The following is a 72,089-nucleotide window of genomic DNA, read 5'->3' as shown; positions in this document are numbered from 1 at the left end:
ACCCAACGGCAGATTAAGCTTGATCGTGCGTTATTAAATCAACCTCAGGTAAAACCATAACAGTAATACCGCAGTAATCAACAGCTTTTCAACTGGAATAGACACGCTTTAAAGTTACATCTCTGACACAGTGAATTATCATACAGCCATGTGCTGTTCACTGAAAAGTTGCAGGTGAAAAAAAATCAAACCGTACATTTGTATAAATCCAAAACAGCCCACTGCCTGTAATTCTGTGCTGATATTCCACTGCCTGGCAGTGGGGAGCCCTTTCAAAGAGCAGGGGCAGACTGCACATCAGCACATTAACAATGATCAGATTGTGAGTGTGAACTTACTTGCAGACCTTGTTATGACAATCGGGGTGCGAAGTCACCATGGCTATCTACACTTTACAGATTCACCCCTGCCGCAGTTTTATTTCAACTGTTACACATTATTACATATTGTATTAAGGTAGACTCATTCTTTTTTAAATCCTGTAGACATTCTTCGATGCATGTGCAGTATGTAGAAAGAATTGTAATAAAGGCTCATTTGTTATTTTATATACGTAAAAAAAATCTTGACTGAGATATGGTGTATAAACTTGCATTTTCAATAATGCAATGCTTAGTATTAATACATCTAATTTATTTATTTTATTTGAGACAAGAATTGCAAAGACCGTCTATATATAGGAAACTAGCATGAGATTAACCTTTATCTCATTCTCAAAATGATTTTGCCACCAATCGCTTACAGTATGTGCGCATCATTTTCAGCATCATGTTCAATGCAGCACACAATAGCAATTATAAATCACAAGTTTAAATGAACAACATAGTACCTTTTCATTTATTGTCTACACATTTATATTTTTTAAAAAACATGTTTTTGGCAAATTTCAAACTACGTTTTAGAGCAGAGTCCTTTCATGTTCAATAGGTGCCAATTGGCAGCTCAGCCAACCAAGCACATGGACAAACACTTGATCTGCGGGGCACCCAACTGACTAAGCCTCCCAGGATCCCAGATAATGATCCAGGACAATTAGGACACTGGCCATACATCATTCTGCCAGCTCACTGCCCACCCAAATGGGCTAATTAATTTCACTGAAGGTTAAAAACACTGCACAGCCTTTTAATACCGAATTTGCACCTACCGTATATTCCATATACCTGTTCAGCTAATGTGCCAATTATTTATTTTCATTTTATTACATGCATATGGTTTGTTTCCCGATATGCTTATTAATGTGTTTTGTATTTTGCATCGATGAAGGCTTATAGAGGCCTGAAAGACTCAATGTCTCTAGTTCATCTAGTTCTTGCGTATGCTACTTTGTCTTCTTTTGCATATACATATATATTTTCTATAGATATTGTACATTTAGATCCATAAAATCATGAAATGTGTAATATCTCAACGATACAAACTGAGAGCACGAAGTTTTTTAATTAGCATTATATCAGTTATTAATAACAAATGCACTTTTTTGCATTTACATGAGTGTGAGAGCGATTAATTATAGGTTTTTTTTTTACAAAACCTCACATTTGTTTGAATATACAGAGAATGTAAACACATGTAATTGAATTCACATTTAAAGAGGCCAGACAATCGTCTGAGCCACCCAGCCTCGCTCACACTCAGCCCAACCCCCACATCCAAATCATCGAGGTACAAGTTGAAGAAAATATAGTGCACTAGCGGGAAGTACCCGGCGTTGCCCGGGCGAAAAATATTATTTCAAAACTTCTCTAAAAAACATTACATATACATACACATATACTAAGCTATTGTGAAAGCCCGGTGGGCCGTTTGTCCATTTCTCCACTACCAAAATTATAAGAGGCTTGCAGAAGTCAAAAAGTTATAGAAAGTGGGGGGTAAACAGTTGATCTAAAAGGTTTCCGAAAATTGTCGACCCCCCCCCCCTCTAAAAATATTCTTACCGCCACGTAGGTATATATACCTACATACCCTACATCCAACAGAGTAGCATCTATTGACTCTGTAGTTGTGTCTACTGACTGCACAGTAGTGTTTACTGAGCCAGTAGGAGCGACTGACTGTATAGTAGTATTTACTGACTGTAGTAACTACTGACCATAGTAGTATCTACTGGCCCTACAGTAGTATCTACTGACTCTATAGTAGTATCTACTGACTCTATCGCAGTAACTACTGACCGTAGTAGTATCTACTGTTTGGTAGTATTTACTGACTATAGCAGTATTTACTGACCGTAGTGGTATATACTGACTGTTTTAGTATCTACTAACTCTATAGTAGTATCTACCAACTCGAAAGCAGTATATACTATCACTACTGCAGTGCATACTGACTGGTGAAACCTGCTTTCACTACAGCAGTGGATACTGACTGTGGTGGTTCCTGCTATGACTATAGCAGTGCATACCCACTGTGGTGGTACCTGCTACCACTCAGTAGTACATGCTGACTCTATAAAAGTATAGATCGACTCTATAGCACAAACTACTAATCTTGATTTGAAGCTTTCGTGACTGCAGGAATCCATACTCTCTGGTTCTTTCGGTAAAGTCACGTAGATAGAAAAAATAATTAAAGAAAACACGACCTTTCGGTCGCATCACAAGCGTCTGTCTTCAGGTGAGAAAAATGCTGTCTATCTACGTGGCTTTACCGAAAGAGCCAGAGAGTACACAAACTACGAACTTGAAAGTGCCGTCGTGAGGCCTAGTCCCGTGTAGAGCCCCCGGACTCGCCTACATTGCCCAGCCGGCCGAGGTGGCACCTTGGCAGGCTGGGGGCTGGGCCGCTACCCCCCTCACCATCCCCCTGCCAGCTCTACAATAAAAGTATCTAAGCGCGATAATAATAGTATCTACCGACCCTATAGTAGTAAGTGCACACATTGGGGTGGGGGGGGGGAGAAGACATGATACTTTGAAGAATTTATCTCAGCGTTTTTATTTTTTTGCATTTTTAACGCGAATGATAATTTACCACCCCCCCCTACCAACGAACGCGTGTGCGTTGCTCGGGGCAACCCACGGTCAGCTTTGTCGTGCGTGCGCAAATGCGTGCTTTAGCGCTCGGAGAGCAGCGTAAGGAAATACATAATAAATAGCACTACATTTCTTATTTAACTACTTTAAAGTTGACGGATGGGAAAATGGAATAGCGCTGCCTCACCACGGGGCTTATGGCGTGGTACCTGGATACTCTTTTTTAAACAAAAACCCCACGGTTTGCGAGCCAAATCCATCGCAAGTTTTGTACACAGACAGACACATAGAGAGAGAGACAGACGCACAGACACACAGACAGACACACAGAAACACGGACAAAGAGACAGAAAAAAATGACGTTTATAGGTAAGATATACCACAGTGTGATTGGGGAAATAAATAACACGCATTTGAATGGTTTTCGGTGGAGATGAGCATTCATTTTTGGGCATGCCACTGATTCGGTGGGAATTGGTTTTGGATTTAATATCTGAAAAACATTTGGAACCATTTTGTATAAATGGGTGGATCAAGCATGGATTTAAAGGTGACCTTATCAGGCGATTATGTGTATCATGAGTATAATAATGTATTTAAATTAATAAAGAATTGCATCCTTGGAATATATACTGATAAATATATGCTATTTACCATTAAAATAACGTTTTATATTTGAAAACAAAATAGTAGCTTGAATAATGTATACAATAGTACAGTTTTGTGTAATACATTATTGCAGAATATTTTCAATATGATCTAATCCATTAATTTAGATCAGATCGACGTGGATTGACTGATTGAGCTGAGCAATCTCATCCACTGAAATGTCGATCACATCAGTTCAGAATCAGATTGGTTAGTAACTGACCCTGAACGATTGTATCCAAATATATTTGAACCATGATGCATCTCTAGTATTTGTGTCCAAAATAATCATCCCAAAAAAGCGAAATGCCTTCAGACTAATGCTTTATAGTCATGGGCTGTCTGACATGAGTTTTGGAGCTTGGGAAATGGGGGGAACATTTTCTTAAACTTTCGGTCAGGTGTGCTCAAGTGATGTCACTGCAGCAATGGCTTACAAAGTAAGCCAGTGACAACACTATGACATCGGTATAGGTGTGCCTGAGTAATTAGCAAAGATTTAAACCCCTTGTGAGACAGCCCAGGAGACACATCCTCAGAGCATATGTATAGGATAACGGATATTGTTTTTTTGGTTTAATCTTCCCTGCAGATACAACATTTCTGAGACTTACATGCACAATTGGGCCACATCCTGACAGCTCATTGCAGATTAATTGAGTTCATGCTACAACAAAGCAAGTGTTCAAGATGCTTAAATATTTTTACTTTTCGATTCCCTTGGTGTTCTGTGTGTATTACACCACAACTTGAACACAATTAGTTGTTGGACATAATTGGGTAATTCTAGTTGTTTTGTACAAACTCATAATTGAAAATAGTATCACTTCAAATGCCATTCCAAAATGACATTGAGCCCAATGCAGTAATGACTGCTTACTGAAATCTGGCGTTTTAGTACTTTAATGACAAAAGGCAATACTCAGACAGGCGTCCTTGGGTAATTATATTCGAATCTAAGGATTGTCTGTTGTCTTGGATTCTTATGTTCTTCCAAACCAATGGAATATATTTCAATGCTTTCGAAATATTAAGCGGTTCGTTTGAATTCTTTATGAAAATAATGTAAATAAATGGCAGTGTAAAGGGCAACAGTAAAAAAAAGTGTCCATCAATGACCACATTCACATAGCATTCTAAAATGTTGTCGTGACACAAACCGGGTAATGGCAGTAAAGGTCTTTTCTGCAGTCTTCAAATTCCTACGTTACAGGATAAAAATGCCTCGGGCTCAGGGAACCAATCAAAGGCACCCTAACAAGATAAAATATGTGATGTGGTACATTTAACAGCTAGTGCATGACAACACAATTTGCAGGAACAGGAGCCTTTTCTTTTTTTTACAGGGATGGGATAAATGGGAACAGAATCAGTTAAAAAGTAGATAGTCCTACGCTTCCTCATAATGGATATGTAAGTGGCAGGTAAAAACATATCCATGTTCAAATTGGAAGGTATTTCAAACTTCACTGACTAGTAAGATCACATTTTATTTCCACTGCTATTCCTAGATGGTTAAGCGTTATTGGTCGCGAAAGGTTAGGTGTTAAATTGCTTAAGTGTAGATTAATTAAAGTCTGCAACATAACAGGGTGCTGAAACTCAGTGAATATACAGTGACGCGAGTTCAATTCACAGCCACAGGTAACATCAGTGGCAAGTGATACCCGAACTAGTCCTGGAATTCTGGTGTTAATCAACCAGCACGAACCAGCATGGTGAAGTATGGTGAAACAACCCCCATGAATGACATGGCGTGGGTATGCCTTCATCCAGCAGTAGATTGACCAAAGGCTTTGAATTAATAATATCATTATAAAAGTGCCACTGGGCTTTATTTGCAATCACTTTCCATAATAATAGCACACTCTCAGTGGCTGTTGAGGAACAGGTGTACATTTTTGTGTGTGGGTCTACATTAAGCACTGAATATCATATAGACTTTGAACAAAAAAGGCTGCATATAAACTTTAAAAAATGCTGCTGTTGGTGTAAATGTGTTCAGATCTATTTTGTATTACTTAAAAATATTGCCGACTTTTATTTGATCGTAAGAGCACTGTTTTCTCACGTGCATTTCTATCACTCTTAGGCGGGGGGGGGGGGGGTCTTAGGGGGTAGTGGGGCAACCACAAATGGGTAGTTGATGAGGCCTCACTCTCCATAACACATTTAACACTTTCACCCTGCCTTACTTTAGCGACTGCTGCCACCGTTAACATGAGGTCAGACTACAACACCAATCCCTCAGGTGGGCTGGTTAGACACAAATACCAACTACAACATCACACACAGGTTCGCTGACTTTCACAGCCACAAATTACTTGCCAAAAGTGCATATACATTATCAGCACATTAGTCTGGCTCAGTACCCGATTCAGTGGCATTTATTTCATCACTGGAATAGCCCCCCCCCCATCTTTGCACTGGTAGGTTTATCTAAAGGAGAACAGTGGTGAAGGTTGTGGAGCGGTGACACAGTGGTTTGTGTTCCTGTGCCCGTGACCTTAGTTTGATTTCTGGCCACGTCTCACATCACTTGTTGAGTGATATCTGTGGGGGAGACCTTCATTCAACAATAGACAAAGTAAACTAAATTACAATATTGTTTTACCTATTAATTACGCATATGCTGTAGCAGTCCTAATATTGACACCAATACATTAAAAAAATACGCCATACGGTATTTTTGTCTCTTTGACTGAAACACAACCAACATTAGAAGAATCTACAAAAGTATTACTCGTAAATACCATCGCAAAAATGTCAAATTAAATACTGTACCTTCAACATATCCAACATTCAAAATTCTGTTAAAAAATGCATGAAAACCATAAATATTTCAGGCATTTTCCTCGTGTAAACAATAACCATCGCTCGTGTCAGACCTACTACATTGTGATTCATCACATATTTATGGGTAAAGGTGGCAGACACTCAAATTATTATGCTAATGCACAATTACCCATTCAGCCAAATCGGCAGAGAGATGGCTGTCTAATCTAGTTGAGCAACAGGAGGCACACCTTGAAAAGAATACCGCTTAAGTATAAATGTGTGCGAGAATAAAACATATGGTACAAACTGCAGAACACTTACAGCACATTTTTTTTAAACAGAAAAATATATATTGTATTCAAAATTTGTTCATGTGTTATAACACCTAAACCTAGTATTACAAATAAAATACAAATTTACATTATAGTATCCGAATTAAATAATGTAACTATGTTTTTCTATTATTCATTTTAATAGTGTTCAATAGGGTTAATGAAATTGATTGTTTAATGACTGCAACTGAAACTGTGAGAGAAAAAACTGCACCGGACCACAGGCAATCTTTAAGTTTATTTGCGTTGACTTGATTTGTGACATAGGTGATCCCGTTTAACCAGTTGCCCAGCTATTTTACAAGGGAAATCCGTGGTGAGCAAGCATCGTGAATGTTCATCGAACATTGGTGATCATAAAACTTTACCCGAATAACTGAGCATTTAATTATCACTGGCCACATTTTCCTTGCATTTATATTTTAATGGTGTACTTTAGTCTTGATTTCATGCAAATACAATGCACTGTACTTTTCATGCATACAGAACAACCATGCATTCATATTTTTTAAATAATTTGATTTAAAGCAATGCTTTGTATTTTGTCACTGATATCACACGCGTATTGTTTGATTTAATTACAATTTTAGGAAGAGGTTACATCTGGTCAGAAAAATCATCAGTGGGTTAAATGGAGACATACAGATGTTGATGAGGCGTAACTGAAACTTATCACAGTAAGCCCATAATGTCAGCCCGAGTTAGGGCTGTGGGCCCCAGATATGTTAATGTTTCTGAGAGCAAATGTTCGACGTGGAAAGGATGAGATCGTGGCAATTAATTTCCACAGGCAGTAGTCGGGCATTATCATTTATTTTCTCATTCTCTTGGGATGCAGGTAAGCAGAAAAGAGGTCTCGAGGGAAGAGCAAAAATCTCGAGTAGCTAAACGCTCTAGATATCACCATCTCAATGGGACCACGAAGAGCGCTATATGTTTCTTATTCACCCAGCAAGCTTTGTTACTTAAAGTCACTTTATTAATTACACCCGATATCTTATTCATTACTTCCATGTATAATTACCATATTTAATGCCATCCTTTATATATATAAAAAAAAATTCGCTCGTATATTATCCCATTAAACATACACCCTTTTGCCCATGTTATCGAGCAAGATGCAATATAACCCTGCATGGTAATTAACTATTAACATTTACCACCACTGATTCTACTTTGTTGAAAAGAAAGTTGTTGAAATGCTTGCATGCAAGAACATTTTTAAATATTGTATCTTCACGCAATTTATATTGTTCATAACATGTACAATTTACATATTTTCGTTTGGAACTGAGAAGCATTGTTCCAATAATATTTTAGGTCTTAAGACAAAAATGAAATTGAGAAGCACATGACAACAGGCTGACTTAGGTTTGAATTATTGTTTTCAGCCATGTGACAATTAAAACACAGCAGTACATTAAACACTCATGTGAAGAGAACCATTGGTGTGGAATTTGGAACATATGAGATGTGTCTCTCCAATATGCCAAAATTAAAGTCAGTTGAATAAAAAAATACAAAGAAACAAATTACGGCTGGTGTAATTGCCATTTCAAGGACTGCGTGTTTTTGGTTGCTATGGCAATAATGCACATTATCTTATTATACAGAGGTGGGGGCCCCAATGTACTCGTATTTAAATGTGCAGACGCACGCGCGCACACACACATGACGTGTGCACGCAAATTACATATTTTCATTTGAAATAAAATACACAGTGTAAAAGCTTGATATTTCTTTTTTGCGTAGTGGTATTTAAATATGCAACTACAACAGATCATCTGACACACATTAAGTGAATGAGAAGAAGCATTGCGTGCTTCCATTTGATGTGAGAATATATACTCATACGCCGTTGCACTTAAATGCCTTTATTCCTTACGCCATCCAGTGGCATCATGCCAAACAGCCAGCACCTTGAAGGGGTCCCTGTGGGACTGCGTGTCAAGTTTAGATAGAATAATCCTGTACAGCACCAAATGATGACCCATTGTGCCTCATAAATGGGCCCATGATGTCTTGAAAGGAGCAAATAACTTAGGCCATTGAAAATGCAATTCCCCTTATCAGGAGTCGTGGGCCCCAAAAAACATTTTGTGCACCATTCACTCGGGCCCTATCAGAAGCGCGAGCCACACAAAGATCGTCTTTGTGCGTCTCTGCGCGCAGGCTCAGACAACCCCTGACCTTTGCCATTTCAACACATTCCCAGGGAGTCCCCTCCCCACCCACTCCACGGCAGCGCAGGAGACAGGATTCCCATGAGTAGCAGCTGCCAAGTCGGGGAATGGCAAACTCACACGAGAAAAGACACAACACGCATACACCACACACACACATACGCACGCACATACGTGTACACACACATGCCACACATACGTGCGCACCATAACACATGCACGTGCGCATGAATGCGAGCACCCACACTCCACGCGCGCGCGCACACACACCCACACATACTCCACGACAAAGATCTCCCTTATATACTTAACATACTTTTGGGGCAAGTGCTGTTCGCAAGCACCTACGAAGGCCGGCACGGTACACGTGGGGGTGGGTGGCCAGCACCACGACGGACCGCATTTGTCTCCCTAGTGGCGATGTTTAAATAGCGAACAGGCACTTATTTGAGGTTGAGTCGACCTAGGGTAGACCCAGGACCAGTTCAGATAATCGTCACCAGTGTTTTCCATGAGCCGGAATCAAATTCGGGTCGCTGGGTCTGTAGCACAGCGCACTATTCGCTGCACCACCACTCCCCATTACACATACTCCACACATATGCACCAGCGCATGCAAGCACTACTCACATGCATCTGCACACAGCCACGAACCACACACAAAGACACAACTACGCGCACGCATGCATCCGTACACCGGCACTCCAAGATTAACCACTATGTGGTAGTGACTTCACCACAGTGCTTTCACCAGAATAGGTGCACTTTCAGTGTTAAAGGCTTACTGACAGTTCTCGGGATAGACCACGGTGGTATGGGTTAACTCACAGATAAATTGGCAGATGCACCACCTGTACTGTGCCAACTTGCTGTGTTTTAGCCGCCTGCCACTCTGCGCATTGTTGTAGTTGTCATTCCTCTGCCTTCCATGATGCTGAAGGGCAACTGCCTCAAACCACAAAGTGGCATCTATGATTAGCCTCCTCTACAAACGACCAATCTTGATTCTGATGGGACGAGTCAACTCAATTGCAAGTCCTCCTGTATCGTATCAACCAATCTCCTCTCTGTATGTCCAAACAGAAGCTGCGTGGACATGTGATGCCAGGGCATGCAAGTTCACTGATGGAGCTATGCCCAGATCTTTCAAGGCTCCATGAGCTCGCATGATCAAAGCTGATTAACATTCCAGGATGAATCGTAGGCAGACGATGTGAATGTTTCAGGTGTTCTTGTAGAAAGGTCCACATTTTTCAAGCACTGTGAAGGCTTAATTGGGGCTGAGAATATCTGCAGCTTCATGGGAAGCGACTGGCCAGGAAGCTTCCACGCAGCGTTACGCAACAGATGCAAAGACAATGCCACTCAACAGATTTTGAGTGAGACCTCTGCTGCCAAACGCATGCTGACCAGGGGCACATTGCAAAGGTATAATAAGTCCACCCCTATTTGCAACCACCCCACCCCCCCATTGCTCGCGGCGAGTTGAGGAGCGAGCTGAGAGAAAGCAGCGGGCTCATTCTCACTTTCTGCAATGTCCCACAGCCGAGAACGACGAGGCTTCAGAGGTTCAAATAACAGTTCAGTGCTATGCTGATTCGTGGTGGTTGCGGGTTACACACACACAGGAAACTATACGGACATTCACACGCACAAAATAACACAGACGCATTTCGTTATATATTTTTTTGGTCCCGGTGATGCATTACGTTAAGTCTAAATAAGCAAAAAAAAAACATGAAGATTTATAATCAGTGAGCTGAACCCATTAACTTTGAACCTTTTAAACATTATCAGAAATGTTACTTGGAATTGTAGGATGTAGGGTGGGGGGTGCAGTTGTTTTATGTGTATACGTGACGAAATATATGTTTTGTTAAGTTTATAAGCCTCATGTTGTTATTGCAACAATACTCACGCACATTATCATCAAACAAGATTAGCTCAAGTCGAGATGCTGCAGACCGTCACTGCAAATAAAAATGAAAGATAATTGTTATAAATAGATGAGGGCACACAATGGGATGAAATTAATTTCAAGCAGGGGAAGAATGGTAGGAGAATGCTTCAATGCAAAATGCAATGTGATCAAGGAAACTCGTCTTCTCTACATGCATGAGACCCCCAATAAATCTGCAAAGTGTCACTTGACGTAACATGCTGCGGTTTAGTGATACACATAATGCCAAGGGCTACATTGTGAGCCAGGCAGCAGCTCTCTGTATGAGCTGTGGCCATGAGAAGCAAAAGCGATGTTGCGCACGCAACACGGAACGGAGTGCACGGAAGCGTCTTTGAATTCAGTGGCGTTCGATTCCAATTCCACATATTCCACCACCGGGATTCTGGAGCACTGTTAAATTTCGCGACATGTTTTGATTTTTTATTGACATCAAGGGGAGCACCCCCATAGAGAGGCATCAGTGGGACTCGTCTGGTCATCTCTCCGCACGACAGCCGCAGGGCACACCCAGCAAAACCACATGGGCCCCATCCTCCGCCGCCAATCCGAACGGCGATTGAGCGACAGCTCAGCCGACAGATTGCTGTCCCGCCGGCTGCCCTACCATGGAAACGTCTGACAGCCGACCAGCCCAGGCCCTTTTGACTCACGGGAGGCTATCACAGGCGAGACAAGTCAGTCAGGAAACAAAAGGGTGCAGTTTGGCAAAGGGCATGTTTAACATCTTGGGCAGCAATATTTCAAAAATGAAGTTAAATTGCTTGGAAGATTTGGCAGCTTATATATATAAAGCAACCCACAAGGCGCGTATTTTAAAAAAAATGAATTCAGCGCATTTACATTTTGTGAGAAAAAAAATCAACACTCTGTCTCAACCTTTATTTTTATTTTAGGTACAACTATATTACAAAGGTATTTAATGTTTTGCTATGATAAAATGTTGATAAAGCAGCACTTCCTTCCCTGTCACTGCCGTGATTTTTACTTGCTATTTATCACAAGGAAATTTAGCCATACAAATTATACAATTGTAATTGATTGCTTTTCCATCAATAAATAACTATGCAGAATTTATTACGTGTGTATTGGCTGAAGTACATGATCAAGTGTCAAAGTAACGAGATAAAAAACATATACAAGAAGCAGATACTTATTTGATGCTATGCATTCATAATAACATTAAATTATATTATAATAATTATAAAGAACATGGAGACCATTGTCATTGAAAATGACTGCCTGTAATGGGACAATGCCAACCCCCTTCTTCAAAAATGGCTTTGGTACAGCCACACACATTCCTAAAGATGCCCACATGCACCCACAGCCACAATGTCTATGGCAATCTTATTTCAGCAGAAATGAGGTCAGGAAACAGACTGGGGAAAAGGATTCAGAATCTAGCATCAACATCTGAAAGGCTGACAGCCCGATTTTCAGATTGCTATTGGGTCTAATCAAGCATAAAATGACCTCAATCTGGAGTACTCTCAAAGGAGATGTATGGAATAACCCATAAAACATAATAATCGTCTTCAGCAGAGATGTTATATTACTTTCCCACCCTCTTCTGAACAACTATGAAGGCTATGAGACAAAGTCAGACACCGAGAGCCACCCTGCAAAACATTGGTGGTTGGCAAAGGCATCAGAAGAGCAATATTTATAATTTAACAAAACAATACATGTTGATGTTCCAGTCCTGCAACACAGATGCTCAGAAGTCACGATATAAATAGCACCTCAACCTGCTCACACGAAGAATCCCCAAACGCATGCCATTAATTCCAGATTTAGTGACAGATTGTATGAGAATCCTAATGACTTCACATTTTATATTCATCAATTAGATGTTTTCAAAGTGTGTAGTAATGATATTACGCATATCGTAAGTATATTTCCCAGTTGTGCAAGAAAGGACACCAGAGCCTTAAATATTTGTCGAACAGTATTAGGCAGATAATTATTAAAATCCATTCGAACTTTGAATGACAAGCCAGGAATGTCACAACACACATATGTGTGTGTGTGTTTGAGGTACAAATATACACCAATTACAAATGCCATTGTATATGTGCGTCAATGTGATACATTACTTCAGCGTTGGACCTTGAAATGCTGGAGCTGTGGTTTCGCTGTACGTGACAGTTAAAAGAAACTACGGAGAAGCTTTGCTCCTCTACAGTAGTATTACTACCGCTGCTACCATTGCGACTATGTTCGCACCGATCGTACAAAGTTCGACTGCTTTCGACTGAAGCTGCACATGGGGTCTATGTACATGCAGCATTTGTTCATGCTGACACTCAAATGAATCCCTCTTTTTATTCAATGCTACATTTGATTTATGAGAGATCGACGTATTAATAAAATAGCACCCGATTCGGAAAGTTTGCTGCCTTTTATATTACCAACTACCAAACGTGATTATCTTCCTTGCTTTTTTCCCTGCGTGAAAGTTGAGTTAATGGGCGCTGTGATTGTAGCTGCAGTACCTGCTCGTAATCAGAGCATGCAGATCTCAGAGGTGCTGCGGAAGCAATTAAACAGTCTTGTGGTCCATTTATCATAGTATGACACATGTCATGTCCGATGGCCGTTAGCAGTGAGTACGGGGAAATCCTATTCCCTTCTATCTGCCTGCAGGACACAGTGATCTCTTATTTGGTGGGAGAGAGAGGCATCACACGCCCATTCCCGGCACAGCTGACAAGCGCCCTTTGATTGCTCTCCCTGGATCATACATAAACATGATCGGCAGGCAAGGCCAGCAATGGACAAAACCCATCACAGCAGTCTCTCGAGTGACTGGCTGCAGATGGTAATTTTGACTTTCCATCGAAAAAACAATTATCACCATCAAAGGGCTTTTGCAAATAAGAGTGCCAACATTTCAAAATTAGTAACGTATACAACACACATATTTTTTGTTAACTGCTTACTATGCTTTGCAAGCATTGCATTATTTTCTTATTGCACTCAATATGAAAATGTCTACATCTGTGAAATATTACAAAACATTTTAAAAATATACGTATTAGCAGACTATAATGATTCTAACATGGCTTAATAACGTTAAACTCTGTTGATATTTAAATATGTGTTTCATTTAAATTAACAGCCGGCATGCAATTAACACGCTGATTATATTTAGGCAAATATAATCCATCTACTGCGCAATATAATTACTTTGTATTTGTTGGTGAAATGAGGTGCCTATTCATAACAACACAGTGATTTATTAGTGAGACCGGTTTACTATTAGAATGCCAACACCAAAAAAGTCGCTTATGTTTAGCAGCTACTCAGACATCTATGTACAGTAAATTAAAAATACAGACAATAATTGGAAACGTTGTATTTTGGTCTGCACGTTTTAAAATGGTCACATAAAATTGCATATCTACCGCATTCATAGTGTTGTGATCATGGTAAAAGTAAAACACCGATCAAAATAATGGCAACTGTAAAATGGACTATGGGAAAATATACTGTATTCTGTAAATTACATTTCACAAAACTTTAAAAAGATATAGCTCTTATATATAGTACATTGTTCTAATTTACAATGCTAAGGAAATGTATCAGCCAATAACTATACATTTCTGTGACGAATGTCACTGTAAATAAACAATTCAAGTGACAAACATGTCATTTGACATTTTCCTCGTTAGCAGAACCGGTTGGTAAAAATGGATTTGGATAATTATTATTTTGCATGGGCAATTGCAACATGAAATCATGCATTATTCTTGAAGTTCAAGATTAACACAAAATATGATGGTGCATTACTAATGGGTGGTGTTCAAGTTCCTGTTATGGCTTGCTCATAAAAAAAAGTTTCCTTCCAGTAAAACTGTACATATGTTACTTGTTATTTTTTGATGCTTTGCTGACATCTAGAGGTACCATCTTAAGTGCATCACTTGAACTACCAGTCTTACCAACAGCCATGGCCAGAATGCATTATCCACTAGATTCATAACTATAATTCACCCTGAACGTTCAACTTCAGTCAAAGAGACCTGAAAAGCAGGGTTTCACTCTTGAAAGGAAAACACAGTTTAAGAAATTAGCAAATTAGGGCATATCATCACCAAATTATTTGCATATGTCTTATGGATAGATTTGTAAAATTCTGGTAACTTGATTCATTGCACTTGAAAACGATGTCTTTCTCTATCTTTCAAGCATTAAGGCGAAGAATGCCCTTTTCATAACCACTAATCCATGCTTGACTTCTCTGAAAGCCCATATAATCCTTGGTAAATTCAATCTAAAAAGGTTCTATTCATTCAACAGCTCAATATGTAAAGTTGAGAAGATGCAACCTTTTAGCTCAGCTTTAAGGGGCCTTGGAACGCATGTGTGCAGAAAGCAACAAACGACCAATAGGTCGCAAAATATGGTGCCGGACGCAAGACAACCTTGAATTTTCCTGCACAGATTAAACACTGTATGCATTACTTGACTGACTACTAAACAAAATTATGGTATTGTAAGAAAGTCCCCCATTTATTTCTAGACCTGCCAGAAGGGATTATGCCTTGTATCTTAGTTCGATATGGTAATGAACAATGGACAAATACAACTGTGCGAAACAGGTCTCTTTCGAGGGTCAATAGACCAAATATTTATGGTAAAAATCTAAATCTGCAAGAAAATTAAGTGAATATAACATACATACTTATTGTTCAATGGCTATCATAGAGAGATGCATGATATGTTGTTTAAGAGGCACGTGCATGTGTTTGTACGTGTTATAGAACAAAATATACATTTGTCTAGAAGATATAGACAAACTACCATGACATGAATATTTTGATATTGTCTTGTAATTACAAATATTACCACATTAACACTATTGCAGGTAAAGAACCGCAATGAGAAGGAGTTTTATGTCAACTGAAACTGCTTCTGTTCAAGCAAATGATGCTCATTCATCAGACTTTCCTTATTTTCACTTCTTCCACTGAAAATGGCAAAATGTACATTTTGAAACCCTACATGTTGAACTGATGAATTTTGGTCACAGTCACAGGGTTAACACGCTACCAATCGTAGCCATAAATAAAAAAAAACTACACCGAACGGACATCTATATCAATGTCTTCAAATGCATGCATGAATTCACAAACGTTGATTTGCTCCCCCTCACTCACACTCTCTCCCTCTCTCACCGCCGTACCCCTATGCTCCCAAAACCCAAGCTCCCCTTTTAAGCACTATGAGGCTGAGTCCATGTCTGCCCTGCCAAGAGCAGCTTCCCCCCCCCTCCCACCCACCCATGAACGGCACTGAAGTGACAAAAAAGGCACCCGGGTTTTATTTTCTAAATAAGAGCCCACTGTGATTGCCTGGAGAGCCATAGTGGGGTCTTTATTCGCCTTCGTGACCCCATGACCCTGCGAGCGTATTTGGCAACAGCTGAAATAATGCATGGCCAGTCAGCCCTGGCCAGCTTGTCGGCTGGAGATTTCATGGGAACATGTGCTTTTATTGGCGGACCGTTAGATAAGTATATTTACAGCTTCTTTTCTCATTTTACTGCACAGCTTGCTTGCCAAAAATATGCATTTCTGTGAACTAATGGGCCATTTATAAAGACATCATCTGGGCAACCACAAGTTCAATGGCTTTTAGCACCTAATTCATTTGCACGTATGCCACGACACGTTTGGGAAACTTGACAAAAATATAAATTTGGACAGATGCAGCAGAACTCTGTAAAAAAAAAAATCCACCATGACGAGGGTTTAGACACGGCAAGCTTACCTGCTATCAAAAACCCATCAGCACTTGGAGAGAATTTTTTTTTCCAGATAGCAAGCAGTACAACCAAACATTGCACATTCTTACGAGTCAAATAATAGACGTACAGTACATATGGGGCAGTTGGATAGCCTGGTGCTTAAACACACTGACCCGTGCACAGCCACCTAGTAATCGCACAGCCACCTAGTAATCTCTGCAGGTAATAATCAACGTGAAATATTTTTTGAAAACGGAGACTTGTGTTGCGTCCGAAACGTCGTGATTAAATTTAGTTATTTTCATTTATTATTATTTTATTTTATTATTATTATTATATTTTTTTACCTACGTGACTTTACCGAAAAAACCTAAGAGTATGAATCCTTGCAGCTACGAAAGCTTCAAATCTAGAATTAAAGTGAAATTTTTGGTTTAAAAATGGATGTAAAAATAGCCTGTGACATCTTTTTCAGGAGTATATTTACATGTGGTGGTGACATGGGCCACACCTTAAATCTGAACACAGAAATGATCTGAACACAGCAATGATCGTACAAATAAATGATCGTACAAATAAGTAAATACACGAGTTGTTACCATCCGTAAGGAATTACTGTAAAGCAAAAATATCCATGACTGAATAAATAATTAATCTTAACCACATCTCACAATGTTATACAACAGCAATGTAATATGTTGCAAGTGAAAATAGGTGTATCTTTTCACGTGGCAAAATGTAGACTTACAGTATCTGCAAAATTCATTATCATGGGGAGTATTGAATGAGGCATTGATTTATCATTAACATCGATTATTTAAGCTCGCAATTATTTGCATCAGATTGCATGTATAAGAATTGTTGTGTTTTCATTTGCGTATGTTATAGCCATAGGTTCGTCTGGCCTTGCTCTTTCGAGAGCCTGCTATAATCACCCAAAGAGGAGTCAATTCGTGTATTGCAATGTGATGCTGAATCATGCTAATTCTTCAAAATGACCAGTGAGGCTGCGAGTTTAGAATCATAATATCATATACATTCATTATATAACATTTATACGAATAGTTCTAGATTTGAAGCTTTCGTGACTGCAAGGATTCATATGCTTAGGTTTTTTCGGTAAAGTCACGTAGAAGGGAAGTAAAATAAAAAAATAAAAAATCACGACGTTTCGGAGGCAACACATATACGGAGTGGTATCTCCTGTAATCCCTCATTTACTTGATACAGCTGTCGGGCTGTGACGGTTCCACCTGAAGACGGAAGCTTGTGTTGCCTCCGAAACGTCGTGATTTATATTTTTATTTTTTTTATTTTACTTTTATTAATTTAAATTTTTTACCTACGTGACTTTACCGATAAAACCTAAGAATTATATACGAATAGGTTTTACCCGTTCTGGAAATAAAACATCATGGAGATCCCATGATGTAGCTGCTCAGCCCGAGCTCTCAATGTCCTGATAGTGCGTTGTCTTTGTGCTGTTCGCCTTTTGGCGTCCTCTGGTCTAACACTGTTTGAGACGAGGCTCTAATGAAAGGTGTCTCTGGTGTGGATCATTCAGTTTCAAAGACAATGCATATAATATCAGAGCATGTTTTTTGTTGTTTGCATGTTGACCACAATTTTACGTGGTTAATGTAGACATTATTCCTTGCAAAAGGTTTAAGTTTGGTTTTAAAAATCTTAACACCTGTTTTATTTTGCCAGAAAGAGTAAACCCTATTCTTATATTTTGATACTGGCAAGGGGGGTCCCATGATATATAACATATATTTTAAAATGCTATGACATTTTTTTTCACTTTCCCAAATTGACATTAATAATAAAAAGAACCACAAAACATTTCCCAGGTCCTCGTTGACCTTAATCCACTGTATTGTGAAAAGAAAAAACGAACTGATTTTGATTGTGCCATTATTCTCAATTGCAAACTGATTGCAGGTTGTCACTATGATTTTTAGCCAAACAATGCATATATGATTTCCTTTGCTCTCTCATAAGTGCCTACGCCTACTTCATTAAACTGGGGCGATACATCAGCGCACAAAATGTCTAAGGCCTACTTATAGAATCGTAAACATTCATCTAGGAGTCAGCTAAATAGCGTAATCAACTGTGATATAACTGATTTGTCAATTTTACAAAGCTGCCTGGAGAGATGCAAACACACACAGGGACTGACTCCCATTTGGACAGGCAACAATGCTGTTTTATGGTCCAAAACAGGGGTATGCATGTATCTAAGATACCTCCCAACCAAGTACAGAATGTAACTTGATGGGGCTTACATTCAATTAATATGTACATTTTTGGAGAGCTCCCTTGTCCTCAGTCTGTGCCCAATAGCCTGATTGGTCAGTCAAACCCTGGACGTAAATTGTATTTACATTGAAAAACCAAAACCTTGATGATACATTTTGACTTAAAACTTTCGTGACTGCAGGAATTCATATTCTTTAGTTCTTTCGGTAAAGTCACGTAGATAGGAAAATAAAAATGAAGTGAATAAAAAAAACAACACTAATGTAGACTGGTTCTTAATCGGAGTGAGTGTACTGGCAGTCTATAATGTAGACTTTAGCCTGATTATTAAGTTTGGTGAGTGTACTGGAAGTCTATAATGTAGACTGTAGCCTGGTTATTAAGTTTGGTGAGTGTACTAGCAGTTTATAATGTAGACTGTAGCAATGGCTATTAAGCTGGGTGAGTATACTGGCAGTCTATAATGTAGACTGTAGCCTGGTTCTTAACCTCGGTGAGTGTACTGGAAGTCTATAATGTAGACTGTAGCCTAACCAAACCAAAAAAAACAGGCTACAGTCTACATTATAGACTGCCAGTACACTCACTCCGATTAAGAACCAGGCTACAGTCTACATGAGTGTTTTTTAGTTTTTTATTATTAAAATGTATTTGTATTATTTTTATTCACTTCATTTGTATTATTATTTTCCTATCTACGTGACTCTAGCGAAACAAACAAGGAATATGGACCTTGATGATAGTTCAATTCGTGCTCTGTGTGTTCAGCATTGACTTCACACAGTGGAATAATTATACATAATAACAATAATAACAACGTGAAAACTTTTGAAGACCTCATACCTTCTCGTGACTGAATTTGGTTCATTGATATATTTAAATGTGTGTCGATATGTACAGTGGAAAATACAACAACTAGTATGTGAGTGAAAGAATACATTTAAATACCCACACAATATAATTCAATTTAGAAATGAAGTTTATAAACTCCAGTGACAATTATGTACAGCAATTCATCATTCATAGTAATCAGTTTCGCATAATAACATCTTTGTTTTGTGTGACTCAATAAAGTGACCAGCTCCAAATTCATCTTCTTGGTTCTTTCGGTAAAGTCACGTAGAAGGGAAGTAATAAAATAATAAAAATAAAACATAATAAAATAATTCTCACGACGTTTCGGCCACAACGCAAGCAGCCATCCTCAGGTGAAGAACAGGTCTGTCGAGAAGACAGAGTCTGAAAAAAATTTCAGCTCCAAATTGTTTATATTTGGTAAATTCCCTTTGTCACCTCACCTCCTAGAAAACCAGTTAAAATAAACTACATTAAAACAGAATTTGTATATTACCAGGTAAGCTACCTGGCCACACATTTATAGAAGCCAAATATTCTAAACGCACGTCTCTAAATATAGCGGACGCTATTTTGGAGAAATTCCATTCCTTGGCTGCCACTCCATCATTATTCTTGACTCCTGGTCAAAATCTCTTTGAGTGAAGTAACCTGCCCTATCCCGCGTACTGTTCTCCAGTCCATGCTTTGCTCTTCACACGTGTCGTTTTTTAAATAACAATTATTGTAAAAACAAAAATTCCACTTTCATAATTATGGAGTTGAATAATAAAAGTGCTCGATAAAACATTTTGTTTCATGTTGACACAACCCCAAAAGGAACAGATCTTTCAAGAGAGCATTGAGGACTTGTTATGCCACATTGTATAGTAGCTTCATTCTTTGCCAGCTATTTGTACGTTACTGCTACTGTGTAAAGGTATATTCAAGGAATTGGTACAACAATAAGGCGAAAAAGAGAGTAACCAGACATAATTCACATTGATATACTTTCAGCGAGGCTCACCTCCGCACAGACTTACTCTAACGATATCTAAGCTATACAGGCATGTGAATGTGTCTTACAAATAAAACATGGATGCATTGCTCAAGGAAAATAATACAGAACTACTGTATTATGGTTTTACCCCATCGTGAGCGAATCCATTTTCACGATTTAAGCTCAAAATATAATTCTCGAAATGATCATTTTGTTGCCACTTTGAGAGTTAAGCCTCTCGTGCCCACAGTGTTTACATAAACCCATTGCATAGTACACAAGCGGAATTAAACATGCATTCCTATGTGTGCAATTCGACGCACGTACTGTGGAGCATACGAACCAATCAATCAATGAATCGATGCATCATTACACGCCTAGTTTGATGGCATCTTGGCTGCTTTACGACCGTAAACTTAAATGCTAGTTACTCGCAGCTATGAGGGGCTCATTGAGCAGCTCGCCCGAGCTCAGTGTACAGCAAAATGTGTTACACTCAGCTGCCCACATGCTGCTTTAAACATCAAAGCTGTTATAAGAAGGGTCTGATGTAGCAAGACCTTTAGTAAATCCCAAGAAGATCTATATGCCTATGTGCCTCTCGTTCAATACAGGACACTCTGCAGTTAACATCACGTGCAAGGTGTGCCTGGCTTGGCTACACGTGTGTTGTATACATTGGATATTTTTTTCTTGTGCTGAAAAAAAACCCCAACAAGTGGGATATATTTTATATATAAAGACGTACTTTGTTTTCTTAATTCTAAATGGTCAATAACAGCATGTTCACAAACATGGACTGACGCATGATGACTACTGTTATTAACAAAGAGTATATTGGTTTATGCAAATGCAACACGAGCTTCTCCCCCCCCCCCCTAAATTGTTTAAACTTTTAATCATAAACATACATCACACTCGTAAATAGTGTCCTGATTTCCCCCCTGTCACCTGCGCGGCATACGTCGAAGAGGAGGAGTCATAACATATTGTTCTGGGCTCCAGAGTGGACAGTAATAACTTGTGCCGGAATGGCAGTTCCCCAAAATAAATTTTGCAGACAAAATGAAATGTCTCTCCCAGGTTATTAAGATGTCAGAAGCGTGGATGGATAACATAGACATATCTAACTCTAGACAATGCAATATTCTCAAAGAGGCAGCCAGCCCTCCTCTATACAGACTTTTCTAAAGAACATGTGTAGTTCTTTTAACTTTGTAAGTGTAAAACTATGATCCAAATGCGCGTAAACATGTTTGGTTCTGATGTTGAATATAGTAGAAACAAAATTCTACTCGTATAAATCCACGCCACTTTAAGTAAACGATTCTGTTTAAGATTGATAACTAGCTTCTGGAGACACCATTAGGAATCTAGACGAGACTGTACCATCACATATATGAACAAATTGAACAATAACTAGAGCGCGGAGTACTTGTCCAATTGCATTAGGCCACGTATAACAAGAAATATGACATTTCTGCAGGGCTTTTGTGTGCTAAAGTCAGTATTGCATGTATTAAATGGGTGCTTGTGCTGTCGTTAGGGTGGTACAGCTCGCCTGTGATACGAATAACGTGGCGAAAATCAAAGTGCCTTTTGTAGAATATAGCAGAGAAAAAGTTTTGTTTCGAGGGAGAAGAGAAAATTCAAAGGTCATACAGCAGGTTGCACACTCCAGAAATCGCATGGCTGTCTAATGGATAGTTTTTTGGAGATATTTTTTTTAGCAAAGATGAGCGTGTTCAAGCACACGTGCTCATTGATTTACGGTATTTCAGGGCTCCCACTCCGGTGGCTCAGAGATGACGACAACAGATGGGGGCCACCGTGATCGTGTTTTGTGCATAAAAGGGTTCAATGGCAGGTCAAGCATGGGATGCGAGTATGTCTGCCGGTGAATAATGCACCACCAAAGATACAGAGATGATCAACAACACTTCTGAAACTGCAGTAAGTGCCTCGCAATCTTAATGCATATCAGAGGATTGTATACGTGCTGTACTCGAGTTAGGGCAAACTTTTAATCGTTTGGACAATATCAAGCGTTGATAACTTCAATACACAGATACAGGTGAACGAACATCTCGGTATATATTTTTTACACGTTACAGTATGCATCATAAGGGGTTTTTTTTTGCTTCTAAAATAGAAAAAAACACATCTATTGTAAGCAATTATAATGTAGGGCAATACACGCTGTGGCCAAGTGGGTTACACATACAATAGAGCATTAAAAGGCCTTGCGTTTATTTGAGTTAGAATGCAGGGATAAGTGTTTCTTTATACCGTGTCAGATTCTATTTTCATGAAATGCCTTAGGCAATTGAATTGTAGGGGAAATAAGGGGCAGAAATGTGTCTCTCCCGGGAGTAATCTGGCAACGAGACTGTAACACGACGGTATTACAGCGCGGTTCAATCAGGGTGAATTAAAGGTCAGCTTCAAGGTTGACTTCAGTTGAACTAAACATAGGAGAGGTCATATAAGGGTTACCACATTATTTCACGTTGAACAAAGGCTTTATTCTGAATTGCTGAAAATATTTAAATGTTGCTTTACCGCATGCTCGCGTCAAAATAAAACACATTCAATAATACCACTCTTTTGTACTATGCATCGTTTCTATGGGGGGGGGACTTCCTTTTTAAGGTCAACACGGTATTCATCGTGTTAAATGAATATGCAACCAGAACAACATATATTCTTAATAGTGTTGTTTGCTCCAGAATGGGGTACATTTACAAACATAAATGTTCAAGTAATTCTGTTGTATAAATGGTATGCATATGTTGTCGCAAAATGCAAGTTTCAAATGTAAACATATGGTTCTTTAAACATTTCATATAAAACGTAATATTTACGTGCGTTTGGTTTTTCTAAGAACAATTTTACAAACGTCTTATAGCAATATAGCACAATCGTGTTCCATTTCCAAGCCTAGATATTTTCTTTTTTACACATGAAACACTACACAAGTCCGATTGCGGGTAATTTTGTTGACATTCTTACAACAAAAATGTTGTTATTTTTTTAAAATATCTTTAAATGTTTTATCTTATTACAAGAGCACTGTTTTCTTACATGCCTTGCTGTCACTCTCAGGGGTGGTCTTAGAGGTGTTGGGGCAACCAGACAAGGGTAGTTGATGAGGCCTCACCCTCCGTAACACACTTAACACTTTCACCCTGGTAACGTTACCCACTGCTGCCACCTTTACATCACGTCAGACGACAAAACCAACCTGCCAGGTAGACCCGTTAGAAACAAATACAAACTAATAATATTATACACAGGTTTGCTGCCAAAAGTGCATGTACATTATCGGCACATTAGTCTGGCCCAGTTGCTAAACGTGATGGACAAGAAGTTTAAGGAACAGTTTAGGACAACTGTGGAAGTAAGACAATCAGTAATGGCTGGGAGGACAGTGAATACCCATATATTTTTTGATAATATTGACCTTATAGCACTGTTAAAGGAGGATTTACACAGAATTCCTGATAAGGTAGTTCATGAGAGCAGAACATTTCCAGTGAACATGAACATGAAGAAAACTCAAATGATGGAAATTGGAAGACAAGTGGAACAGGCAAAGATCAAACCTGGAGATGAAGAACGAGAAAAATAGAAAAATACCTATACCTTGGAGGACTTGTATTGAAGCATGGAAATAGCAAAGATGGTACAGGGAAATTGAGTAAAAATTTAGTTTTTGTCAATTTCTTTGTGTTTCTTCCCTTGCGATGGGACTTTGTAGGATGAACGTTGAGATGTATAAAGGCACAGGGTGACCAATAAGGTCTGAATTGGTCTGTTATAAGGCAGGCACTGATAAGGGGTTGACAGGTATGGTACTGTACTACATTTTACCCACAATGTTATCGTATGGCAAAGTTGGAGAGGGAGGCAAGTGCAAACGTTATGGACATTTTTGAATAGCATCCGACTATAATTTAATGTATAGGTCAAATAACGTACACTTAAGAGCTACAGTTGACATATGTGTCCTGCTTCTCCTCCCGCCATTCGCTATTTAAATACACCCCGCGATGTAATGCACGTTAGTTACGGCTGTCGTCACTTATTAATTGTCGTGACTGCGAGTCGTGTCATCAGTATTTCATGATAGCACATTCAAAGTTTTCTTAATGGTTGTCTGCACACATTACACGTAGCAATTCGGTGACGGTATGCTTCGGTTGGCAAAGTAATGGTATGCAAAGGTGTCTCAACATTGAGGCATCAGTAGCATCCAATTACCATTGTGAAGCACATTGTTTTAAATCGCAGTGCTGTGTGCACATTATCAACAGTCATATTGCTGCGTTCCCCGCTGCGAGTTTTCTGCTCAAGGAGCAGCAGTCAGATTCACCAGTGTCAGTCAATGCCAGGCATCAAACTACATATTATTTTTTAAAGGACGCGATGACATTACCGTTGGTTGTTTTATGCCAATGATTACGTAAGACGTTTTATGAATGCAAAATGCAATTCAGGTGATCCACAAAAAGTACATCTTAGCAGTTAAAAATGCAGAATATAAGCAGAGATGATTATGCAGAGCTCGGAATTGGTTTGAACAAACAACACAATGATAATTACAAATTTAAATGTCAGTGCCTATGGCACATTAACTGTTAAAAACCTTTTGCTGACGGTGCGCGAGACTGCATGAAAAAATAATGATACAGTCAGACCCCATTTGCAACAGCCATTGACCATTATGATTGGCCGTAATGGCGTCGCTGTAAAAGAACAAATTATCAAAATGGACCGATTTCCCTGCACCACATTACACAGTGCTTAGGTCACACGTGGAAGCTTTTTCACTGCACCGGATCCACACTGTTATTGGTAGAAGAGGGTGCTGTTGCAGCATTGGGGAAATTCCGCTCGACCATTTCACTTGTAGTAAATACCACTATAATGCTGTAGATTTGAGCCTCTGTGCATACTTAACAGTTAAAAGGTTTAAGTGACCATTAGCGGGTAGGGGGAAAAAACTATCAGTGGTTATACTGTTAAATATATTTTATTTATTTTAATGTTGGTAATAAGGCCAAATGGACAATATTTAGTTGAACTTCTCTTAAATAAACTTGTTACGTAGTCTATTCACCCATTTACTACACATAAAAGCCACTGATACCAACTAAAAACGTAATGAACGTTTGCATTTTCGACCACATTTTCTGAAAATGACGAGAACAACGCATTCCCCCTAAAACGCACTTGGCAACTTGTATGTGTTTATAAAACACACTCGGTGTCCTCTGCAGAGAAGCCACACGCAAAGGTGTATGTCAACAGGATTCATGCCTATCAATTAATGCTCAGTTTACAGTAAGTGGGCCCTAATGTGATATGCACTACAAAGCCTATAAAGTGGCAGGTGTTTGCAACCAATTCAAAGTAATGTCACCACATCAGCGTAAAATTTTAAGGTAATTTTCCCAAAATGAAAATAATAAATATGCATCAAACCACCTCCAAAGACCACGACAACATATGTTGTGTGTAGCAATAGAAATGGGCACATTATCATTCTCTTTCACAGTCCAGTGGCAGCTGGGAAGAGCTGTCAAGGAGACACCTGAGAGCCATTGGTGTGGCGGCAGAGAATCAGGTCCGCTACATTGTCCTTGTTACCTCCGTGTAATGGACCTGTCAGAAATCATCCCGAGCCGTCAGCAGGCCCAGCCTCTGGTAATTACACGCAGCCCCACCGCGCACATTTCCCCGCCACAATGTACAACAGAGAGAAGCTGTCATAATAGAATGGCGCTATCACAGCTCACTCAGCCGTCACGTAATACGTCATTTAAGTAGAGGTCAATGCAGCCTATTATTCTTTACTTATCCAGACTCTTTTCTGTTTTTCTAAGAGAATCCCTATCTATGTTATGTCCGCATCAATGACTATGATGTTCAAACATTCAAAACCATACGTCTCTGTTGCGACTAAAATGACCGTTGTAGAAATGCCCTCTTGGACTTTTAATCGTAATTGAAAGCAATGGAAATTCATAACATCCGCAACGAGCTTCAATGAAATGCAATAAAAACAATCATTTTACGATAATAATATTTTTTTCAAATCGGCCTTCATGTGGAGTTCACTTTTATATGAATTGATCACAAGAAGAATGTTGTTTACATGTAATCAGAGTTAAAATAAGTAGCGAATGGCAAATTAGTCAATAAGGGGAGCCTCCACTCGGTTGTTAGAGGGATTGAACTGTGCGGAGAAATTTGTCCACATAAACCACAAAAATAAAAAAACGGTCACATGCTGAACGCATATTTAAACTCACGCAAATGCGTGTTCCAGTGCATGCATGCTAATCATGCTAGTTTTCAGCACAACATATATATTAGATTAAAACATAGTTTTTGGAAGTACTGTAATCATGTTTTTTTTTCATAGTCTCAAGCCGCACCTTACCATAATAATAAAAAGTTGGCCATTCCTGGCCCTTACCCCCCACCCTCAACCATTATATATACGGAGTGGTATCTCCTGTAATCTCTCATTTACTTGATACAGCTGTCGGGCTGTGACGGTTCCACCTGAAGACGGAAGCTTGTGTTGCCTCCGAAACGTCGTGATTTTTATTTTATTTTACTTTTATTAATTTTAATTTTTTACCTACGTGACTTTACCGAAAAAATCTAAGAATATGAAAAATGCTTTTTTTGGTCGTATTTCGTTGCCAATATTGCATCAAACTATACAGATGCACACCTTGCTACTGGTGAGCTATGTAGTAAGTTCCACGGGGATTGGTTTAAGGTTTTTAAGTTTTCATGAGAACATGTGAGGTTTTGTTGGAATGGACGGCCAGACAGACAACCTTTCTTGGGAATAGCAATAAGGAGCCTATTGGCTCCCCTTAAAAAGAACCTCGCTTGAAATATTGCACATCATATTGCACAACGGGCATCATTACATACATAGAGTACAGTGAATGTGCGTTCAATACGATTGTAATCATTGCAGCAGTGGCTAGGTAGCTTACTGGACGTCTGTGAAAAAAGAGCTTGATAACTCATCGGATTCGTCCGGTTTAAATAAAGATTTTGATTGGATTAGTAGTCAGTGCGCTTCCACCTGAGTTTCTACAGTAAATAGTTTAATTTCTGCAAGTGCCTGGCGATTTGCATATGCAAGTTTAGCAAGACTACAAAAGCCCTGTGGCATTATAATTTTCCCAAATTGCAGAACGTGTTTCTAGTGTCTTAGCCCAAAGCCAAAATATGAAAACATAAACTTGCACAAGCGGCTCTGTGATATCATCTACGATAGACCTTTCTCCTATTTCCTCTCATCGCATGGCAACAGGAGCACAATTGAAATGCAACTGGAGGGCAAACAGACAATAAATAGATAAAAACATCCATCAAAATGCATGGAAGCCATATATACATTTAAATTGTAAATGTTCAGTTATATCATTATATATATTAAACTAGAAAAACATGTGCATATATATATAGTATGGTGTGGTGCAGGGAGGAGCCGAGAACGTCTAGAGAGTTCCCGAAAGAGGCGTGGTTAAGGGTGGAGCCAGACAGGGAACAGGTGCGGTGTCGCCTGGAACCGTGGGGAATATTCTGGACGTCTGGAGCGGCCGAGGGTGGAGTCAGGCCGCGCCGAGAGAGATAAAAGGGAAGCCCCGATCACAGATCCGGGTTGTCTGCAGGTGAAGTGGAACCCAAGCGCTACGTCTTCATCCCCGTCTTCGACATCGTGGGTCAGGCAGCACGTTGGTTGCTCTGACCCGATTATAGTTATCCTGTATGCAAGAGAAATAGGTGTATTGTGGTCCTATGAACAACAAGAGTGAGAATATGTGTGTTTAGTCTCGTGTGTAACGGTGTTGCGTAAAGTGTAGAATAAACGTTGTCGCCTCCTAGATAGTGTCTCTGAATGACTCGCTACACATGTCCAGGTGCCAGGTGGATTGGTACATCGCAGGACTGTGCGAGATGTCGGCAGCTTGGGGAGGCCTTCATCCAGCAGTGGATTGATCATGGCCACTGTTTGATGATGATGATGATGAATGTATGATTTTATAATTCTAACATTTTTCAATATTAAGTGTCCACGTTATGGTCAATTGTCAGGCCTACAATTTGGTATGTCAAAGAACGATTCCAAAATGCAATTGTTCTTAAAATGTGGTCAACTGAAGTTGTGCGCAGTGTAAGCTGTGCACAGTTTTTTTTTTCCCACACCCAACTTCTCCAGCTTAACCTTTTACCCACCTCCTTCAAATATCCCTTCTCCCAAGGATAAAAAAAATGCATTGCATGAATGGGGTTAAATGGCTGCAAGCAAGAGCGCTCTCTTAGCTCAGTTTGCACCAGCTCTCTGGTGTATTGCATGCAGGACAGCTCTGGGTCACTCCTGCCGCAACCCAGTTCACAATTCTCCAAAGAGCACGGCTGGATGGTGCCATTAGCATGTCACTGCCATTCCGCTCAGTGGGCTGAGCTAAAAGCATGTGCGGCGTACAGTGCAAGAGGGCATGCATCTCTAGTCATACAGTGGTTTATACGGACATAAAAGCAATGGCACATCAAAAGGTGGAGGGTATATCTTTCTTGCCACTGCGATATACATTCTATTTAATTAATGGCATCACATGCAATTTCAGCATATTGCATTATATTTTGTTAATATGTCCAAGTGGACATGTGGTGATGCAAACATTTTGAGAGTAGAATCATTATCTTCATTATCAATCAAGAGTCAAACATGTGTCTCAACGGTGGTGGAATTTATAAATTGCTGTGGCACGGCTCAAAGTGTTATAAATATTTTAATAATGAAAGCCATCCTTGACATGTCCAAGTGGTATTTAAAAAAAATATTCCTGCTAATTTAAACCAAAATAGTTGATCCCTAGAACCACATGAAGTTCTCAAAATTCGATATTCCAATAAGATGTTAGTCATATCTGTCAACACACACAGGGCAGCGAATGGCTAATGTCTCACTCTGCTGGAACATGAAGCAAGACTTGTCTTTTAAAGTTTAAGCTGTCGCAAAGGTAGCTTATAATGTATGTCTTTTTGGTTTATTTTGTATTGTATGCTGAGCATTATTTTTACATAAAAAGAGGCCAAATACGTAAAAAAACCTTCCAGACAATAATTTAGAACATTAAATGTGTTTGTAAGATATTTTTTTCTTGAGTATTTAGAATAGGGATGTCCTATACTTTGTAGGTTCACAGCCGCTGAATAGTTTCATTATACTGCCAAGCTGAAAAGTACTGGGTACACGGATAATATTACGTGCCCATGAAACTATAATTAAGCCAAGTATTGTACTTTACTGAAGACAGTTGTTGACAAAAGCTTATTTTTCTCTCCCTTCATGAATAGGTTTTGATGTAATGGTGTGTCTTTAAAGTTCCATGACTATAATTTACTGAACAAAATATGGTATTTATATATCTCTAACTTATTTTCAAACCACAATTTATTATTTCACCGAGGACTGAAGTTACAAATAAGATGGCTAGTAGCTTCAAGGGATGTGCATGCAGCGTGCCAGTGCAGATTGATTCTGACAGTAATCGTCCCGGGAGATCAGCAATTCCATTTTAAAGGCATGGCAAATTAAAGTACGCAGCCCTTGACTTAACCTCAAAGCCTTCATAACATAGGGACACATTAATCCTTGACATGACGGTGATGCTCCAATAAACTAACGAAAGCAGTAGGCAGCTATAGAGAAGCCACAAGTCTTTAACCGGGATGGAGCCTCAAAAGCAATTGGCCTATTCAGCTCCTGCCCTTTATGGAGAAGAAACGGAGAGAGCAACCTCTTGTCATCTTAATAGCAGCAATCACCAGCCACAAGCCCAATTTCAAGACAGTTGTGGGGCACTGCTGTCATATACGGGCCAATAAGTCTCATCACTTTGTGAAAACACAACAATTCTTGCTAAAGTAGTTTGACTTGAGACTATACGTCTGCAATTAAATATATAAAGATTTATATGTTTAATCCAGCTATAACCCACTTATTGTGACAGTGCCAAAACATTTTATTCTGCTCTGGACTTGTAAGCAAGACATCTTCAGGCGGCCGTACATCTTTGCTCAGCCAAAAGGGCCATCATTTACCAGCAGCTGAACATTCCGGCGTAGCATTTAAACTTCATCAGACCCACAAAAGATGTCGACAACAATGGAGAAACTTTAAATGTATTTACGAACAATTGCAATGTGCGATGAAGTGATAGTAACAGCGCTCAGGTGTGTCCAACTCCATCTTCCCAGGAGTTTCTCATCAGTCTACAGCACAGCCTTCACGGAGGGACAAGTATCCCTAACAGACTGTTGGGGCAAGTGCTGTTAGCGAGCACCTATGAAGGCCGGCACGGCACATGAGCGAGTAGGTGGCCAGCACCACGCCCGGCCACCTTTGTCTCCCCAGGGGTAATGTTTACACACCACACCAGGTACTCAATTGAGGCCGAGTTGACCTAGGGGAGGCCCGTGACGGTTCAGATAATCGTCACCGGTGTTGGCTGAGAGCAGGAATCGAACTCGGGTGGCTGGGTTCGTAGCGCAGCGCGTTAAGCACTCCATCACCGCTCCCCCCTCATCAGTCTACAACACATCCCTCACACCAGCAACCTCTCCACATGCTCTCACCCAAGATATTTCTCTTCCTGGGACAGAGCTTACCAAGCTGACCCCAAGGGTCTGCACAGAGGTCCTCCTCCACCACTAACAGGTATCTTTGAATATCAATAAGTCATTCCTAATTAAGAAATATATTCACGTGTTTAATTCATTTCAATTAACCATTGTCTCCATGCTGGTCCCTCCTGTATTTACCAGACTGCTCAGACAAGTCAATAATAGCCAGTCTTTGAGATGCCTGCATTATTCTTATCTGGCACAATGCTTATTAACACTTCGGCATCCATCTGTGTGAGATACAAAATGTGTTTATGTCTCTGAAAATCCTTAAAATTTACTGAACACATTGTGATCAGTTTGCTACACAACTTCCTCCCCAAAAATACACTGCCGTGTTATACGCAAGTTTGGCCGAAGGGTTATCGAAATGACCATAATTTGCACGAGCAAGCAAGTCTATTTCCGGGGAAGTTCAGTTTTCAGTTTCATTTATTAGGTATATAACCCTGTGAGCCATGCGGCTCTTGACTCGGGTGCAACCGCAACAAACAAAAACATGAATAAGAAACATCTTAAAGTGACTGCACGCAACAGAATAATCCTGGAAAAATCAGCAAAGTCTTCCAGAAAAAAGCACCGCATTTCAACGCTGTGTGCAAAAATCCCAGTGGGATGCAAGTCAAACAATAACAACCATAAGACAATTTAGATTAAAGTTATCAGACTAACTCTGTACTACAACAAACAAACATGGCTAAAACAAAAAGTGTTCAAAATCACCAAAATAAAGCTATAAAACAATGTAACAGTGATCATGGGAACTGTGATTCAAATTTAACAATAAACGATATACATCACATATACGACCAAACTTTGCAGCCATAGCTGGCTGCATGAGTCACTCCATAACAGCAACTTGACTTGTTAAGCATGAGATGCGATTTGATTAAAACCGAAGAAGCTACAATCCAGCACAGAATAAACAGTCTTCAGACAGTCCTCTTGCACTGTGAGCCAGGAAACTACAGAATCCATCTCACACCATACCCGATGGTTCCAGGTTCTCTCGTGACCGGTTCCCAGTTAAGCAACACGTTACCTCTGCAGTGAACTTTGCAAAACGTCACCAACTGTAATTCTGAATCTCCTGGCCAGCTGTTCTCATAATCCACGTCTCTCATTTCCCGACCCTCTCTCATCGGATACACCTTTGACACGGATAACGGCTTTGGATTCAGAACAAATCTGCGGCAGGAAACCCCACACTCCGATAACGCTGGCTCTGCTTCCTCTGCAGTGGGCCGTGATACAGCTGTCATGTAATGATTGACATGCGTATCAACTTGGTCCATACATCTGCACGGTCCTCCAGCAAGGAGGGCGCACACATCCCACGTGAACCACCACCACCATCATTGTCGTCGTCGTCGTCTTCATCGGCAACATTGCACACGTGAAGCACAATGTCGTGCGGGCTACATACACACAAACAATATTCCTCGTGTAACATATACAGAGTTTGCATACCTGTCAACCCCTTATCAGTGCCTGCCTTATTACAGACCAATTCAGATCTTATTGGTCACCCCGTGCCCTTATACGTCTCAACGTTCATCCAACAAAGTCCCATCACAAAGGAAACAAACCAATAGGCAAAAGTTGTTTTGCCCCTATTGAAATAGCTGTGCGCCGTATGGACCTGAAACTCAATTTCCCTGTACAAGAATCCAGGCAATCCATATCGTTTGACAGTTATGGGTTTGTCCTGTTCATGGTGTGGGTATAGATAGATAGCGCGCAAAGTAACATCGCTGGCGTTCACACAATGTCATCGTACAACTCCCAATTCAACAGGGAATTTTGAATACACTGGTTGGAGGCAGCAAAATCCGAGTTCTGCAGGCATGGGCGATTATCACCTTTTGCGAGACAATTAACCTCGGCACGTTTTTGGCAGGACTATAGCTCTGCAATTAATGCATTTTAAATAACCTGTACAATATTGCAAAACACATTGGGGTTTCTATCAGACCTGTTCGATTACCCCCCCCCCCCCCCCCCCGCTTTGTGACGTTCAAAGCCATTCACCCACACGCTATTCCCTCCCACGAGGTCCCAAACCAACACAAGCTGATACCACACAGCAAGCGGCATCTCCTCTCCGGTGACCATCGCATCGTCGTTCTGCAACCACCACCACCACCAACTGCTTCTGCCGTAACACCGCCTTTCATTTGCAGACAACCCAAATGCCGCCGGGTTTTTCTTTTTCTCTCTCTCCTGTCTTCAATGTTGCCAACGTTGTGAGCTGGTTGCCATCGCCTCCTGCTGAACAACGCGCAGCCAAGGCGACCTGTTGGCACCGCAGGAGCAGCAACGTCTCTCGCCGACGGAACGGAAACATCAGCAGCGGCCGCCGCCGCCGCTTGTAAACCTCTCGGGCGAACCTCGAGTGACCTTTTGACGCAGTCGCTCCTCCGTTCACCAGACGCAGACTCCTCCTCGCTAGCTGTTGTTCCGTCAAAGCAGGTTGCAAGCGGCGCAGCCTCAAGTTGTGTGGCTTGATCGGCGGTGGAATATCTCCGCAGGGTCTCGCCACCTCCGAGATTTGCATTGAATCTGTGCCTTTGTTACAATAAGCGTATTTACACCCTTACAAGGTAAATGAAACCCATTACGGTCAGTTCCCGACACCAGCAGCCAGCCTGACCATTCTCTCCCCATCCCAGCATTCAACGTGGGTCACGGGAGTTTCTCACGCTGAACTGCGTGGCAGTGCTAGGATCGATTTATCAAAATAACATTATTACAATGACGCATTTAATATTCAAACGCACGCAATTTCCATGTTTAGATGTATTAAGAGAACTACAGTTTATGGTATTAAAAAATAAAAAAAGCACGTTACCGTCTTAGTTCATGAAAACCACGTGTGCTTTTGTTGTTGTCTACTGTGTGTGAGCATTTAGTAAATGCTCGTCAACAGTACTTACCCCAACAGTTTGTAAGGCTAAATGTGAAATCATTGTGTCTTGCATGTGCTCCAGTGCACAAAGCCCTGCACGAGGGCCGTGGTGATGTCACCATCACCTTGCGGTGAATGGCTGCCGTTGTGTGATGTGTGTAGACATACGTATGTGTGTGCGCCTAATTAGGTGCTTATTTCCAAGCACTTTGTGAAGCTCACAATGCCTCTGAACCGGTTATTCATCTCTTCATCAACGGAGTGCAGCGTTGTATTGAATCGTATACTTATTGCAAACATGTTCCATGTTTGTTATGAAAATATATTTCATTCCCGACCTACTCACACCCATATATCACCTGCGTATGACAGTAGCATTACACATGTTGAATCATGGACTGCAAGAAAACTAGATTTCATTTCAAGGTATGGTTTACAATACTCTTCATTCACCATGGGAAGATGACATCACCTTACCCATTAATACCATAGAGGGGACAGTGAACTATACAAAGGAGGTTGGGATAATGTAGGGGAGACTGATGGGAGGTGGTGTGTGTGTTGAATAAAAGTATTCTCTCATTGTTATACTGCTATGTGGGATATAAAAAACTAATTTGAGGGACATCATGAAAATGTATGGGAAATGTACAGATTTCGGTGTGGTTTTATGCGTAAAGATGAACGAGCAGAATATATTTTCACCCACGTCGTGTTATGTAAATTATTAAAATTACAATTGTTTGCTCTGATCTTTGCTGTACGAATAAAGATAAATGTGCTGGTGTGTGTGGCATTAGATGTGCTGTGCTCCATTTAGAAATATACATTAGTTCTACCACACAGGTTGTCAGTTGACATTTTACAACTGTTCATGACAGGAAAATTAAATCTTGCAAGTTGCACTACAGTATCTCTTTAATATCACACATGTACCGCATATGATACATCATATTTTACTCATATTTCTGTGTGTGACAGAATAAAACACATTTTGGCTAAAGATAGCCATTAATGTGAATGCACGAGAAGTGAAAAGGTAAACATGATTTGTTCAACCATGCAGCAGCTTTTGATCATGGAATGAAAACAAATATGGCAGACACGTTTCTGTTTATTGTTTTCAAATGTTTTCCATTCTTTTCTCTTATTATCACTTGTCAGTCTGTTTTTTTTTGCCAAGCCTCCATGCGGGTAGAACAAGGCAAAGACACACACACACAAAGCCCCTGGTCGCTGCATTTTCTTTTTTCATCGATAAACGGTCAGGCTGTCAGCCACAGGTGCTTTTCACCTCCATGTTTTCCCTGCCATGCAAGACGTGCGTTACGGCACGCAAGCAATGACATTTCGTACAAAGACAATAAAATAAAGGGAGGTTTTTTTTGTGTCATGGCTTAATGTCTCCAGGTCCGTGGGCCACGGCACGGTGGAAACAGCCAGCATACAGGTACCGTGAGTTCAGTGGCAGGGCACAAGATGGGCCCCCCATAGAGGCAAGGGGAAATGCATTTTCTGCATCCTTGACTTCACCCTCCCCACCCACACACTCGCGTGGTCCCGATATGCTCCCCGCACATCAGCTCCTGCCACCCCTCACATTAAATGGCGTTAAATGACCCTTTATGTATCAACTCCCTTACCTTAGTGCTCACTTAAATCTGTTTGCTCTTGCTGATCTAATGTGGGCCACAACATTGAAGCCTGCAGGCGACGGAAATTGTAAGCGTACCCTTAATGCACAGTTGTTGTTGCGAGCAGTGCCATCGGGGAATGTGCCGATGTGGGCTGCACATGTACGCATTGTTCTACGTACAGAAATATATGTTAGAACACGTGCATCACGTTGCGCAACTGAAGGCACTTGAAAATGTGTGCGACGTGGCAAGTTAATGTGTTTCATTGACACGCATGTTGTTGATGTCAAGTGTTTTCAAACATTTGAATACGATCATCACAGCAGCTCTCTGATCCTTTAATAATTCAATCGAGTCGTTTGTTGATAATTATTCAGAATAGAGATTGTCTTTACAAAACTGCAATGTTTATATGTTAATCATACGTGAAAACACAAACATTTTAAAGGGTGCTGTAAATTAAATTGTTTAATTACCATTTACACCACCTACAAAAAGCCACATGTATTATTTGCATAATTGATAAGGATCACATTTCTATTAAGTTTAACAGCAAGTTAGCTGTAACATTTTATCTTTTATTCCATTAAAAGTAATGCAAAATCGAGCATTACATAAAAAACATGTTAACACAGGCTGTTAAATTTACAACATTTAATGAAAATGGAAATCCTCTTTAATATAATATTAGCAGCTCTGAGTTACAAATCTTATTAAAGCATATGAATATTATTAACTGGACCAAATTCAAACAAAAAATAATTGAACACAATGGATTCCCATTATATTCAATTATCAGCGTAATATATTCAACGAAAAAAAAGGAAATTGCATGATTAGTTTTGCACGGAAAAAATATATAGCATGAGGCAATTAATATACTTTTATGATTATAAAGGGATAGAACAAAAAATACATTTGTAATGCTTACAAGTGTAACACACCACCCATACAAACTGTTGTAAAAAGTAGGCTAAATACACATAGCCTATTTTTTTGTCAGAGGAAAATAAGCATATTGTATAAATTACATAGATTACAGATGCTATTCCAGTCATGTGCATCATGTAAAACGTTTATAAATAACATCTGCGACTCATGTAGGTGTGCCATGCTCCATTGTAGACAACTACAGTAAGTTCACATCTCACTTCACCCAGCCCATTACGACAATTCTGAGTTGTGCATATCCACCACACTGGCCGAGTACAATTCAGAAAATGCACGATGCCTGCTTACTTATGCATTATCAGTGCACTTTGGGTTGTCCTGTGCAGGACTCTGGGCAGAGAGAACTGGATCCGAAGCCGTCGCCACATCCCTCCAGGAGCTCCCGGATGAGTAGATTGGGCGCCGAGTGATTGGAAGGCGCTTGGTCTTCTCTCCTGACTCCCAGGCAGAGAATGGACGAGCCGTTGGAGGTTGTTTGAGCGGCTGGAGGTGGGAGTCTCTGTTCACCCGGGAATGCGTCCCCTTCCACGGCAGCCTCTCCTTTGCCTTCACCGTTCCATGACAAACAGACGTCTTTGAGAATTCTGAAAATGATGTGTGTTGTATCACGGTAACGTTAACAACCGTGGCGTATTCTTGCCAGAAGTGGGAGTATCTACCCTTTACTCCAACACACGCGAGCTGCCGATTAACTAACTGCAGGGAATCCATTTATACAGGTTAACCTACTGGACAAAAGCTGTATAGCTCATTGAATTTTTCCAGTATAAGCAAATATGTGATTCTGACACTGCTCGGTGAACAGAGGCAGAGGAACTTAAGAAACTTGCCCGATTGTTTCAGCCGCCACATGGGCAGATAAAATCTGCATCTTCTGGATTGCAAACCCAATTGTGCTGTTACACCAGGGTGGTAGTAATACCGTGTGTTGAGAATATTGTCAGAACTTTGAATAGCCAACAAAACCCTTTGAAAGCCAACATAATGAATAAAGTAAAATAATGAATCAAAGGTAATTAAAGAACTGCATCATGGGAAGGCCAATTAGAGCAATGGACATTGTTATGTTAATCGCGCTACCTCCTGGGTGAAGTCATACTGACTACAGATTGTTAGCATTTGACTAGGCTAGAACCAAGTTATTCTTCGGCAAGCATAAAAGCTTTCACAGTTCATGCAAAAAAAAGTAAAACATTTGCAAGCTTACTTATTCAAATAAGTTACATAAACAAAAATAGGAATTGTGTTTGTCCAGTATTCACTTGCGTGACATGTTTATAGAGGAACCGGTTTTATTCACATCTTGTTAAGTAAGAAGTGGTTAATTAAGTACAACAAATGTGGGCTCCGCATTGCCAATTAATGACGTAACTGGGTTTCCCATGATTACAATCTTCAGACTCATTTGATACTTTTCAATCATGTTTTAGTTTGTTGTCCTTTCCCTGTACCTCCGATTAACACGGTTGGCTACGTACGGTGCGAAAGAAGTTGAACATACATATATGGTATCCATACAATGATTTTACTTCTTGAAAGTTTGTTTGCTACCCAATGTCTACGAATGGAAAACTCGGAATACTGTGTTGTCATTCAAGACTGTCCGTTTGTCAACGTCATTAACATGTCCGTTTTCCATCTGCACCTAGTGTAAAGTGTCTCCTCTCACTCTAAGTTAGTCTTTATTTTCCATAACCCTGCCTCCGAGTTGACATAATTCGCCATGCCCTATCAGGCAACAGCGCCTGGAATGAAATGCAAAGCCAGATCCTAAGTTTTTGCAACATAATCACAATTTCGTGTGTATGCAAATTGAATTAAGCATGTAGATGAAAAAGGTGACTAGACAGTCATAAATCACTTCATAATATGACACTGTGATTGGAGAGAATTAGATGTACTCAATGAAAACGAGACTATATAAAAAATAAATACGAAAAGAGTAACTGCAGTTTAATACCGATTAATTTGTAAAGACAGTGACAGCTTACCGACCCAAATGAAACGCAACTGCATTGTCTCTGTAGGTAAGCGTTCTTACCAAGGGTGGCTGCATGTCTGAAGCCTTTTTTGAAAGTCCACGGCGGACACCTGCAGTTGCACTCTTGGATCTGGCGGTTGGTGGTGTCTCGTTGCCCTTGAGGGTCCTTGTGGTTGCAAGCAGCTGCTGAGGTAATCTTTCGCCGGCCAACCCTGCATATGTCCTACCTCCAACTTTCTCTCCGGTTGACGGTTGGCCCGTCAATGCAGTTTCGTTGTCAGTGATCACGGCGTTTGAATGGTTCACGTGCTTACGCGAATCCTGCGACAGCACTGAGGTGTCTGCTTGAATTTGAAATGTTTTAGTCGAATTAATTTTCTCTTCTGTTTCAGTTTTATCTGTACAATCCAAATTAATGCCAGTTTTAAGAGAATTAATTGAACTGTCTTTAGATGTCTCGTCATTCTCTATGAAAAAGCCAAAATCTGAAGAGTAATTTCTTAATGTCCTCTTTTCAGGCTCTTTGAGCATCTGTCAAAGAAGAAAAAATGTGAAGAGAACACTTAAGTTTAGCAATAATTATTTTAGAATGAACATATATCTGCATATAAACGTTCTAGTCATTTTACATCTTCAACATACAACTCATGTGTGAGTTCATGATATGTTGGGACATATGGAAGCCATTTGGAGTTGGAAAAAAAAACATTTAAGGAAATGCCCACAATTCACTAAATTGCTTCAAATGGAGCAAAAGTATACATATTTTTTTAAAGTTACATGACGTCAACTGTACAAGGGCTGCCCAAGATCATGCAATCTTCTGCAATATAAACCAACAACAAAGAGCACCACGACGCATGCCATCACTTGCTTTGGATGTGGGAGAAAAAACATTGTTCCAGGTGAGGAAGGTAAGGTGTTTGCCAGCAGTGTCACTTTACCATCACAAACAAATACTTACCAGGCTGTGAGTGAGAGGCAAACCCTCTCGTTGCTTCACCTGCGTTTGTTTTGGTTCATATTCAACCACCTTGGAATTAAGCCACTCTAGGGGAAACATTACACATAATTGCATGGCATTAACATTATGTTTATCCTATCACGAGTATATGTGCTGTATATCATTTAATATCATTATTATAATGATGCCCGGATGAACCAAGAGTAATATGTATTCTTTGACAGTGCTTTCCATTGACATTGCATCTGTTCTGTTGCTGAAATGTCACATTGGTCTTGGGAATCCATCCTACTTCAAACATATATTATCGGAATCGGCAGACTCTCTCATAACATAAAACAATAAGAACTCTCTTTGTAGATAACACTGCGATGTCTAAAGCACAGCAGACGCAAATTTCAAAAAGAATTGCTTCATGCTGCATCTACCATACATAGCACGATCAAAAACAAATAATGGTACTAACCACAACAAAGATAAACCCTGCCTTTTACATTACATTGTAGACCGAGTTCTGTGTGGCAGATCCTGGAAATCTGAGATGCAGCAATGGTCTCAGCTTGAGAGATATTCTTATCATCGTGATCAGTGGTGAAGATGGTATGCTGAAGCGCATTTTCCAGCAAAAGCACCTTCGCTCCCTCCCGAGCACTGCACCCACAAACCAGGCCCCTTACCTGTCCATGCCAAGCACACCTGTGTCATAAAACAGGAACGTAATATATAAAGATAAAGACCCCCCGTATAGCATTAACAGACTGTAGGGGCAAGTGCTGTTAGCGAGCACCTAAGAAGGCCGGAACAGTACACGAGGGGGTGGGTGGCCAGCACCACCCCTGACCACCTTTGTATCCCCAGTGGCAATGTTTACACACCGCACCAGGTACTCATTTAAGGCTGAGTCGACCTAGGGGATGCCCAGGACCGGTTCAGATAATCGTCACTAGTGTTGGCCGTGAGCGGGAATCGAACCCGGGTCACGGCCAGGTTCATAGCGCAGCACGCTAACCGCTACACCACCGCTCCCCACACACACACACACACATGCGTCACTCGATGCAACCAGCAGTCGCGAGGCGTTTGAGAGAAACGTCTCACCAGAAGGACCCTCCGCCGTCAGTGCCACTGCGTGCCAGGAGCCACAGCTCACCGCTCTCACGGGCCTCCCCGCCAGGTCGACTTGACGTGCCACCCACTCTCGCCGCTCCGCTGGGCTCCCAGCGCCCATCACGTGGCTGCTCCTTCCCCACATGTACAGCTCGCCTTTGGCTAGAAACCAAGTTGTTTTAGTGTCACGTTGGTCTCGTGGTTAGGTGCGTAGCACACTTTTATAGCCCGATTCTAAATTCTGCTGCTGCTGCTGCGAGAATTTGCTGTTGGAGGCACTTTAGCACTTTTTGAATTTCAAGTGTGGTTCAGAGGGCCTATTGAACGATTATCAAATCATCAGTGATTATGAGAGTGGACATATATCATGCATATGATGTTAGCGATGTCATGCATGGCCAATTGTTACGGACATTTATATATATTACTTTTTTCGTGGATTGATTCATTATTTTTCAACCCAGGTTGATGAAATTGAGCATTCATTGAATAACATGGTAATACAATGTAACACATTATATAAAGAATTAATTTAAATGGTTAATTGATGATAAAGGGTGTCCATGAAGTTATAACATTTAAAATGATTATAATTAGCCATTTGAGCCAGGTCTATAAAACTATACTGACACTCACACACACACTGGGTAGTGTGAAGATATTATCGTTAACATTGTATCCCTATGAACTTCCACATATCTGCCATGCTGTTGGCAATGCACATCGTATCAAAACATTACAGTTCCACATGTTGTGCAACCTCTTGGATGTGATTGTTTCAAATTCTTCAAGCATGTACTGGTGAAGATCTCTAAGTTTTTCAGTAAAAAAAACGGGTTTTGCAGTCAAAAAACACAAAGTTACATGCATAAGAAACATGTTGCAAAGATTGCCACCACACAGTTCAAACTGACATTTCTAATCCTATAATAAGGGATGATACCTTTATGGACATAGTGGATATTCCAGAACACACCAGAGAATAAGCTGACCCAACATGAAGTGTGTAATGAATGGTGACTATATGGGATACTGAAATTTACATTGGAAGGGTTTTAACGGCTTTAGACGTGAGTGATAAGAATGCATATATGCACACAATGTATATTTATTGTATAGTAAACTATGCATTCCTGCACTTTTTATATTGCTAAAAAGATATGAAATAAAAATCAGACTCTTATGTCAGCATAGTATTCGGCTGCTGCATTTTTGTTGCATATATTCCTAAAACTTTTTTTGCCAGCTCTATAATTATATGTAAGCAGTTTACAATCATAAAAAACAAGGTTATCACTATACATTTTATGTACCACTATTCATGAGCCCTGGCATGAGTTTTATGGCTTTAAAATAATTAAAGTAAAGTGCAAATACGTAAGAATCGTATGCAGCCCAACACTATTCTTCGCAATTAATCCCTTGCATCCCAAGATCCAAAAAGCCAAGATAAATTAAAAGCATTAGGTAGATTATTGGAATAACTATATACTCTATGGGAATAGTTGCAAAGAGAGGAGCAAAATAAGGTGTGTTTCTATTGCCACTCTGTTGTAGCTAAAGTTCTTAAGTGGGTGGCATAAGGGAACCATTGAAACGCCATCAAATTGGCACTTAAAGGCTTGTTGTGTGAACTCGGTGCCTTTGCATTGCAATTATGTGTGGCTCCCTGTGCAAAGCTATGTGACATGCATACAAGCAGTGTGGAGCAATGCCAATTATCATCATTTGAAAGGGGCTTAAAATCCCCATAGAGTCCTATAGGATTGCAATGGGAATGAAACAGCCCTGCCCTCACATAAAACATGTGTTAAGGGTGCAAACCACCACTGTGGTGCGTACTGAGTCACCCAAGCTTGACCAAATAAGCCTCATCAATGCTCTTGTTTTTCAGCGATTGTTGCGTATTGATACAACAGGGCAAGCTGGCCTGAAGATCATTGCACAGCTTGCGGGTGATGGGAAAAAATGGCTAATTTCTTCACGGTAAGGCTGCATTGGTGGAACTCACACTGCATATGGAACTGCCGGGCAGTGATTCCTACAGGAGTTGTGTTTCTTTAAATCTCGTGAATGTGGCAATTAAGTTATAACTGAACATAAATGGGTGAACCAAAGTACTTGCTGACTGCAAATACGTCATGGATGACTCCTGCCTCCCTCCCCTCTACTGCCTCCCCATTTTCCTTGTGCGCCCCTCCTTCTGCAACGCTTGGAAACCACCCCGAGTTTTTTGACTAACAAGTATTTTGGTCTCGTGGTCACTGTTGAAAATACTCTGCCCTAAGATTGTAATCAAATCCCAACAGTTGTGCATACGTGTAAATGTATTATTTATTTTAATACGTTTTTTTTACATTGACTATGACTATGTAATGTATGTGATGTACTTCCATTCATAAGAAACCTTAAAGAATATTATCATGCAAACGACGTGCCTTATCTTTACAGTACAATTGCCCACGTTATGCCATTCAGGGTATCGGCTACATTCATAAGATGCGACCCACGCCTGATTCGCACACGTTGCAGGAAACCGTGTAAGGTTATTGACGGATATTTGTATAGTGCATACAAGTCCATACAAGTAGAAAACATAACTAACTACATTACACCTGTCCCTTCTTCACCCCTGCACAAACACTGCGGGATTAAGGGCATACGCCACGTTGTGTGAGACTCTGTGAGGCTGCCCACAGTGCTGACACACAGCTGTGATGGAGTTATGCATCGAGTGTTCCATTTTATGTAGAAGTGACACACGGCTGGAACCCAGCACTCCCTCTGCCCCTGCCACGCAGAGAAGTGTGGAGTGGCACGAGTTGGGGCTGGGGGAGGCCGAGGGGTTGGAGGGAGATCATCACCAGTTACAGCAGCGCTGTAGGCATCCCCAGCTGTGATTTGCACGGTCCGGCCATCCAGGGGAGGGCACGCCAGGCGCCGCGGCACAACTGAGAACGGCACCCGCTGGCCATGGCCCAGCTGTCCCTAGAGCCGCAAGAGATGGACGGGGACATGAAGAACTGGGGACGTGGCGTGTCAATGTGGCTGGATATTCAACACCGAGTATCCAACATTATCTTCTTGGTTCTTTCGGTAAAGTCACGTAGAATGGAAATAATAAAATATTAAAAATAAAACATAATAAAATAATTCTCACGACGTTTCGGCCACAACGCAAGCAGCCGTCCTCGTGAGAATAATTTTATTATGTTTTATTTTATATTATTTTATTATTTCCATTCTACGTGACTTTACCGAAAGAATCAAGAAGATGAATCCCTGCAGTCACGAAAGCTTTAAATCGAAATTTATCCAACATTTATTAGTTAAGTGAGCAGCTACATTATGAGACAGAACAGGCAAAGGGGCAGCCTTGCAATTGCTTGCTCACGCCACTGCTGGCGGGAAGGGCCTCCACTCGAGAAAGCCCTAGAGAGCCCCTCTATAGGGTATTTGGCCTACTCTTCCACGCTTGAACGCCCCTCGACAAACAGAGGACACCGGAACTCTCGATAATACATTCAAGGACCATTTTTTGTTGTTGTTATGAGTAATAATCAATTGCCATGAACAAAGCAAATGTGCATAACACTCATGAGAAGAAATAAATACATCAAAACATGAAATGTACTCAATGTAACTTTCAATGGTCTGAACTAGAAGTGTTATAGCACGCCGATTCACTTCACTAATGTTTGAATATTGCACCACAATATAGCAGCCTTCATGCATTAAATTGAATACGTGATAATATACATATTAAAAGCATAGAATACTGTGCTTGTATAGCCAAATCGTGCTTACCTCTTGACCTGAGCCCCAGGAGTATACATTTCCATTGTCTGCAAAACAGACATATCTGGATTAAGCTTTTTCTTGCCAATACAAAAGCTTGATATTGTAACTATTGTTAAGCAATGCAAAGCTAACTACAATATATGTTAATTTACAAATGTAACAGTGTTTACTTGAAGCTTTTACAGATGTGCAAAGTGAAAAAGGATCACATTCTCAAAATCGTTTCTCTGGCTCTCTTATATCTATCGAGTATATATGTTTCCATGCACTCTACTATATCCTAATACATTGTAATCTTGCAATTTATCATTTGCATTTATATAGATGCTGAATAGTGTCTGTAATACATATGTGTCTGTGTATGGTAAACTTGAACGTTTTGGTGAACAGATATTGTTCCAATACTGTTTTCAGCGACTGGATTTGCTCGTAATTAATATTTTTTCATTGTGAATATTGCATGTCCGTGGCTGCTCTAGAAACTATTAGCCTCGTTAAATTTATTTATCTATTTACTTATTTTCGGAGAACATATTCATTTATTTGCATATATACAGTTTTTTGTGAAAATAATCAAAAAGGGGTGTTATATATTCAGTATAATATTAATAATTATGTGATGCTGTTCACTGCCTGTCTATTTTAATAGGTGACTCACCCCATACGCACTCACACAACATGAATATGTATGGTCACAAAGGTCACCCTCCAGTCATTAATAATCCTGTCATCTTGCTGTATGAAAAAAGAGCTCACGCCTTTAAAAAAAAAAGGGTCACGGTGGAATTTACAGAAGACCGCGTGTATGGACAAGTGTCCAGAGCGTGGCACACACCCATTGGCAAATGAAAAGGGTGCTTGCCTTCCACTGGCCCCGTGCCATGTGCAGGCAGCGTATTGTCCTGGCACATTGGGGTGTTCAACTCCACATGGCAAAGCCAAAGCCCTCGCCGTAGGCTTTGGTTACAGGCCTGCAAACATTTATCATCTTTCTGGGCCACCGTGACAGCGATGCAGGAGGGGTCAGCCGATCCCGGCACAGCTGTACGAGGCATGGCTAATGGTGGAGAGAGACGCGCCGTCCGTAACTAGATGCTAATGCATAATCCTATAAATTACCCGCACCTCTTTAGCAAAGTGCTCGCCTGTCTCCTCGTGCGTGTGATTTGCACAATACGCCGAACGACTGACTGAAAAAATGAAACATTGTGATGCTAAATATTGCTATCATCTATATCAAACACTCATCACTGAAACGGGCGCACTTTATGGCGTTGCATTAGCTTTAGGTGAAAATTAAAATGCGTGAATAATTTACCTGAAACTGCATAAACAATAGCATCGTAAAATATTGGGTGTGTGAGTAACCTTCACAAAGACAACAAAAATGTTTGCATCCTACAAGCTTGTTTTAAGAGCATATATGCATTTTAACTTCCAACCCATTTGATCAAACCATTTTAAATTTGAACTATTCTTATGCAGCGTATAGCAAAATCTTTCGTAAGATTCCGTATAAATACAGCAGACATGCAAGGAAGATTAGGGTTAAAGGTGAAAAGCTTCAATATATTGCAGGAAGGGAGTGGACAGAAATAACTAGGGCCAGAATTGGAGTCGTGCAAACGCGATTCAGCAGGCTACAGGGAGGAAGCGTCCCTGGTTATTAAGATGTCAAAAGCCACGAGGAATAAAATTGAAATGTCAAGCGGAGGGTGCTGCAATATTTAGGGGCTTTTTGGCAGAAGGTGAAAAATCTTTCACAAAACCCAAATACGTTCTTGTCTGTGGCGCTGGACGTATTTGCTGTTTACAGTGCATCTCAACAGAATAATATATATAAAAACAAAGACAAAGAGCCTCCATATAGCCTTTAACAGACTTTTGGGGCAAGTAATGTTAGTGAGCACCTATTATGGAGGTCGGCATGGCACACGAGGAGATGGCTGGCTAACACCACGTCTGGCCGCCTTTGTCTCTTCAGTGCTGATGTTTACACACTGCATCAGGTGCTCATTTAAGGCTGAGTCAACCTAGGGGAGACCCAGGACCAGTTCAGATATTCGTCATTGATGTTGGTCGTGAGCAGGAATCAAACTCCTGTGAGAGGATTCGTAGTGCTGGTGTTGCACGAACCACTACAATGGTCCCCACATATAAAAATATAAAACAAAGATCCCCCATATAGCCTTTGCAGACTGTTGGGGGAAGTGCTGTTAGCTCGCCAGGCCATACCGGCCTTCATAGGTGGTGATTCACAAAGATTAATTGAGTGTAAACATCCATTTAACCAGCTTGCTGTGTTTCTTATATAGTTTAAAACCTCCCTCTATTCAGCAATCAGCGACGGCATTAAAAAAAAGATCTCCACTTTTGGCGCAAAGAAGCTCACACAGCTCTATCTGCAAATACATCTGTAAATATTTACTAGCAAACAAACCAACACCACATGACGCGAGAGCACCAGAACATGTCACTCGAGTCCGTTTAGCTCTGCTAAAGCTGCAGGAACTTAATCGGAGCCAGCCAGTCAGTCGGGTGATGTAAAGGTCAATTTCATGGCTGATTTCAGCGTACATAAATATACACAGGTCATTTCAAGTTTACCGAGTTCATCAAAGTAGTCTGTCCTTTTTCGATCGTGTTTTGGAAGCCTCCCGGTGTCTCCAATGATCTCACATTTACGTCGGGCAGTCAAGAGATGTTTAGAAATAATATCTTTTAGAATACGTTTTCTCATGAGCATTGCATTGACAATTTTGTAAGATGATACAGAGTACTCAATTATCCATTGATAAATGCAGCATATAAACGTAAATGAATCAACAAAACAAAGTTGTGTTATACACATTTTGCTTAACAAGGGGCATTTATATTATTAGCCAAAACCACTATTTCAACAAACTACTATCCCTTTTATCACGTGGTGTGTCAATCAAGAATTACTGAGAGGAGCAAAAGCACACAGCTTGCATTTGCGAGCTCATCCATACATTGCCATGTTCTGCTCTCGTCGCTAGAGATAATCCAGTCTTTTGGGTCCACTTAATGTGTGACAGAACAGCTCAACCACTGGCCAGTGCTTTTTAGGCCCTTGGTGCTAACGTTTTTATCAGCCTATGGAATGTGTCCCACAAGTCATTGAGCTCTTTAATATACTGTTGGAACTACAGCATGAACATGGCAACAACAAAAAACGTGCACTCATGCATATTCGTGTTATAGCAAACCGATGAACACTTGATTAAGAACGAACGTACAACTTGTTTTCTGCTTTGGGGCGCAGTGGCGACATCGTGATTCGTGCACTAAACTGAGTTCTATGTTCCACTGTGACTCAATACAGTGGTGTGTGCTATTTAAACCGGTACTGGGCCCCCACCTTCACTAACCCATGGACCAGCAGTGGTTAAATATGGTCAAACAACCCAATGACTGACACAGCATGGGGAGGGTGGCCTTTGAGCAACAGTGGATACACATAGGATTGTAAATAGTCAGTTATTAATTCTCATTATAAAACAAACATAGTAAAGTAATTAAACACATTAATAGTTATGAGCGAAAGGTTTGTAGTGAGGCCCCTTCCCAATTAGCCTTTTTGAAAAGGCCCAATGGTGTATTTCGCACAGCTACCCATCGCAAAGTTAATGATGTCATATCGTTCCAAAGAAATGGCCATCATGCAAAGGCAATTAAAACTAAATTCCAAACTCCAACAAACGCTGCACTAAACAACGTGACATAAGTAATGTGTATTTCCTTTACATATATCTAGGACTCTTTGTGCAAATGCAGTAAATATAACGGGAATGCATATCACCTGAATAAAGAAACGAATTAATTGGAAGTTTCTAACTTTTTGAAAATAACAAATATACATTTTACTACCAGCAGATACTAATGAGTTTATAGCAATATAATACTCTTAAATATTGATGTAGAACGTGTTACTATAAATTAATCAATGCAGCGATTAAGAACAAAGATAATCACATGCTGGAGTTTTCAACTCTAAAACTCTAAAATAGATTTGAAGTGGTATAATAAATGGAGACATTAGGTCACACGAGCAATATTTTACAACAACAACAAAATCCATGTTTTCAAGAAGATGAGTGATATTGATGAGCTCCGGTGTAATCATCACACTCCGGACACTCGACCACACCGTGATGGAGAGAGGGAGAAACTGACCTGTCATGGCCAGACTGTGGGCGCCCCCTCCTGCCACAGCCATCACTTTGCCACAGCGCTCCATCATCATGGTCTCGGGGTTTAGCAGGTCCTGAGTCAAGCAGCCGCATGCGCGTCCATACCCCCAAGCGTACAGCCTTCCACTCGCTGTTTGCACAACAGACGATTAAAAAGGTTATATACTTGAAATAATATTGTAAACAGTGCTGTGAGATACCAAAATGTCCAGAAGCAATGCCTAACTCGTCCATGATTAAAGGGATGAGATAGGCGCCAAAGTGGAGAGATGTTAACTACCTTGCTTTGGTGTATAGGATGTCGTGGGTTCGATCTCGACCCTAATGCCTGCTGGATATTTGGAGTTTGCATGACTTTATCCCCGTGGTCGCGTGGATTTTTCTCTGGGTCCTTCACATTTCTCCGAGTCCTCCACGGTTTTTCCCTCCACATTTACAAACGTGCATTCGGAGTGTTTGGCTGCTATAAAATGTCCACGTGAAAAGACACATTTTTGGGCTATGATTTTTTTTTGGCCTGGTCGCTTCTGAAAAAAATGAGCTGGAAAGCTCATCAGGCCTACATGGTAAAATACAAATAGTTTTAGTAGTAGTTTATTATTTCAAGATAAAGGTGCAGCCCTGCAATTTCTTACTCGCACCACTGTGGGCAGAAGGGCCACCACTGGAGGGAGTTCTAGACAGCCCCTCTAAAACGTATGTTGGCCTTCTCTTCCACATAGGCCAGGTATCTTGGAAGAGATATTCAACTTAAAATTGGTTTTATTTTACTTATATAACACTATTTCACAGACATCTTATCCAGCTCAACATATATTCTCTATGCTAACACTGAAAAAAATGTCATTTGAATAATTCATGTGATAATGTTCACACGGATAAGTCACAATGGTCTTATTTAAGTGATATAACAATGCAATGATTGGATCTATCTCTTTGAATATGGAGAACTACATTTCTCAAAGTTTATCAATTGTGGAAATTATAAGCCTGAAGATAAGCCGGGAGGCAGACGGCTTTAAGTGTTTTAACATAGTGTATATCCTCTGTGTTCTGACATACTTGGTGCCTTGATGATGTTACAAATCTTGACGCCTGAAAACAATGAAAGGTAAACAAAAAAAAGCGCTTGGTAGTTTACTTGTATGCTCAAGCGAGCTTATAGCTTGAACTCAGTGAGGCTGAAGACAATTCAAAAGAGTATCTCGATATGAGGAAAATCTCCCAAAGCAGAAGAAATGTGCAACACCCGTCCAAATTAATTGTATTCCTCAATAGTACTGTTAGCACCGAATCAATGCTGTAGGTTTCTGAGAAAAGGAAAGAAAACACTTCTCAGCTGGGTAAGGGCCATCCACCAAATGACCTACTTTTTTACCAGTTATATTACATGATAGGGTGGGTGAAATACTGATAGTTTAAAAAACTCGTCAGTGTGTTGATCAATCTTGTGTTGAGTTTCAACTCGTATACAACAGCCTCATAATTGGTGAATTTCCAGAAATTGATGGTATGAGTCTCAGCCGAATATATGATGTTGAGGCTTTGTCGGCTCGTAAGGTTGGAGTCCAAAAGGAGGTTGATATCCTGTGTGAATGTGTGACCTCACGGCAAGTGACCTTGCAGGTCAACAAATGCCTTGAAGTGGAGCACTCGTGGTGACTGCCGGAAACATGTAATCATGGCTGTTTAAGTCCCCTATGACTGAGAATGGTGACAAACCAGAGGGTAATTCAGATGTATCGTGGAATTTACTTGAAATATCTACCACTTACACTATGAGATCTCTTTTACCAGTGGCAAAATATAATAGTAGGTTTTTACCCTTTTAACTGGTACAAAACTGACACCTTTATTCAAGGCATCATGTTTGCAATGACCACAACACAAGTAGTCAAAAAAGCAAACAAAAAGAAGCAACTCTGATAAGGATGATAATAAGGACAGTGCATATTATCATCCTTATCAGAGTTGCTTCTTTTTGTTTGCTTTTTTGACTACTTGTGTTGTGGTCATTGCAAACATGATGCCTTGAATAAAGGTGTCAGTTTTGTACCAGTTAAAAGGGTAAAAACCTACTACTATATCTACCACTGTTTTTATATATTTATATTATATATATAGAAATCATGCATGTGAAACATCAATCTGGATTCCAGTGTGTGTAAATGTAAGGATAAATGTGTAGATTGGAAGTGGATATTCTGACATTACGTTTTCAATTACCCGCTTTGACATTTAACACTACAGTAAATTCACTGTCATCGTCATCTATAACAATTGTCGATCCACTGCTGGATGAAGGGCTCCCCCACCATAATTGCCATTCATCACGTTCTTGTAATTACACTATCCATCTCACTCATGAGTGCACATGAACTAATCTCAAAGTTCCATCTCCTCGGTGATTGTCCTCTCTGGCATGTTCCTTAATTGTGGCTGCTATTCCATTATTAGCCTTGTCCTTCACCCTTGCACGCAATGTGCATTGTCCAAGCCCACCGCTAACTTGAAAGTCAAAGCGATGTCTCCAATAGGTGCGCTGTTATGTGATACTTGCGCTATGTCTTCTCGGCGTAAAGCTCAGCATGCACATCTTCCACGCTCCTCTGTGTACTTTAACGCTTTACTCAACTTTCTTTGTCAGTTTCCGATCCATATTTCATATCAGGAAAATGTTGAATCGTTGAAAATGTTCTTCTTTTGGCACACTGATAAGTTTTCACTTTCAATTTCAGTTTGCTAAATGATCCCAACCTGCTTTTGCTTGCCTTTTTACGTAATCATTTTTAACCAAATCCATCTTCAATGAGTGCGATAGGTATAAGTATGCCATTGGGTTTTTCATTCCATTTGCATCGCTCCCCCAATGTTTTTCTCGTGTGTAACTTGCTCTCTGTGACCTTTTTCACTCATATTCATCTTGAGCCCATTTTTATAGTCGTATTTGTCAATTAATTATAGAATCTCCGGCCCTTAATTTATATTGGTTGTTATAATGAATATAGCACCATTTCTGTTAATGCCTTAATTTTTGCAATACAATTTTAAAATAAATATCCTAATATTGTGAATGCAATTGGCGATATACACACATGGTTGCCTGACTTCTCTTATGAGTTGTATTTTCAAATATTCTTGCTGTGGATTTCACACCTGATGATGATTGCTTGTGTTGCAGTCGAAACGTCGTGAGAATTTGTATTGTTTTATATTAATATTATTTTATTATTTTCCTTCTACGTGACTTTACCGAAAGAACCAAGAATAAGAATATGAGTTGTATTTAGTTACTTTCTGCATGCAGTCTTAGAGTAGCTGTTCCACCTTTATACATGGTTTTGATCATTTAGATATTTTGTCTAAGGCCTTTTATTGCGAGAGCGTGGGTGATTTAGTCAAATGCCGACAAAAGTCAGAAACTGATGCCGATAATCTTATTGATGGAATAGAATGTTGATATAAAATATGAGTAATAATAATGTTTAGCCTTTTGTCAATATACTATTGACGTCCCCACGCTGTATTGGTTATGGGGGTCATTTGCTCACATTGCATCGCGTTGGTTATTGCGGGTCGGTGAGGGGGGAGCGGAATTGGCTTTTGACGTGGTTCACAATTGACGTTTGCTGTGGCTCGGAATGTAACTCATGTCGCCAGGTTCATAGTGCAGTGCACTTTCCGCTGTGCAGCAGCACCACCGACTGTGCATACCTCCTCATGCAACAGAAATGTCGGCTTGTTCACTGAACACAGGAAACTTTCACGTCTAAAGTCTATAAAAAAAAAATTGCTCTACATCTGTGTAGTGGCACTGGCTCAAACGTGCAGGGGTGTGGGCGGGGGGTATGGAAAACTAGCTTCCCTTTGTTCACGGTGTGCAATAGTGACACGTTCCAAGGGAAGAAACAAACATTTTAAAGGGTAAGGCTACACCTTACGGTCCTACAGTCACTCAATTTCAAACCGAAGCCAACATTGCCCCCTACTGATGCATTTTTTTGCTATTTCACTGCAACGGAAAATACCATGTTATCGAATGCAAAAGCGCTCGAGATTCACCGATATTGTCATTAAATGCTTTGTCATTTTTCTTGTTTACATGAAATAAAGACAACATAAATGTATTTATTTAGATTTTTCAGGCCGTCGTTAATCTACTGCTGGATGGAATGAGGGCCTCACCACGCTATGCCAGTCACAACAGTTGTTTGAACCATACCTCACCAAGCTAGTCAGCACAAGGGTCTGAGAACATGTTCAGATATCACTGATAGTAACGATGGCCATGACTCGAACATAGGGTGCCAGGTTCGTAGGGTAGCACGGGCCCACTGCACTTCCACTCGACCAAAAATATTATATCACAACTTTCAGAAAGCTCCTGTACCTACTGGGTTCTCTAGAACTCAAAATTTTGCAGCCGTATCCATCATACAAGAATGACGTAATAACTACAAATCACACTTTTTTTTCTACATCAATTCATGATCTATTTCAGGTCATAGCGCAATCACAACAACTGTTTCAATGCAAACGATTGTTTCACGTAATATTATGTAATCGTAGAGACATTCTGCTTTATAATGTTACCTATGTAAAACCTGGTATAAAAGGCATGTGAAAAAATTTCATATACAAAAAAAATCACTACCCATTGAAGTTTTCTTCAAAACAGTCGTTAGTCGGATTATATAACGCTTGCTTAGTGGCTCTGTCTTGTTTGTGTGAGTGCGTGTTCTAAACAACATGATACATCATGGCAGCCCTAAGTATGCCATTATTTTTTCCAGACTAAATAAAAAAAGCTTCAACCAAGGCTCTTACCAGATGCCACGGTTGCCGACCAACCACCTCTGACTCATTTTAGCCCCCCACAACTTCCACCTCGCTCCCCCATCCTGACAGCAACAAGGATCCCCCTATAGCCTCAACAGGCTGTAGGGGCAAGTGCTGTTAGCGAGCACCTATGAAGGACGGCACGGCACACAAAGGGGTGGGTAGCCAGTACCACGCCTGGCCACCTTTCTCTCCCTAATGTCTATGTTTACACACCGCACTAGGCACTCATTTGAGGCTGACTCGACCCAGGGGAGGCCCAGAGCCAGTTCGTATAATTGTCACTGGTGTTGGCCGTGATTTGAAATCGAACTCGGGTCGCTGGATTCTTAGCGCAGCCAGTTAACCGCTGCACCACCAGCTCCCCATCCTGACAGCACACACTCATACAAACACACACCCATCCAGCACCACAGTTAAGACTCTCCACATCCTACCCACCCAGCTAAAAATATCAGTCTCCTTCACAGTCCAATGGCTGCCGGAACAAATGTCCAAGAGACACCTGAGAGCCATTGGTGTGGCGGCAGAGAATCAGGTCCGCTACATTGTCCTTGTTACCTCCGTGTAATGGACCTGTCAGAAATCATCCCGAGCCGTCAGCAGGCCCAGCCTCTGGTAATTACACGCAGCCCCACCGCGCACATTTCCCCGCCACAATGTACAACAGAGAGAAGCTGTCATAATAGAATAGCGCTATCACAGCTCACTCAGCCATCACATAATACGTCATTTAGCCAGGCAGAGGCTAACGTACACCATAATTTTCTGCTTTCACCTATTAGGAAATCACGGCCAGGTGGTCAGGCACAGGGCAAGAGATTGCTTTTGATAAGGTTATTACACCAGTGTCCAGAAATATTAATGATAATAATAAAAATTGAATTCGAAGAACTCTAGACATCCCAAATTAAATACAATATTGTACACGAAGGCTGCCCACTTTTTTTTTCAGGAGTGATATGTTTCAAATAATGTATTTATATGGTGACTTAAGTCTATCAATATTGAATAATTTAATGAAGGGTGAAGTTAATTTTTTTTATTAACACCATCCAAGGCTAAAAATGTCTTGCACGTGACCAGGTTATGGTGTTCTATTGAGCCGTTTAAGAAAAATCTGACAATATTATTGTTGCGGATTACTCGTGCTTGCAAGGAAAAACAGAAAAATGCGGTACAGGAGTGCTGGCTTCATTATGATTTGCTCCTCACTCGTTGAGAGTCAGTGACTCACTCCCCACGTGGCCAGAAATAAAGTTGGAAAATAAACTGATTACTTTAAGAAACAATAAAGGCAGATGACACCCTCTCTCGGGCTTCACCCCCATTCTAGATAGGTCGTTGTATCGCCAGACCGTATGATGGGAACGGCTTGTGGAGGCCTCTATTCCGCAGCGGATAAATCATGGCTCACAATGAGCAACAGCTACACGTGTTCCCATTAAACACGTGACATTCTTCGTGGTTCGAAACTTCTGTGAGTAATAACTAACAATAATAATACGCCCGTCAGAAGACTTGCACATAATAGATTGTATGTGCCCTACAAATATTTAAAAGGCATATAGCATAGAGCAGTATGGGCATTTCATTGCATTGCAGCATGTGGCCAGCAGCACTTGGTGCTGGTCTCTGGCTCATGAAGATGTTAGAGGAGCAGTACTCACTGCCATGTATAGATTTGCCATATTTTTTAGATTAAGCCTGTGCCATTGATTACGAGGGCGGTTAGATGGAGGGCATTGAGGCCTCCTTTAAACACGGGGTTCTGACATGTTATTATGATTCATGGAGTCTATTTCATGACCAAATAATGTTTATCAAGGGGTGTTTGCACCTGCTAGAACGCTTGCTGTTTATCCCACTATTGGAATTCCATTTACTGGAGTTAGTGGCCATCGTTAACCCAGTTATAAGTATAGTAAAAATTATGATTCCAATTATTTACCCAGAAAAGTCTCACTGAGTCTCAAAACTATTTTTCAGGTTGGTCCTGCAATTGGATGTTTGACCAATAGCACAAAAGAGTGTTTGACACTTGATAATACAGGCAATTAACTGAACTGTACTCAGAGAAAACCCGCGCACATGATGGGATAACAACTGAGGTTCCGCACTGATGGTTTCAATCCACAAACACATCAATTCAATAAATATGCAGATTGAGTCTATTTCCGTACTTAAATCTCATGGTGACTTCACAACCTGCAGCCGCATGCAGCCCCACATTTGATATTCTCTGGTTTGACCCTCTTTAGTTTCTGAGCTCCAACTAGGTTGGGCACAAATTACCACATTTATGGTGACTTGGCATAGCTGAAGGCTATGAATTTGTCTTGGACAATCATGTTGAGTTGCAACAAACCAATGTTATCTTATATCATGTGTAAAGACAAACAGGGATGAACTCAACTAAGTCAAGCTGTGGGGGATAATGTTGGTTTTGGCTTGTGTGATCAGGTTATTTCCACAATTTCTATGAGAAATCCAGACAGGGATTTGAAATCACAACTCTTTCAATTGCAAATAAATGCACTTTGCCACAGCTCTACCCAGCCAAAAGTTTTACGGAACTATCAAATTATTGTAATAAAATATCACGCATTTATTTTCAGAAAGAACATGTACCATAAATCTTGACTTAAAGCTTTCGTGACTGCAGGAATTCATATTATTTGGGTATTTAGGTAAAGTCACGTAGATAGGTTCAAAGAAAATAACAAAATAACAACGACGTTTCGATCGCAACGCAAGCAGTCGTCGTCAGGAGGAGAAAAAAAATGACCGCCGCTTGTGTTGCGATCGAAACGTCGTAGTTTTTTTGTTATTTTTTTGTTATTTTCTTTAAACCTATCTACGTGACTTTGCCGAAAGACCCAAAGAATAACATGTACCTTGTCTTGAGATACAGTTGTGCCCCATACTTACGTGCGACTGCCAGGCTGTGGTTGGTTCCACAAGCCACCCGGATGACCTCCTCCAGATCCTCAATAACACGTGCCACCACCGCCTCGTCTCTGCCTCCCACTCCCAGCTGTCCAAAAGTGTTGCCACTTTGAAGACAAATTGTTCAGAAAATGTACGTTGTTTTCTTCTTCTTCCCTATACAGTATATACATATAACACGGCCAACATCAAATACACGTAGCTAAGGTTATTTTTGGTATAAGGCTTTCATTTTTGTTTGAAGCTATCTATATATTTTAAAAAACATGTTTTCACTGTCATCATCGTCATCAAGGACATAGAATCCAGAATTAATTGTCATAAATGCTACATGTAAGATTTCCGATGAATAACACAAGTAAGCGTCTGTCGTTTTAATGAAATTCTCTTTGCGAATATTTCAGATGTAAGCAGAGGAGGATTCAAACGGTTCAACATAAAAGCTCTTATTGCACCTCCAAGGAATGAATTGATCAGAAAAAAAGAATCCTCCGTCATATCAAACGTGAAAATCAAAACAGCGTATGCTAACAAAAAAAATGTAAAATGTTATTGACACTCCCAGCATGTCACATAAAAGGAGATATAGTGTCAATAGGACACACTTTACGCTAAGGCTGACACTTTCATGTCACGGTACACTTCAATGTACCAAATGCAAATGCGTGGCTTTCACAAAGCCAATAGAGGCAGCAATATCGCCAATACCAAAAAGCCTGTTCCATTAATGCAGCCCACGGGCTTATAAGCTGAATGTGATATAAAGAGGTGTGAGCCAAAGTAATTTGAAATATAACTTTTAAAATATCTTTATTATGCACAGATATGAACAATGTTATTCACACTTTAACTCTATAAATGGTTTCATGTTTCATAATTATATCTACAATTTAAGGAACTAATATTATTACAATTTATCATACTGCATTTGTCCAAATGTAAAACACAAAAACACAATATAGGTGACATAAATACTTTCCTCGACTGTATTTCACTATTTACTTACATTGTTTACGTCAATTCACACCTATTGACTAGACCAACAGTAATCGTCCGAGACCAGAGGCCTTATTTGAAAGGCATCATAAATTGTAAAAATCAAGGAGATCAAGTGTGCAGCTCTGCCTTAACCTTGCAAGGTTGTAAAAGCCACCACCCATGCAAATAAATTAGCCTTAAACCTCCTGCAGAATTTTCACAAACATTAGTCAGAGCGTCACATTTGTCTATGATATATAGCACAATAAACAAAAAACTACCAAACTTCTGGAATACGTATTATTTATTGTACATGACATACGTGTGAAGAAGTGGCTCTTTGTCAGATCAGCAGATATAACCGAAAAGCACTAGCCTTGAATAAGAACAAAGCAAAGTCTGATGTCATTCTTAGCAATGCGCTTTTATGACCTTTATAAATACATCCATGTTCAGCTCGTAATTACTGCAAGGGGCAGGAAGCTCAAGCTTGCTTATAATGATAGCTATGAAGGTAAATAAACCAAATAAAACGTTGACAGCATAACTATTCAAATATATTTAAAGGCTGGTTTCTTTGTTCACTAAAATGTTGCATACATGTGCACATTGATAACGCAACCCTAAAAGTAAAATATATATATACAATAAGCCATGTCACATTCATGCTCTCCTTATTGCCCCTCGATAATGGTTGTGTTGAGTTTTTGTTATTTGTGCGTTTTGTGCACCAACGCAGTATCACAAACGCATTTCGTAGATTTAAAGTTCATTTCAGAACGTTGAAATTAGCGAGTAAGAAAGGGGGAACAATTTGGTTAAGGTTGGCTCGATGAGAGACTTAGAGGCTCGGGTCTCACAACCCAGTACAAAATACTAACATTGCACTGTGGTACCGTTGTGAAACAACAGTTATTTTGCACAGACGTTTTTTTTTGGAACATTCTCAATCCTTTTCTGTGGCTCGGACGTAAAAGGCCCCATTCTCCCCAGACCTGCAATAGCAATATTAGCTGCCAAACACTGTTATGTACAAGTGCTGGTGTGGTATAAAATTGCACCTGAAAATTCTATTCTTCGCATATTGGGGTGTCCCCCCAAATAGATGCCATTAACTACCACCAAATTGGTACAGCCGTCATCTGTCTGTAAACCACCGCACGAACAACGGTAGGCAGAATTATTTAGAAATTGTGGAAACATACCACATTAAGGTTAAAGTAGTGGAGCAGTAGGACAGTGGTTAGCGACCTGAGATTGGTTCCCAGCCACAACAAGCACAAGTGGCAGGTGAAATCAGTACCGGTCCTGACCTCAATCCCCTTCATCAACCGGCACTGACCAGTGTGGTCAAAAAACCCTCACGACCGACAGGGCGTGGAAAGGCCTTCATCCAATGGTTTATTGAGAATGGCTGGAATGTAATTTATTCGCATTTTAGTCAAACTAATGTGTCATAACAATTCAATTTTTGTTTATGCTGAGAACCGTCATAAATAGAATCTCATCAATCATTGCATACATCTACAAAGCCGGAAATGTGAGTGATTTAGTTTGATGATGAAGAGAATATATGGCATAAAAACAAATAGGCTCTGGTTCCTTTGATAAAATACATCGGTAGACATTACAAGAATGGGTTCTCCACTGACGTGACACACGTTGAACAATGCATTTCATTCACATCTGTTCAAGATCGTTTTATTCGTAGCGTTATTTCATTAATTTATTCCGCGTAATGTACCTGTCTTGAGTCTCCTCTGGGTTGGGTACTCACCAAGGGGTTCACTTTAACACATTGGGTTTCCCCCCCCCACACTCCCACATGCCGAGCGTGACAGAGCAACTATTTGCACTAAAGCTGCTTTGGCAATCTCTCCCAGACTGTGGCTCTGTTCCAGCCCTTAATAACAGCGCATCAATTTCCAACTAAAATCATCACATGACAAAGCAGCGTCGCTGCACTATTTGTAAACATTTTTTTTTCCAAGTGTGAGCCAAATAAACATACGATCCGCATTCTGCATTCCAACAAACGAGCCCTGTGGCAGCCTGAATAAATGAGACATATTTGAATAATTTACGATATCCCTCTGAAAACATGTCAAATATGTTTTACGAAATCTATTTCCGGTTCATCTTAATTAAGTGTCACACTGGGGCTTGTAAAATTGTTATAAAATAGCTTCTTTTACAAAATAGCTTTTGCTTCTTTTTTTTACAATTGGGAAATCTCCAAGCAGTATCCTGGCAAACTGAAAAGGCAGCGAGCAGAAAGCACATTGAAATACCTCGGGAATATTCTAACCAAAAAAAAAACACGATTGCCTCAATAGATACTGATCGACAGATGCAACAAGCTTTGGACATGTAATATTCTTAAACTATGATCCATCTCTTGACATACGAAAGAAATACGTTCCTGAAAAGTTGTCCAAAAAGTGAAAACTCCATATATCGAACCCTATTTTCTCATTGACTTCAATTATATTATAGGAGATGCATTCCTATGGGAAAAAAACTAGGCCCCAAGACGAAATAAAATCGCACTTAAGAATGCAGCTAATATTTTGTTAAACACATATTTAATGGGCAATCGATAATTTTATAAAATGTGAATAATACTCCTCAAAATAAGTAACGAAAAAAAAAATACTTTAGAGTACCTACCAGAAACATTGACGATAGTCGCGTGAGGTGGTGGCGGCGTGAACAACAGAAAGGGCAGAAACCAAAACGAGCCAACCTTCAAGGGCACCGCAAAGAATGCGGGGAAACCATTACAGTGTGAAAAGTGTGCCACGCAAAACTATTTACAAACTCTAGATTTGAAGCTTTCGTGACTGCAAGGATTCATATTCTTAGGTTTTTTTCGGTAAAGTCACGTAGGTAAAAAATGAAAATTAATGAAGGTAAAATAAAAATAAAATAACAATCACGACGTTTCGGAGGCAACACAAGCTTCCGTCTTCAGGTGGAACCGTCACAGCACGACAGCTGCATCAAGTACTTGACTGAAGCTTGTGTTGCCTCCGAAACGTCATGATTTTTATTTTATTTTACTTTTATTAATTTAAATTTAAATTTTTTACCTACGTGACTTTACCGAAAAAACCTAAGAATATTTACAAACTACTGAAAAAAAATGTATTTTCCTTTTTTTAATAACCTGGAGAAGCATGAAATGCATGCAAGGATAAACCACAGACCAGGCGGTGTTCGAGTTTTTCAAAAAAAATTCGTCCCAAATTTTTCTTTGATAGTTGAGAGATTTAAAATTCTTAGAAATGCGAATTTAACGTAACCTATATGGAATTCGTTCCCTCATTTTACCTTACGTTATGGCGAAAGTCCGAATATTTAGTTGGCCATATAACGAGGAATGACAGTACCTGCTAAAAAAAGATCTTAAACAGAACGAATATTTATGCTATTCAGGTATAACTATGTCATAATGTATAAAATAATTATAAATTGACAACCCTTTGTTAATCCATTGCTAGATGAAGGCTTCATCAGGTTGTTTGACCATACTTCACCACACTGGTCAGTGCAGCTTACTGAAGGCGGTGATGCAGAACCATTTAAGATATCACTGCCACTGATGTTTGCTGTGGCTAGGCATTAAAAACTAAGTTTCCAGGCTCGTAGCGTAGTGCACTAAATAGTGTGCCACTGATCTTCATGGGTAATGCATGAATGTACCTCGTTATTGATTTACTCACACGTTTATTTAATTACCATTTGTAAACTTTCCGTATGGGAATATATTTTTTTCATCCGTTTGCAGTAAGATTTCACAAACGCACTGTACATAAATTGTGTTTGTATGTGACTGTGCATAGGGTTTTTTTGCCAAAATAAATATTTCATCTGCAGAAGTGTTTGCCCAATTTAAACCCTTCTGTGGTAATCTTTAATCAAGTGTTTCTCTCACCAACTACCGACGCAACACTTGAATCCACTTTTGCTCAGCAAACGTGTATATGTGTTTCCAGTTTGACACCAACAGTTCCCTAAAAAAAGCCCTACACTCCCAACAAAAATGCATTACCGCTCATTATAATAGCCTGAGCATAGCGATGTATCATGTTCAGTTTTTGGGGAAAATCATTGATACCGTTTTAGGGAATAAAATTATAGCATTCAATTCGCTTCGCCCCAAGGCATTCCAAATAAAAACCTGTGGTAATACTTTTATTTCGTGCAGTAAAGAGAACAGAATATGTGGCCTAAATTCTCTTTTTAATCATTATTATTCTTATTGGGCCCTGTTCTCCTCCCGGCCACAAGGTGCAATGCTTTGGAGTGAAAAGTTGGGATCACTGCCACAGATACCTACTGTTACCTTAAAATATTAGGGATGGTACCTTGAATAATTGTTAAGAGCAATTGTTTCAATGTTCCTGGCCATTGACCGCATAGCCTTAACAGACTGTTGGGGAAAATGCTGTTAACGAGCATCTATGAAACCGACATGTCACACGAGTGGGTGAATGCCCAGCAACACGCCCGGGTTGCCTTTGTCTCCCCAGTGGCGACGTTTACGCACTGCACAAGGTACTCATTTGAGGCTGAGTCGACCTAGGGAAGGCACAGGATCAGTTCAAATATTCGCCACTGTTATTTGATCGTGAGCAGGAATCTAGCTCGGCCCGCTGGGTTCGACATGCAGCGCGCTAACCGCTACACGACACACGTATATATGGACACACATGCTTTTACTCAAATGCAATATTTACTGGAGGGGAATTAATTACATTCTTCAGTAAAAAACAATGTATATGCTGCATATGTGCAACAGGATCACATGTTGACAAAGACCATACGTAGATATCAACCGCATATATTATCAGAGTATGTTTTTGTTTGCATTCTGACCACTATCTACCGCATATATTATCAGAGTATGTTTTTGTTTGCATTCTGACCACAAGCATTGTGGTTCATGCAGACATCATTCCTTATAAAATGTTTCTGTTTGGTGTTTTAACATCTTAACACCTGTTTTTTTTATTACCATAAAAAAGGGGAAAACCCTATTATCATATTTTCGTACTGGCAAAGGAGGTCCTATGATGTAGATATCTACCATCAGCCACATCATATATTTCAATCAGGGTAGCAGTTAGATGCGTTGACTGTGCTGTCGACATGTCAATAGCTAAACACTTTAAAACTGAGATATTTTACGTTTGTCAAGTGGGAAGCAGATTGTTTCACACTGCATTGCTGCACTGATTAATTCATGCTGTGTCAGTTCTGTTGCTAAACAGCCACTATCTCCAGAGAGCATGGTGTTGTCACGCATATGTTGGCCTCACGCAAGCAGCTTGAAAAGTTCTATAATGCCTCACTTTGTCAGTCATAATCGGCGCTTCAATGCATGCTGCCACTCTTATGAACCGTCTACTTCTGGCACCTATGATGGCATATCCAGGTATCACGCCACCAGGAAAGAAATGGGAATATGGACAGGTATGCAATTAGGCCAACAACAGAAATATGCAATAAGTAAGACATAACCACATGTATCCAGACCGCAGCAAATTAAAAAGGTGAATGCATTTAAACAGCACAAGTGTAGCACATTGTATTTGTAACAGTGTGGGAAGGTTGTGAGTTCAGATCCTGGTATGGGGGTTGACTCAGCCTATCTGACCTCCGGGTTGCTAAAATGACTACCACTCTGTGTGAAAGTTTAACAGTGGTTGTCATAGGAACGTGGGATTTACACTACTGGCTGAGGGCTGTAAATTGGAGATGAGCAATACATATACTTATTTATTATTACAATTATCTGAATCTTTATTTAGATTGGAGGAATTCGAAGAGCTATGAAGCTATTTTTCACAGATGTCCAGCAGATACGAGGAACACAGTATTTTGTTTAATATGTGAAAAAAAAGACAGAAATGTCTATTAATATTTAATAATTAGATTCAAAGGAAAATAATACATTTCACAGTCAGTGCTCGATAAAGTTTCTGGATCAAATGGAAGTTGCCAACACAACTAGGCAAGAACATTCCCAAGCCCCCTCACCGACATTCGACTGCCTCAGCATGGGATAATTGACATAACACCACACTCAGGGTACACATTTGGATAAGTGACTTAAACTAAATCACTTTAATTCATTAGATTGTTTACAATGAGTTTCTTATTTTCAATTACGTTTCGAATCCCGTAGTCGGGCGCTTTTGTGCCGCTTGTCACAAGACGACGGCAAAACAATTCCTCAATTTTTTTTGTAGAAGTTTTTTTCTTTTCTTTTCTTTCGGTGTGTGTGTGTGTGTGTCTGGCGAAAGTTCCCCCCGCCGCCACGGCGTAATGTATCATTTTGCGAGTCGCTCACCCACACGCGGCGACCCTGCGATCTTCAAAGAGGAAGAGGGAGTGGCGCTCACCGCATGAGACCCACTCCACCCTGCGGCCCATCAGGCTCATGTTGAGCGGATATGGCACACACTGTGGTGCAGCAGGAGGTTGGCATGAGGGATAACAAAATGAGCCACAACAAAAAGAAAGGATTTCTTCAAAAAATGCGATGCATCAAAAGGGACCATGCACGCACACGCCATCGGGGGACACTTTTACAAATATCGACCAAAGGTATCCGAAGAGTACAAAGGCAATCTATTACGGAAAAATCCGGTGGTTATACATTTCGTTGTAACTGAAAAACGTTCAAGCGTATAATCAATTATTAAGAAGGGAAGAAAAAAAATGAAACTTTACGATTTCTTCATATGCCCCGTTATACGAAGCAATCTACAAAACTGCTCTGTGATTTATTCTATAGGAAACCCGTGTAAACAGGTTATGGATTTTGAGTCATGGTGTGTCACGTGCATATACGCCGCCTCGTAGGCTTACAAAGAACATGCCAGTCAAGCGGGAGGGGGGAGGTGTACAAATGTGTCACCGACGTCCGCGCACGTGAAGAGAGATTAATGGACTGCCAGTTACAAACAGAAACTCTGACCATCAGCCCCGGTCTGCAGCTCGCAGTGAAATATCACCGCTCGTTTCACCACTGACGTGATATTCAGGTGATTTATAACCGGCAACAAAGAATAATGGGCTTAACTCAACCTCCAAAATTTATTCATAAAACCTACAATTCCAATACAAACCTCGGCATGGTTATGACAATATGTTTCGCTAAGAAACCGGTGACTTTTAAAATGCATCTTACGTATTGTCTTACGCTTTCTGCAAGAGTTGTACTTCTCAGAAAGGTAAAGCAAATGATTTTTTTCCCTCTAATAAACTACGATGTTTAAAGTCATATTCATATTTTTTATTTGAAATAAAACATAACAGGAACGCGGGAGATGTGTTTTTTTTCAAAACCACCTCAATAGTGTGTTGGCTTTACAGCGCTGCTAAAACCTGGGTACTGAAGCTCGATTCTTGACCATGGCGAACATCAGCAGTGAGAGATTGCTGATTTATTCCTCTCCACCTCCACACTTTGCCAACCCGCACTTACCAACTCAACATGGGGGAGCCCTTAATCAAACAGTGGATTGGCAAAGGGCAATACATTATGACTTTATTTTTACTGTTATCAATCAATTAATGAATGCCCTTGATCATGATGAGGAGTTTCTCATACGTGTAATTCTAAACTGTTTAGAATTTTAAAAAAGAAATGAGGATAAATGCAGATGCGGCAAGCAAGGGGGAGCAGAGCGTGCACCTGATTGGCCTTGTAATCCCTCTTCTGAAAATCATAGCCCAGCTGCGCGTAGAAGTTGTTTCCGAAGCTGAAACAGCGGCCCGACCGCGTCCACACTAAGGAGTGGCGACTCCCGCACGCGACCCCGGCCACCTCCACGTCTCCGCGGCAGCCCGAGGTCACCAGCTGCACCTCCACAGGCTCACCGCGTATGCTGCTATCACCGCAGCCCAGCCTGCGGTGAATCGAGCCCACACGCGCACGAAAAATGAACCGCAAAACCTGGCTGAACTCTGGCAGTGGCTTTTGGCGAGCCGTCAAACAAAGGCAGTTTAACTGCACCGTGCGCTTTCAGATGCGCTTCTGCGGCCGTCTGGAACGCACTACTTCCTTCCGATATTAGGAAGCCACTGGAGCTATGCACTTTTAAATATCGGTTGAAATCGAATTTATTCACAACTGCTTTTTAGTGTTGAGTTCGTTGTCCTTACCTCGCGCGACTCCAATTAGCACGCTTGGCTACGCTGCGAAGTAAGTTCAACTTACGTACACACAGCACTCACACATATACCATGGGCTTATCTAAATGAAAAGTTGCAGAAGTCTATATATTAATGTGTCCGTTAACCAGCTGACAATATTAACATGCTTCACTTATTTTCAATGTTAAGGTTAACATTAGCTACTACAGAAATATTTTTAAATGCGAACAATTTTATTTTGAGCAACATGTCAAAATGATATGAACAGAACATTTATTTAAAAAATCTGTAATTTCAATATTATCTTGGTCAATTCACTGCTGGATGAAGGCATCTCTAAGCCACACATGAGCTCGTTTCAATTATCCATCTCGTCGTTGTACATACGCTCGTTCAGTCAATTATTTTGACAGTAATTTTGTACGTGAAAATACATAATCGAGTATTTTTTTAGGAAATTACATTTTATTTGTTAATCTGTGTTGGCATGTTACTTTGTTTTGTATGTGCAGAACACCTACTGTCCACTGTGACCATGCCCCCAGCTGAAAATCCTGTTTGTTTCTGGAAGAAAGGAGACATTTTTGTTTGTTTACAATGAGAGTTGATCGTCATCTTTGACACCGTTAATTTAATGTCATATTCATCACGATAAATATTTCATTGGGGCAAAACACCATAAACTCTGCAATTTATGTTTGGCAACAGCACAGACTGTTATAAAATAAGCTTTTATAAAGTTAAGGCTAGTGGTTCATGTTTTAACAATTTAGTGCGTACGTGTCTTTTTTACACAGGCCTGCATGCATCCAATAAAATAAACATGAGTTCAAGAACAAACAATGTACACAACTGAAAGTTTTTGAGGAAGTTGAGATATATTAGTTTGACTCCACTGGCGCAGATGAAAATGTTAAGATTCTCAGACTATTCATAATTTCTGCACAGCTGTTCCGCACATGTTACTGCTAACCCTACTGTATAAGGAGAAACAGAGCAGACACATTACTGACCAATATCTACTCTGACTTAAAACATACCTTGAACCTCAAGCAACGGTTACAACCCAGCCGTTAATAGATGATTTCAATATAAGCAGCAGATGGTAAAATAATAAAATACTATATATTAAATAGTATGGTTAACTTATGGTTTCACTCAAAATCTCAACTCCTTTGCAGGTCACACTTTCATCAGATGGGTGCAATGTGAGTGTATTGGTGAATGCAAGGAATCATTTTAAATACGTTGAGCTTAAATCCATGGTAATGTAATTGATTTCCTCGCAGTTCAAGGAAAACATGTTTCACAATATCCAGCAACAGCTAAATCACTGTTCTGCTTCTCTCACTGACCTTGAGGCCTTCTTCTAAAGATTTTATTTTACAACGACCGCATTTCAATGTGTTGTCATCTAATTGAAATAAAGGCACCAAATGAAAATAACACACACACACTTATTCAATGTGATTTACAAACGAATTCTAAAACATCATGAAGGAAAATCGCCTGAATCCACTTTTCCAACTTCGTTGCTTGCACTCAATAAAGTGTAACCACTGCAGTTCTTTTGCAGAATTATGTAAAGCAGTTTACGCATGAGAACATCTACAATGATACTGCTAGGATGCTATCCGCACCATCAGGAAATACATCTTGGGAGTCCCCCCAGTGGGGAAAAAACACAACGAAGAGCACGTGGATATATTCCAGCCTACATAACTGTTATCAGTAACCGACCCAGTGGCTCACCTGTTATTATGGGTCAGACTATCGATTTAATAAGACAAAATGCCTTTGTTCTTATCAGTGATTTAACATAAATTGGCGTTGGGTATTCTATTAGGATTCAGCTGTGCATCACTTAAATGACCAATATAGTACCATAATCTCCGCATCATATGTGAACAAATGTGGTAACAATTCTTTCCCGTGTGCATTCTCCACCCCCCCGAGTCTCGTGTCTTTCTCAGACACGAGAAGGCTGCAGCCAAGTAGGCTTGTTGTGACCTTTTAAAAATGCAAATGAGCTTTGGAAATACACGTGCTCTATGATGGAATGTATCCTATAAGGCAACTCTTTGCACAGCACAGTTGCAGGTAAGCATTTATATTCACGTATCTTGCTTGTGCTTGATACCATTATTTTTTACGGGGAATTTTGTTTTGTAAAAAAATGTTACGTTCATTTTTCTTTACGTGTATTACTTACTTCATTCAAATGAATATGTTATACAATACTAATGGATTATATAACGATCAAAAACGCTCTATAGCCTGCAGGTATTATTGTATGAGCTTGTAATGTCATTGTGCAAAGGTGACAAACACTGTAAGAATTATAGTTACAGTGTGGTGCAGGTACATTTTTTTGAAGATTACAAACATGTGCATTGTGTAAAACATTTTCACAAAATCTGGGTGGGAAAAACTTCATTTGGCCAATATATTTGTGCAGTATTGTTATAACTATCGTAGAAAAAGTTATGTATTTGTATCCATCAATCATTCATAGTTTCTGAACAGAAATCGTACACCGTATAATTAAGAACTACAGCATAATAGTTTTATTTTTGTAAACAGAGAGGTAGCTTATGATTAAACAATATTTCTTGATTTTTTTAGTTTAGCCAAATAAAAATTCCTATTCCTATTAACAGCAACTATGAAATATTAGCTACAAAATGGCATTTTTTCCTGCTCATAGTAATTATAAGCAACGTGAAACCAGAAGCTGAAACCCAACGCCTATCTGTTGTCCAGTGCTTGTGTTTGTAGCGTGTATCCACGGCTTACAGAAACGCACACACGTCGCGGTAGTAGGTAACGGGTTTGACAGATTTTCATTAACGATTCCGTGCCGTCCGTCAGGACCCCTCGGGCAGCCTGACTCTACTTCTGTCGTCGCCTGTGGAATAGGGTGCGTGAAACAAGAGCGCTTGATGAAAAGGTAGAGTGAGCACAGAGGGAGGAGGCACGAGAGGGGGTGAGGAGGAGGAGGAGAGGGGAGGGAGAGAGAGAAAAGCGTGGACTGGAGGGGGAGGGAGGAGGTCCAACAAAGAGGGACCGAGCGGCCATAGTTCACCTCCAGGAACCTCCACAAAGCCTGAGGTCATGCGCATAACGAGGGCCTCACACGGGACAACAAGAGCAGATGACAGTTCGCCACACCACCCCAGCACAGATCGCCACGGTGGCGAAATGTTAACTACCTCGCCCTGTCTACAGAAGGTCGTGGCTTCGATCACGACCCTAACGCCTGTTGTATATTTGGAGTTTGTATGTTCTCTCTCTTCCGCTTCCTCCGATTTTTCCCCCCACGTTTAGAATCGAAATTAGTTCATAGAGTATTTGGCTGCCTATACATTTCCACGTGATAAGCCACTTCTTTGAGCTTTCATTTGTGGTCAGGTTGCTTCTAAAAAAGAGCGATATCGTTCTGTGGGCCTTACCTGGTCAAATAAATGAGAATAGGAACAGATCGACCCAACAGCTACTTCTTCAACATTGGCAACATAACTACTGCTGCTCCACCAATAGGTTCAAATATGCGTATGAATTACACCCCCATCAAAACAAAACTGACACTACTAATTACAAATGTGTCTTTCTTGATTGTCAGCGCTCCGTTTTTTCCAAATGTATGACTTTAAACATTACTGATCAAAAGTATGAAAACGCTCAAATTTAATTTAAAGTATACATCTCTGCTGTGAATCACGTGCAGTGTTTTATTGCTATGTATTTTAATATAAATGCATCAGTGAAATATATTTTCGAGGTTGCATGCATTATTTAGAATACTCTTGAGGGTTTTTTTTTAATCCAAGCATAAAATGAATGATTGATGATGTATGAATGTTTGACAAGTGAAAATGATAAAAGTATATCTCAGAGGCTACTTTGTGCAATACAGTATCAGAATAAAAACTTTTTGGGGATTAAACAATGGCCTTAAGTGCCATCTACTGGCCTCTGGCCTCTTGTGCAGAAAATAATGACAGGTTCAGGCACGTGGGCAGTCCGCGAAGCTTGCGTCATATGGGTTATTATAACGTCGTCTTATTAATCTAATAGGTTTTGACACTTTAGTTATATTATTGATATTGTTCCTCCGTATAAGTACGTATAATGTCAAAACACAACTTATACATTCATGCATTCATTTTCATTTTCCTCTTTTTTATGTATGAATGAATCAATAATCCAATACATATAAGGTGCAAATGCGATGGACAATTTCCAGAAAAAAAAATAATTACCAACAACTGATGCTCCAAATATGACAATTTTTAAAACAGGTCAGTGAAAAAAAACAGTTCCACAATCGAAAATCACCTGTGACCACGAGGGTGTGTGTGGCACCGCACGCTATCAGCTGCACGGCTCCCAAATGCTCCGTGCTGAACTGGGGAAGCCACCCTTGGTGTGACTCCACGTTTGCTCCCTGACCATGTCCATGCTGTCCAAACTCGCCGCATCCCCACGCAAACAACCGCGGGCCATCCAGCCTCTTGCCAGACTTCGCAGAGCTCCCATCCTCAGAGGTCCACATCTTCATGCCGTTTATTACAGTGTCCCCCATTTTCATCATAAATCATACCCTGAAATACAGACATCTGATGGATTGGTTTTCTTGGTCAATATATATTTTAACACAGGGCCAAATTTGCGCCGTTAAGGCCCCCTACCAAGATATGTTGACTTTTTAAAAGCTATTAAAATAACTTTCTTTAAAAAAAAAAATTAGAAACTGCATCCCTTCAATTACGAAGCACCACGATGACGAGATGTTAACTACCTCACCTGGTATACAGGAGATCGTGGGTTCGATCCTCACCCTGACGCCCATATATTAGGAGTTAGCATTCTCTCTCCCCAATGGTAACGTGGATTTTTCTCTGGGTCCTCCGGCTTTCCCTCCACATTTAGAATCGACACGCTTTTAGAGTATTTAGCTGTTATAAATGTCCACGTGATAAGCCACTTCGTTGACCTATCACTTGTGTGTGGCCAGGTGACTTCTGAAAAAGAGCTGTATAGCTCAGTGGTCATCACCTGCTTAAATAAATAAAAAGTTCAGTTTAATTACTTGTCATGCTACTGTTTGTGGAAGGGCCTTGGCTTAGAGGACATTCAAGAGGCTCCCTCTTGAAGATAATTGGGCTGAACTTAAAAAAAAACAATCACTATGAATTTCACGTGTACATTTTCAGCAGTCGTAATATACATTAAAATTACTGCACATTACTTAATATGAAGAAATGTTCAAATGCCAAAATATTTGCCATCAAAAAGAGTCTGAAAATGTATCTATGATCGTACATTGATAACAAATCCTTTCCTTATTAATATTTTACATACGTCATGTTATAGTGTATGTGAAATTGTTGGCATCGCAACAATATGCATCTAGGATTATAAAGGGATACATGTTATTGCTTTAGATATTCTAACCACTACTAAGTAAAAATTGGGTTGATAATATCCATAGTATCTGTTCTGAACTCTAAAATCACGTTACACGTGTGGCCTTCTGCATTACAACTTCACTTTGAACAGTTACATATGACCTGGCGTCACACTCAGAGTATGTATTAAGCATGCTGTGTCTACATGTTCATACATTTCCGTGCACTGCACAAATATAACCACAAAACACATATTACAAGCCCACTCATGACAACATTCAAAACCGACGGCACTCCACACTGTACCTCATCGGATAATTTAACGGTGGGACATTTCAGTGCACAATCATGACTTACCGGAACACTCGAGGGTTATCTCGGATTGCTAATTGTTATAAGCATATTCAATAGCCTATCTCACTTGACAGGGCCCTCTAATCTCACGACGGCCGTGAGCATTTGTAACCTAAGCCACTGCTTGTTGTACCACCGAATACAGTGCGTGGACACAGGCTAAGCATAGTTTCAGGCACACAAGAACACATCCTAGCAACAGATTGCCGTGGCTTTTTTTCCTCTAAGTGCAAACTTTGGCTGCCTTCGTCGAGCCTTCAGGGACAATGAAGGCTTGTTTGTGTCCCTGTGTACACACACTGCTCTTTAGCCTCATACTCTTGGACGTTAAACACTGTCAGGAAAAAAAAAACAGCACGAAGATGTTG

The 72,089-nt window shown here is 40.2% G+C and overlaps 1 protein-coding gene across 3 annotated transcripts; it reads right to left on the bottom strand.

Annotated features, from left to right (window-relative positions):
• Positions 1-36,327: 36,327 nt before the first annotated feature.
• On the bottom strand, positions 36,328-71,885 carry LOC133343844 (uncharacterized). Of its 3 annotated transcripts, none has more exons than XM_061553752.1 (13): positions 71,725-71,885; positions 70,295-70,560; positions 66,478-66,520; positions 65,496-65,709; positions 64,146-64,258; positions 56,792-56,916; positions 49,005-49,151; positions 44,814-44,851; positions 43,871-43,994; positions 40,998-41,168; positions 39,900-39,985; positions 38,996-39,466; positions 36,328-37,500 (listed from the first exon to the last, which is right to left on the bottom strand). In XM_061553752.1, exons 2-13 carry the CDS (start codon positions 70,548-70,550, stop codon positions 37,243-37,245), a joined length of 2,046 nt encoding a protein of 681 aa, XP_061409736.1. In that variant the 5' UTR covers positions 70,551-70,560; positions 71,725-71,885; the 3' UTR covers positions 36,328-37,242. The 3 variants fall into 3 exon arrangements, with proteins under 3 accessions (XP_061409736.1, XP_061409735.1, XP_061409738.1); XM_061553751.1 differs by having other exon boundaries at positions 70,295-70,575; positions 71,725-71,862; XM_061553754.1 differs by having other exon boundaries at positions 37,361-37,538; positions 70,295-70,575; positions 71,725-71,866.
• Between the last annotated feature and the right edge of the window lie 204 nt (positions 71,886-72,089).

Source organism: Lethenteron reissneri, chromosome 18 (genome assembly GCF_015708825.2).
Source record: "Lethenteron reissneri isolate LAM-NWPU_2019-01 chromosome 18, ASM1570882v1, whole genome shotgun sequence".
Taxonomy (NCBI): Eukaryota; Metazoa; Chordata; class Hyperoartia; order Petromyzontiformes; family Petromyzontidae; genus Lethenteron; species Lethenteron reissneri.
Note: the sequence above shows the minus strand (reverse complement) of the source record. Positions and strands in the feature narration are given on the sequence as shown.

What these genes read in the sequence shown, in the direction of transcription:
- LOC133343844 (XM_061553752.1), bottom strand. Translation starts at nt 70,550, where the DNA reads ATGATGAAAATGGGGGACACTGTAATAAACGGCATGAAGATGTGGACC. An exon ending in ACACACCCTCGTGGTCACAG is followed by an intron (nt 66,521 to 70,294) that starts GTGATTTTCGAT and finishes CCTTTCTTCCAG; the next exon opens with AAACAAACAGGATTTTCAGC. An exon ending in GGGATTACAAGGCCAATCAG is followed by an intron (nt 64,259 to 65,495) that starts GTGCACGCTCTG and finishes GCTGCACCACAG; the next exon opens with TGTGTGCCATATCCGCTCAA.